We start from the raw sequence: 71,448 nt of genomic DNA on the forward strand, positions 1-71,448 counted from the left end.
GATGCAAAAAAACCCCAACATCTGCAATGCTTTTTTGAAAAATCTTCAGACTAATTTAGGTGATTGGGTTGCTTTCACTACCTTAAAGCAAAGCACATCTCTCTTGCAGAAGTGTCTGTTTGGCTTATAATGCAAATAGCCCACATCGTAGCACTCTGGAGGACATAAGGAAAGGACCAGTAGGCAAATGAGCTAAAGAGAAGAGAGAAGGCACTGAAAGTGCGTTCATGATGAACATGCTGACGTAGATTTTTCCTTCCTCTTCTTTACAAAAATGTAGAAGAGAGCAAACAGATCTTTTTCTGCCTCTTTTGCACTTTGGATTTCAGAAGTGACTGCTGGGCTATGAAATTTCCCTTCTCAGTAGTGGCAAATTTCCCTTCTTGCCCCTTTTTCCTCTAGCTGAAAGTGTGCAGAAGGCCTCAACAGTGAGTGACTCCACCTGCTGTCCAGAGGAGGTCATGTATTTCTGAAGGGAGTGCTAAGACTTACCAGTGGCTTGCTCCTGAGAGAGTCAGCTGCTAAATCCCCTTTGACAGAGCATTGGATTTAGCCAGACACAGGTTTATGAGAACTGTTTTGGTCTAGGGTGGTACCACAGAGGTGTGTGAAGTCATCCATGTCTAGATGACAACCAGTGAATCATGGTACACTGTTTCTTTCCCAGGCATCACACTGTTTTGCCACTGGCAGAGATGAGATAGTGGGCTCTGAGTCTGTAGTCTAATCTGCTCTGCCTATTTTGTGTTCTTCTCTGGAGAGAAGAGGTGTTATCGAGCATGTTATTTACTTCAAGTGAAGTCCTAAGATGTCAGATAGGGAATTGCGTGAAAAAAATCCTCCCCGAACAGGGCTTTCTTAGGGGAGAGGAGCTGATAACTCTGTGGAGACTGCTACAGGTTAGCACATGGCAGGCAGCTGAAGGTGAGAAAGACAGGTCTGGGCACAGGACACTACACTGGGAAAGGACACAGCTATGCAGAATCACCTGATGACTAGATACACATATTATCAAAGCAAATGAGCCTGACTAGGACACTGTTACCAGATGAGAAGCAGGAGCCTGAGGACAGCTGGGTTTTCAGAGACAGTGCATGTTATTGCCTCCATTGGTTTCAGCTGGAGTCACAGGTGCTTAGATGCTTCTCACTGTTAGGCTCTTGAGCTTTCAGCTGGGCACCCATCCAACCATCCGTCACTCCTTGGATCTTGTCCATGTCCACCAAATGTGATCTGAGAGTTGCCGCCACAGCAGAGATATCAAACAGACACCTGGCATTTAATACAAACTGAGGTAAATTCAACCTGAAAATAGGACTGGATTATGCCTCAATTGCCAGGCAAGAAATAAGCCTGTGATGGGGCTTCTGGCTGTTCCCTGAAGACTGAGGTAGCAGCTCTTTAGATCAGCTCCAAACAAAAGGCAGAAACAGATGTTTGAATGTAACTATAAAAAAACAGATACGGAGCAGCTCAGTCAGAACCTTAGGTAAATTGAATGCCAAGATGGAGGTTTTTCTTTTTCCCACAGTGATGTGATCAAGTGAGGAACAGCTGAGTAGGTTCTTTTGTTCTTTGTGGCACAACTGACAGATAATGTAGGGGGAGGAGACATTGGTTTTGTTTTTAACTGTGAAATCCACAAAGGGATATGTTCTTTGTGAATTAATTAATTTAGAGAAAATGGAGTTTAATTATTTGACAAAAGATTCCTTTCCACCCACTTTCCAGCTGGCTCTTTAGTGCAGTTCAAACATGGAGTGTCAGAGTCCTAGCACGCTTTAATATTTAAGCTGAAATAGCAACTTTTGTTTGGGGAGGCGGTCAGTAGAGGTTGTGTGACCTGTGCTGCTTGCTGGTAACTTGTATTCTCCTACCAGGGAGTGGGAGGCTTAGGCTCTGTTCTGCTTCAGACGGGGCTGGTCTAGTAGCTGTGCATCCTGTTTGACAGACAGGACGAGTGGGAGGTAAAACTTCAGTCTTCCTGAGCAAGGACTTAAGAGATTCAGTTCCCAGTCCTGCCAGCAGAAGCCTTCTGTAATTTTTCCGTGTGTGTTTTTTTTTTTTTTTTTTTTTTTTTTTTTTTTTTTTTTTTTTTTNTTAGCTTAGGGAAATTATACTATTCTTCATCTCCAGGGAAGTGATACTATTCTTCACCCTAATGGAAGAATTTCCTGCTCACATTATGCAGTGTATCAGTGCTGCAAGCCACATTAATAGGACACACAGGAGTCAGCGTAGTAACTGATGACATTTTGACAGGTGCAGGGATATCTTCAAGACAGAAGCTGTGGCAGATCATAATCACAGACTCATTAGTCTGCTAACAAGAGCTGGGGGAATAAACCTAAAATGAAATTATAGTTTGCTCTGGTAACATGCAGCAGACACCTGCAGGCTTCCTATGGTCATGACCCACAGATAATAAGCCAGTTCAGAGACCATGTAAACTTCACATGTAAACCACAGATTCTGTACAGATCTTTCAAATGTTTGCAAACCTTTAATTTGATATATCAAACAGACAAATGTTATGGAAGCATTTACATCAACGTGATGCACCTGGCCCATAGCAAGTCTTATCCCTCAGTGTAATAATATGAATTGAGAGGTGACTGTACTGTCTGTTGTCAGTAAATGGGGTTGTGGGACAGCAATGGCTTTCCTGTTAATGTCACCACTACCAACAGAAAAAAGAGATCTGTTTCGCAGCAGTGATTTTATGGGAAAGTTCAAACCATATTTCGAGAGCAGAAGATCTTCTAAATAAAAGGAGATCAAATCTCCAGGAAGCAGTTATGAAGTGCCACCGTTAGTGCCCCAAAATTTCTTTAGCTTATTTTACTGAAACTGCATACTGTAGCTTATAGATACATGACAAGAAAAGGACAAAAATATGTGTAGTTGGAACACTGAGCAGCTTTACAGTTCATAAATACTGCAAGGCAGCAGTAAAATGGGATCTTCATTCTGAATAAAAGAAAATACAAACAAACAAACAGGCAAACAAACCTAGAGAGCATCAGCCAAGATAACCTACATGCCCATTTTGGCTGCAGTTAGGAAGAATCTGAGAACAAATTGTAAAAGACAGTGATTCACGATTGCAAATGTTTGCTACTCGATCAAGATTGTGGAACACCAAAGAAAGACCCATTTGCAGCCTTTAAGTCCTTAAGCCAACAAGACAGTGCAAGCCCCTGGAGAGGCAGACTCAGGAATTGCGTCAGAAGACTCTGGTGAGATGTTTGTGAGGAGGGGAGGCGCGCRGAAGTACAAATCAAGGGAAAGAACCTATGTATCTCAGAGAAAACAGACCAAAGCCCAGTGAATGCTCCAGGATGGTGAGGAACTTGAGACCTAGGTGGGCTTTTTTATTTTACCTAGACATGTTAATCTCTTGGGCTACCTAAAGCAGAAAATACTTAAGATTCTTTCTATTGGTTCTATGTGTTTTGTTTTTCATCTGCAATGTGACCCTGAGGAAGTAAAATGTAAACTTCAGTTCCTGAAAGGTTGGGGCTATGTAAGTGTCCTCATGGTACTGGATGACGCTTCTGTGATGGAGTAACAACTGACCTGAGCTTGGGAAGAGAGTCTTAAACAGCCGTGGAAGAGAGAGTTTTGGAGTCTATTCAGATCAACGTGACTCTAGTGCACTGGTTCAGCTAGGAGGGCTCTGTCAGGACTCTGTCACCATAACCCTCCTACAGGTAATGCCATGGTAGTTCCAACCCAGCATGTCAGATGACTGTGGCACTCTTAAACACAGGTGCAGGAAACAAAGCAAATACAGGGGAAATCATTCTGGAGTGTCATAGTTGTACGTGACAGTCTGACACAATGTTTGAAGTCAGGACGCGCACATACATTCAGTGATAGAGTCAAGGGCAAATGAAGCTTACGCTGTATCTCCTTTGGGCGACATGCAGTCAGCGTGTTCCTCAGTCTAGAGCACCAAAAGAGGAATTTACTCTTCTATATATGTCTCCATATCCTGAAACCTGTGCTCTCATAATGTTGGCACAGCCAGCACTGATGGAAGGACTAACATGAAGAGGAAAAGTGCTACGAAAAGCCAAAATCTCTCATCACAAGCACACAAAAGACCACCTAGAATTACCACCAGGAGATCCTGTCACAATCAGATTGTTTCTTCAGGATAAATCATACACTTGGAAGCTAACAGAATCTGTTGAGCAGATAAATTCTTGCTCATTCAGCCTAGCAGTAGAGAATCATGTATTTCACGGAAACCACAAATACATATACTCGCTACGAGTGTAACACAAATGAGACTTGGAGGATAGTGAAATATGCAGCCTCCTGAGGTATGAGCAGCACACAGAAGGAACATAGGCCTACCAGCTTGCCGTAGGTTTTGGAACAGACTCACCCACATCTAGCCACCCACGTGGCATGCACAAGATTTTTCACAACAGCAAAGAATGAAAAACCAACCTTCCCAAGCCTGGAGAAAATCCCTTTGGTACTAAACAAGCTGAGTAAGGTAATCTGCCAAACAAGATTGGTGCTGCATGTGATGACATGGCAGTATTGGATGTGCAACAGTATAGGTCTGTAGAATACATAATATTATGTAAGATGCGTTATATTTATTTTGCTGTCTTAGATAACTGTGGCAGGAAGGAGTATCATGGAAAATCCTTTTCCAGAAGCAGGTGCTGGAGCATGATCCTGGATCGGGCATGCTGTGGGCATGTCTAACCAAGCGCTGAGTATGCCCAAGCTGGCAAGGCTCTGACGCCACACAGCACTGCGCAAGCTGAGCTGCTTGTCCTCACTCATGCACAGCCGTGTGCTTCTCAGCTGCTTTGAGGTGAAATGAAATGTTCTGGTCAATCCAAATCACCTTTAAATTTCCTTTAAAATTTCTTTTGCTAGCCAGTTATTCCAGCAATCGTAGGATCTGATACTGGAGGCCTCATGCAATCCTTTGCATTGTGGAAGGGGAGAAGCATTTCCACAGCTGCCTTCTTTCCAGCCAGAACACTTCTGCTCCCTGAGAGTGTCGTTGCTCTTGGAGGAAGGCTGACTTCTCCAACACCTTACTCTTCTGACAGTGCAAAAGGCACTCTGCCAGCCTTTTTCCAGCCTGCCTTGTGTCTCAGGCTGTTTAATGTCCAGCCTTCTCTTTGTGTCGTAAAAAAAGGTCTTTATCCCTTTCTGGAGCTCCTGGGGCTGGGACGCCTCATCTTCATCCCCTTACTTAAAGCGATGATGGTGGTTGAGCTTCATTTACTCTACTGTATCTGTATTTGCAAAGCTCTTTTGTTCATATCCTTGGGTCCCAGCATTAGAAATGGCAATTTGTCCTTTAAAATGATAACAGTGATCCCAAGCAAACCAAGCAAACTGCCTGCAAAAGCAAAGCTTGCTATTGCTTTTCCTTTTGCCAGGTAAAAAACCTGTCGTACTTCTCCTTCACTGTGCGAAGCTCCCTGCACCAGTGGGGCGACAGGGACGGGTTGCAGGCCAGGTTGGTAGGCTGTGCTGGGCGTTGAGACGCCCAGAGCGTGGTGCCCTGGGCAGGGTGAGACTGGAGCCAGCCGCTGAGGTGCTCTCAGTGAATGAGGTTTGAGAAGTCTGCCGTGATGAGGGTACAAGAACAGACTGGAGATGATATTATATCCTGGTTGCTCAGTGCACTGAAAGATGTGGTTAGAGCTTAGGTGATGAGGTTAGACCTTCGACCTGGGTCCAGGGGAGGAATTTTTTGACTCCACGCTCCTCTAGCAAAGCTCAAACCCTCAGCAAAGCCTCAGTTAACAGAGCTCACCCTTATCTAAAGTGCCCAGCAGTTGCTAGCCCTATGCAGGATGGCTGTGTGCCTTTAGGTGCCAAAATGCCACTGGCCGTGGCTCAAGGTGCTTAGAAGTTGCTGCTATTCTGAGTGCAGCAGGAATCAGCTCTTGCGAAGCGCCAGCTCCACGTGCTGGGCGATGCCTGGCGCTTGCCTGGCGCTTGCATACCTCGCAGCGCAGGCGGGAAGCTGGGGCTGCCAGGCTGGCAGGCAGGGGAGCGCCCCGAGAGCAAGCCAGGCACTTGGGGTGTACRTGCCCCGGCGCTTGCAGCGGCGCAGCGGGCCTCGTCTGGCTGTGCGGCGCCGAACCCGCCCGCGCGCGGCTGGCCTGCGGGAGAGGGCGCTGCGGGCCTGCGCTGCACAGCCTGGCGGCTCCTGCCCGCCTGCAGAGCTGCGTTCAGAGCTAGAGACAATGCGCGGGGCAAAGCAGACAATAACAGGCAGCGAACGGCGGAGGATTCACCTTGGAGCTGAGGGATTTCATTCCTTCAGAGGGGAAAACATGATGCTGGAAACTTCACACCAGATGGCTCAAAGAGGGGAAGAGGGAACAGGTTATCAGTAAACACTTTTAAGAAACAAGGAGCCTGCGAATTACCAGACTGTGGCTAGTGCATGTGATGAGCAGAGACCTCTGCATTGAAGGGTGCTTTTGCTGGCGTATTATGCTTTGGAGTTCAGCTGTTGCTCACCAGAAAGGATGGTGGTTTTTATTTCATATGGTTGGATTGTTGGTCTTTTTGTTCTGTTTCGGTTTTGCCCCCTAAATATTCAGTCCTGAAGTTTGTAGGTAGGAAGTGATCGTAGAAATGGTCAAAATCTGTATCAGAAAAGGGATATCATATCACAAGCATTTGTTCTCTTTCCATTTCCATGAAAACATGCTCTGGACCCAGAGAATGGACTATGATGGTTTCAGGCACAGCAGCCTGGCCCTTTGCCCTGGCAATATCTTGTTGAGTCTCTGCAGCTGCTGGTAACAGCACACAGATACGTGACTTGGTCTCCTCAGGTTCTGAGAGGGCCAGGTAGCCTTGTCATGTAGAATAACAGTTCTTGATGTATCGTCCCAGAAACAACAGCAGTGAGAAACATTTGACTCCATACCTTTTCCTTCCCATCCTACCCTTCGACGTCCTCTTTCCTTACCACTGCCCTGTCCCATCCTGCTGAGAAAACAGTGTACACCACAGGCTACAATTTTTAATTTCCTGGGGGGGTGGAAGGGGTGGAGAGCACATCTTATGGCCACTGACAGGCTTTTTTGTTCTGCATCAGTCCTTTTATTAACCCCCTGCTAGATCATTCACTCTCTCTGCTTAGCTGCCCCCGCTGCGCTAGTGATGAGAGTGTTTGTAACAGCAGGTCTGCCTTGGGAGATTATGGGGATCCCGTGGACAGGGAGCAATGGGTTGGTTGGTGTGTGCACACAGATTGCTAGCTGCAGCTTTGCCTCCATCTGCCCTCTGTGCGAGGCTGGATACCTTTCATTATCCCCATAGTGACAGCAGTTCCATTCCTCGTCCCCTTAGAGCTACCCCGTATCTCCTTGTTCACAGATTTGATGTCCCACCTGTGAAGTCTGAGGCAATGCAGTTGTGGGCAGGCTGCTGAGAGTCCCATGGAGTTGGTGTGTTGCGAACGGATAGGAGGGAGCTCAGTTAAGGCAAGGACATCTTCTGTTATCCTATGTGCTCTGCTATCCTTTAGCTTTGGATAGTGCCCCCCCCCCCTTTTTTCCATCTCAGGCAAAACTGACTTTTTCCAATCAATAACCGTGTCCACTCCCCTTCTGTGTTTAGGGTCTCACTTCCATAAAACCTTTATCCCAGGCGTGGAATCAAAGAGTTTACGAGAGTAATCTAGAGCTTTCTGGGCAGTTTCTGCCTTTTCCTCTTGGATCAGATTATTGTTGGTGGTTGATTATTCAAACAAATTAATTTGGGATGCACACACAAGTTCTAATTAGCTGCAATTATTCACTTACTTCCTCCCTGCTTCCCTCCCACATCACTAGAAATTCAGAAGTATCAGTCTAACACAGTGTGCCCTGCAATAATTATCCTCCAGGCCAATTCTGAACCTCTCAATCTACGATCAATACCTTCATCTGTCAGCCACGATTAATTAAATGGAATCCCACTTTCAGAGCTTTGATTCATATCACCCCAGAACAGCTTACTATGTATTATAATCCAAATGTGATTCTAATAGTGTTCTCAAGTGAAAGGGAGGGGCTGACTGATGCATCAAAAACAACTTCATTAAAAAGCTAAATGCTGCAGGAACTTCCATTGTAAGGCAAGTGGTAAGAAGATGGGACTATATTCTCCTCTAGACCCTGGCTGCTTCATATGGGGAAAAAAATGCTACTAAAATCAAAGACATGAACAAGTGTATTACCCTTTATGAGAAAGGGAAGCAGAATTTGGCCTAGTGTGATTACTTTGATGTCTGCACAGTCTGTGTAGGTGTATCCTGTTCTACAGAGGCTTCTTATTTTGGCCAGTGATTTCAGTTTTGGAATTTGATATGGTTCTGGGCGGTAATACAGGATCAAAAGGCTGTTCTGGCCTGGCTCTGCTCTATGATAGTGCAAGCCAGAACTCCAAAGATGCTGTAGCAAAGCTCTTAAAAAAATAAAATCAATATTTTACTTGAGAATCTTCTGATGGTTTTAATAACCCCTCATTCTACACATGAAGAGGGAAAAGTTAAGTGAGATGTTAGGCCCAGCCATGCAAAGGCAAAGCAGGGACTGGATACAAGATTGATGGCTCCCTCTCCTCTTTCCTGCCTTCCTCAAACAGGAAAGGAGGTCAGATCTAAAAGGGGTGATTTGGATCTGCTCCAGGACTTAAACCTGACAGCCAGTACCCTTTTTGCTGATGCTGACCACATGTATCAGCCAGACAGCATCCTCTCCTAGTTTTTCTGCTTTCAATTTCTTTTCCAGCTCTGATTCACACTCAGGCTCCCTCAGCCTCTCTCTGCTGATTGTGTGTCCCTTGCACCTGCACCTCAGGGCTTCAAATGCCTCAGACCCAACATCTGGGAGTCTGAGGGCAGCTGCTGTTATCTGCGAAGGGCAGGCAGCTGAGCGAATCCGCAGGTGATGAGAGACAATGTGTGGAGGTGGACTTTTCACTTCAATCCCCCTGGAAGAAAGTGGAGCTGACAATATTGCAAAGAGTCGTGACCCCAGGACTGGGAACAGCGAATCTAACTATGCTTGAGCTCTCCAGCAGTCCTCAGTGTCCAGTTTCACTGGTGCAGGTATCTGGGGAGTTTCCAAGACGTGCTACATCTTCCAAATGATAGATGTGTTTCGTTTTCTGCCCTTGTAGGACAAATGACTTTTGAGGCATTATCAAAGGGGAATACATAAGCTGTGTAAGTCAGCTCAGGAACCGTGTTAGAGGAGAATGCAGTGTTTGTACAGCACAAGCAGGAGYTTGTTGCCAGTGAGGGAGATGTTAGACTTGGCCTGCCTGGCCAAATTTACACCTCAGCAGTACAGTGCAAATGGAGGAAGCAGCAGATATGCAAAACCTTCCACTCCGCCTGCGTCCACACTCACTGCGGGCGGGAGCCCAGAGCCGCGGTAGCATTGCTTGAGGGAGCTGCAGAACTGACCACAGGCTGGAGAGGCAGGTTTTGCATAGCTGTTTGAATTTGAAAGTTCATTCCAGTTCAGTGAGGCTTTCATGCTTGCTTTCTGTACACAGGTCTAGTATTCAAGCTGTACCAGCATGCATATTTGCATCCAGAGATGGTTAAAGCTGGAACATTCCCTAGGCAAATTTCTTAAGTTTGATAGGACATTCAGTTAGGGAAGAAAAATGATAGCACATAGTGTGCTGGTCACTGAATATGCCTCACTGACAAAACTGCTCTCTGTTAGAATTTGCAAATTATTTTGCATACTGATCACAGCTGAGAATTTCCTGATTGCTTTGCAGAGAGGAAAACCAATATATGAAACTTTCAAAATAATAATTTGTTGGAAGTTTTCTGCCTGGCTCTTTCAAAAACACTTTTCTTGCTTTTTGCGGAAGATCAGAATGGTACCCTGACTGTTACTTTCATTTGCACTTTAAGCTTCAKTTTGTAAATAGCAAAATCTGTGTGATCAGAATGATTTTTAGGTATATACAAGCCAAAGAATGCTGGTTTCTCTGCTACCCACCTAAGAAAATTGAGCAATGGGATTTGTAATGGAGCAATAAAACACAGTGCCTTTGTAGGTGAAAACTGCTTGCCTTAGGTTCTCTGCAAGACAGAGAAACAAAGGCCACTTTGCTTTCACCAGCCACTTGAGAAGTGTGGTCCCCCCCGCCGCACTCACACGGAGAAAGGCTCTGCCGGCGAGGCTTTATAGCCAGTATAAAACGAAAATTATATACAAAATACAGAGGAGAAAATTCGTACCTCTACATTTGGCTGCTGTGCTGGGTATGACATCACTGGCAGCCAATCAGCAAGCTCCCTTTGTGGCTGGTGTTCTAATAAAAGCTGCTTCATCAGAATAATTTACAATAATAATTTATTCACCTTCTAGGAGTGACACCACCTGACTTGCTAACAGCCAGAGACAAAGTGCACAAAGGTCTCACATGCTAGACACAATAGCTGTGCCCTGAACAAGTACATCTCCAGCACTAAGATGCCAAGAGTCGTGTTCAGCTTGCAGATAGTGTAAGTGGTTTCTTGTATTAATATCTCCCTAAGAATGAGCACTGTAAGAGTGCTCAGCACTGCAGGCACTTGGAGCAAAAGATGGTCCTAGGAAGTAGCTTCAGGGCTGCATAACTGAGCCAGCTGCTGAGCTCTGCCATCCCCAAACGATGGGGCTTGCAGACCTGCTCAGCAAACCTGGGCGGTGTGTGACAGGTTCTTCTTGCTCTCCAGGAGTCTAGGGGAACGAGGCACCGCTTTGAAGGGAAACCTGGAAGAATTTGGCCCTTCTGAATTGGATGGGTTGCTTGAAGGAGGGACAGGGAACACTGCATCTGAAAGAGGGATTCTGAGGCACCACAGTTTTGTGTACAGCTCAGTTTCTTGGTACTAAGCAGGGAAGGAGCTGAACATGCAGAAATTGTTTGCATATGGCCACTGGCAGTTGTGTCACTTAGTTCATCTCAGAGCAACTTTCTCTCCAGTCTGTGATATCACAAGCTCTTCTAAATATCAAATGTGGCACTTAATCCTACATGCAATAAATAATAGCCCTGCAAGCGCATGTGCAGTGTTCGGGGACTCCAGCATGGAAATGCTAAGGAATGAAGACAGACCACACTAAAAAGAAAAGCAGAGGTTGTGAGGTCTTCCCGAGTCCCAAGAAAGTGTTGCTTGGAGCAAGGTGCTGCAGTACCCAAGGACTTAGCAGCAGGCTGCATGCTCACTGCACATGAGATGTGGCAGCTGCTTGTCCTGCATCTCTCTCAAAGGAGCTTCATCTGCTCCGGAAGGCTGCCAAGGTGATATGTTGCGCTGGAGGCTCTTTCAAGGCTATCTTCAGCAGGCTGTGTGGTGCCATGAAGGATCTGTCTCCACTGTGGCCCGGTGGTGTTTCTAGCTGGACTATGAACTCCTTAGGGCAGCCAGAGCTGTCCCACAGCAAGACATCTTCCCCTAATCTGGTAGCAGACAGTATAATTGCTTGTGAAGAGCACATAGGGTGTTTGTCCTGCAGTTTTAAGTTCCCCATACCAGTCTCTGCACAGGTGGTGCTGGATTTAAAAGCAGAGCACAGAGGTACTGAACAGACACCAAAACACGAAGGCAACAAAAATAAGAGATCACTTCTGCCCTGAATACTTTATTTCACAGGGAGAGGAAGCAGCAGAGCTGGGACCAGTAAGCAGATGTCCTAAGTCAGTATGAGGAACTCCGGACTGACGTTCCAGTGTAACTCCCAGTACATTGAAACAGGTAGAGGAGATGTCATTTTGAAGTGTAGCTGTGTTAAAAAACAGTATTTGTTAAGTGGCAGAGTGCAGGGGTTATTCTGACAGTGTGCAGGCTGTAGGGACTACCTGGCTTTTGAGGTGTTTGAAATTAGAAAACAAAAGCCAAATAATTCAACCAGTGAAGCTGACTTGTTCTGCAAATTTTTTTGTAAGTGCATGCAGGTAGGCTTTGTGTTGGGAGTTGCTCCAGTAGTTTACTCTAGTCCTGTGTGCTGCATTGATCCTGGAGAGCAGGACAGCTCCGCATGATGAATAACCTACCTCTCAGCTATTCTTAAGGAAGTGTTTAGCTAACAGTCCATACGGCTCTGATTGGGTCTATTATGACTCAGGTTGGAGGAGCTGATTAGCAAGATACAGTCTTGTTAGCTGCGTGGAAAGATTACTCATTTAGGGCCAGATCCTGTGCTTAGATGAGTGTTGGAGGTACAACAAGCCACAGACAGTATTAATGAGGGGTAGGAAGGATTCTGCAGTCCCCTCTGATTCCCAAGTAAATCTACTGTAGGTATGTTTTGCCTTGATTTATTACTCTCTCTGTAATGGTAAGCCTGAGAGACCTTCAACGTCCCCAGTGAGAGTGGGAGGTGCACGGCCCCTTTCTGAATCTGGCCTTCATGGTATCCTGAAATTGTTTAGCTCCCACAGCCTGGTGGGACTCAGCTCTGCTCAGTCCCTGAGTAGATAAGGTCCCCTGTACAACCTTTTCTCTGAGCAAGGATTGAGTAGAGGAACAGGCCAATCTTCTTCCCTAGTGCCCTCCTTTTTCTAGTTGTATCTCTTTGGTAGGCTCTGGTTGCTTTCACTGGGGGCCAAATCTTGGCTCAGTTGAAAGGCACAAGGAGATTTGCTACTACAGCCCCTCACTGAGGTTGGGCTGTTTCCTCAAGTATTTCCAGGGCCATCTGTGGCAACCAGGAAGCTTTGGTTGCAGCCCCCATATGGTGGCAGCAAGGATTGACCATGTGGTGTATCTCCCTGTTCATGCAACATGAGAGACCCAGGCATCTGTCCAGACCAGCGCTGTAGCAAGCAGTCCTGCTGATATGCCTAACACAGGACTTTCTGATTACTGGCTGTGGCAGTCCCCTTCCAACTGTAAGCCAAGTCTTAGCCCATATTCCCTCCCAGTAAAGAAGCACTGGGGTCTCCAGGAAATGTTTTGCTGCCTGGTTCTTGCCCATTTATTTGGTTGGATTGCACTAATCCAGAGAAGCAGCAACCTCTCTAAAGCAATGTCCCGGGCTAGAGGAAGAAAACAGATAACTGGGAAGAGAAGAGGACTGAGGTATTCCACCCAGCTTGTATCTTTAGGACTCTTTTTAAGTGTTATTTATTGATTTACTTTGAAGCTACATCCCTAGCCTGAAGTGAGTGCAATGAGAGGTGACAGAACTCCAGAGAAGAAGAGCTTATAACATAGTTTGTAAGAATCACATGTCATATCTGAAAAGAAAATGGGAGGGTAGCATAAACACACACAAAGCCTGGGGATAATGGCTATTACTGTGCAGAGAAATTGGTCTGAGAGTCCGGAGTGATCTGATGAAGTCTTCTAATAGGAATTCGGACAAAGCTGTGCATTGCAGACTTACTTCTCTTGTAAATGAAGCCTTGTAAAAAATCTCAGAATTGCTGGCGCCCCTAGGCAAGCAGTCTGGAGAGACCAGGCCACATTGCCTGACTGTTACTCTGCATTTTATGAAGCGTAGTTTTCAGATAACCTCCGCTGCACACCCCTTAAAATCAACTCACTTAACTTTGCCTAAAAGGTCTGTACCAAAAAGAGATGTTAACTCTCCTCAACCCATTACGCCACCACAGAGTGTGTGTTAGTCAGTGAAGGATATTTTCTGAGAAATTACCTGACTTGCATTGCTGGGAGAGAGACAATCAGTTTTTGGCATGGCTCAAGTATGAATCAAGACCAAATAGTCTTTTGTTTCCATGAAGATTTGTGCACCTTAAACCTAAAAGTAGTTTGTCTTTGCTGTACACACGCAGGCAGAAACAGAATGATGTCTAGACCACTTATTTCAGTGGCTAGTTTAAGTGTCTCACCTGCTCTTCTCCGTTGACTTGGTGAGGTATTTCCAGATTGTAAGACATCTGACTCATTCATTATTCTTCTCAGATTAAGCAGCAGAGAAGTTACTTATACTTCTCTAATGTGCCAGAATAGACCCTCTTAATACAGCTCTTCTGTTCTTGCAGCCGTTGTCCCCTGGATCCATTCTCAGCCCTCACTTCCCCTTGCTCTGCAGGGCTTGCTTGACTTGCTAAGAATCTATCTGCAGCTAGAAATGGATCCTCTTTTTCAAAATCTCTTTACTGTCTTGAGCTCTCAGGGTGACTGTCGAAAACCTGCAAAAACCCCACATCCATCTGTAAATTACATGAATCTGTTCGTGACAAATTGGAGGCCGTTGCCAGTGACGAGTTAATCTGGACATTCTCTGCATGCTCTCTCATTCTTTCCAGCCAGTAGACTCAGGTAAGTGGGTGATTTCAAAATACGGTGTCTGGCCAGCTGGCTGTGAAATCTAGGGTCAATTGTGACCCTCAGAATCCCACTGCTCCTGCCCCTGCAAATCACAGACATTAGTCCTGTCTCTTCCAGTGTCTGGGCAGCAGCTGAGTAATGGTGGATAGGCTCAGTTTCCTAGCAAAACTCCTTGCCAGCTACAGCTGTGTGATTGTCTTTGCCAATTTATGGCCACCAACAAGTTGCTTTCCCTCTCTTTAGGTTTGGTAGAGTCCTTGTAGCTGTCTCTTGGGGGACTTGACTGGCCTGTCTCACAATATAGCTATCAAAAGCTCGAATGAGAGTATGGTCCCTACCCACTGGAAAGATTCTCTTCTCCAAAGGGAAGCCTTACTCTCAAGGTTAAGTCGCTGCAGGTGCAAGAGCCAGTCCAGGGTCAGCACTCACAGGCAGCTCCCAGGGAAGCTTTTGAGACAGAAATTCACTCTTGGAGATCCCAGACCCAACAGTTTCCTGAGCCCTTTCTAGGTTTCTTACAGGTAATTTGTTTGACACATATACCTCCAAAGAACAAACAGCTGGTGGAAGGGTGTTTACTTCCCCCTGCCTGCTCTGCGGGCAAGGGGTCCCCCTGCAATATCATCACTGGTCATTTGCCCGGCCCTCTGCTTTTCTCCTCTGGATTTTCTCTCTGGATTTTCTTGTTTGCAAATTTTGTATATAAAATCTTCTACTGGTTACTCAGAAAGAGATCTCTGCTGTCAGCTTGTCCTGTGCTGTCAAAATTAACTATCAACCTGTTTTTCTGGCAGCACCTCATGGATATCCATCTACTGGCTTCAACTCAACACAATCAAAATAAAGCTTTTGATCTTCTCTTACTTTCTCTCCCCTGCTGCCTTTCTTGATGTCCCTGATCTTTCTAACCATACAGACACTTGTGCAGATGTGGCACCTGGAGCCTCTTTGACTTGGCCTCTCTCTCTCTCTAAATACCCATGTCTGGGCCATGCCTAAACCTAGGCAGTTCTTCCAGAAGAGTATCTCTAAGATCCAGCTCTTTCTCCCTGTTTACCCAGCTGAAAATCCTGTAGAATGCCCCAATTTTCTAAGCAATTGGACTGCTGACCGTTCTCCATTCTTTGTGGAGTACCAGACACACTTATCACCAGGATTTTCATTGGGAACCTCTTTGACAATGCACCGTTGAAAGATTCTGCAAAGCATATCTTACCAGTTTCTTCATTTTCTTCTCCCTTATATGAGCTGTAAAGTGTTTGTGCCTTCTTCAGACAGACTGTTCTGGCCCTGTTCCATCTACCTATCTCATTAAAGTATTCCACTGCTGAGATACTGAGTCCTGCCTGTGCCAGCCCTGCCAGTTCTACGTGCAGCAGCATGTTTCTCCACTGTTGCTCCCTCTACAGGAGAGGAGCAACCTATAAATATTCCCAAAGCTTTTTCCCTTCCAGATCACTCCTAAAAACTCTTCTCTGCTACAGTGCTTGATGTACTACAACTGCTACCCAGCATCTGTCTTCATGCTTTTTAGTGCTCCTTAGCCTATGTACTGTGTCTTTGTTGCTTCTAAGCGTGTCCTTGGGATATACGCSTCTGGGCACAGGCCTCTCCCGCTGCTACAGCTGCCAAGCAAGATGAGGCCATGCCCTACTGGTGATCCTGTAATGCAGCATATAATGAGGATGGAGGAGTAATCATTTGGAAGCCTGAATTATTAAGTCTAGTCATTTTGGTTTCTTGGAACAGTGAAGATGACATTAGTTTTAGTGCCTACAAATCTTCTCTGTAAGGTTCCATTTCCTGGGCAYCTTGCAGTTGTGTTGCCTCTGTCAAATCTAGCAGCTTGGTGCTCCTCCCACAGATTATCTGGGCATATAAATGACCCAAGACATATACACTATCATTTTCTCATGCTGTGATTTTTCTTAGACCCTTTGCCTCCCCCATGGTTCGTGACAGTAAAATTACCCTGCTTGTTCCTTTCCCACAGGCAGTCTTCCAGGCCTGTCAGTCAGCATCACGTGCACTGTCCTTCATCAAGTACATTGGGGACCTAATGTTTGATTCAGGAAGGATCTTTTGTGCTGTAATTCAGCTCTGTTTGCCTTCAGGAAAAGGATTCTGGTTTCCATGCTGCAAATCTTGTCCCTGCTTGGCTGTTTGATCATAGTTTGACTCCTCAGGCCATCAGAATTATGGTTACTTTGTCAGGTTAACCAGGCAAAGCCAGTTTGCCCAAGATACTAATCACATGTTGATTCCAGACAAGCTTCCATTTACTCACTCCCAACTCATGATTAACTGCTGTTTCTGATGGTCTCTTGCGTTTCTGCTCTTGCCACAGACTTCTTGTTTCTCACCTCTATTTAAGTGCTGTTTGTATCTAAGATACTTTTAACCTCCTCTGTCACTATCAACTGACTTTCCACATTTTTACTTTAAAAGAAGAAAGATTTGAATATTAGATCCACTTTTCTTTACCATTTTTGTCCCTGCTGACCCTTCTGCACAACATACAAGCAGACTTGCACCAGTAACTCAGATGGAGAGCTGGCAAGAGCCTACTGCACTCACCAGCACTTGTTAACAAGGCTCATGTCGCAAAAACAGAAGCGACAGAGCTCTGTCATGCCTGCAAGTTCTATGTTAAATAAACCCTTTGTGCTTTCTCATCTTCCTCCTCAAAAGACTGTACATATACACTAAAATGTACACTCCTGGTGCTGAATTTGAGCCAGTCAAGCCAGGATCAGAACTACCTCGAGGCAGGAAGCTTTTTAATCAACTGTTTCCCCAGCAGTAAGTAAGTCTTGCTGTTTATTATGCAGTGTGTACATCTGATACCAGGGGAAGCAGGAACAGGATATCAGAATTGGCTGCCAGCTGCAAGCCAACTGGCATATTCTTCTTCCCAGTGCAGACCCTGATGTGAGATGCTCCCTGCTCTGAAGTGAAGTCAGTGGGGTGTGGAATTGCTCTAGGAATCCTGATCTGTAGGAAAGTCATGCATTGTGCAAATGATGTGCTCAGCAGGTGGTTGTGCATGTGGGTACTGAGCATTTCAATATATTTCTTAGATGCATTGGTTCATCCTCAAGGAGAGTTCTTAGAAAAAAGAGAAGCAAGGAGAAAGACCATGCAATGGCAATGATTTTCAGTCTGTGGACAGTGGATGACTTCCGTGGAGTCAGACCTTTTTCAGGGGGCTCAACTCCACGTGCAGGAGACTGAATCTAGATCAGGTAACTTCTAAAAGGCCTGAAAGGTATAAGCGTTTAAGCATAATTCTGGAAAGAGTCAAGGACTGAGGAATGAGGAAGACAGACTCTTCCAAATATTGTCCCAAGAAGTCAGATGTACCCTACCTTGCAGGGGATGATAAACTTTGTGAAGGACAGGTATAATGACACCCTTTTTCCTTCAATCTCTTTCCTCCAGAATATGCTAGGTTTGCTTTATAAATATTGTGTGGTCATTGCATGCCCTACCTAGCTCCTAGCCAGCAAAACTACCATGGAGTAATGGGAACTGGGTCTAACAAAAGTAATGGGCTGGTCAAAATAGGTCAAAACTGGAAGATGATGGACTTCTCAAAAGGGGAGGGGCTAGGTTAGTTTACACTGCCTGTAGCAGCGAAGTGATCTTTTAGGTTTATTTTCCCACTGCACTGTACAGACCCAGTGTCAGTGTTGGATCATGATATCCCACCCCCTTTTCACATATCCATTTCAGCGCTCTCTGGCAGAGAAGGAAAGACACTGAGGGAGGAGAACACCAAGCTTTTTCTAAAACCAAAGGTCAAATAAGATTGCTATCAGCAACTTTCAGACTGAGCCCTGTGGCCAGTCATGTTGGCGTGTAAAATAATGAATTATCTGTGCTTGAGTGCTTGGCTTTGGAACTGCGATGTCCAGTTGAGGTGTCTTTGTTGAAGGAGCAGACTGACAGACCTTTACGGGGAGCAGCTGAACTCTTACCTTCCMGGGTCAAAAGGGTGCATCAAAACCAGCTCTGCCAGCAGGTTCTCCCTGCATACTGACGAAATGAAGAACAAGCTCGTCTTGGTCTGAACTTGGGGTTCTGCTTCCACATTCGCACAGGAAATGACTTCAATTTTTTATTAATATTTTTCTTATTTTATAATATCAGTAATGACCTCCTGGTCAGACAGTTTAGGAAATTTAATGACAAGCTGTGAGAAGGGACCTTGGTTTCACCTTGTGTCTTCTGGCCTTGCATAAGCTGCCAAACTCTTTACTGGCAAGTACAACAGCACTAATGTTACGTGTGGGGTAGCAAGGTAAAGTTTTCCTAGATCCTTCTTCTCCTGCCTGAATTTGGGGGAAATGGGGTTCACAAATCCCTATTTGTACAAATAAACAGAAAATGTCATTATTCTGTCCAATTAAAATCCCAAACATAAAAATTAATTGAGGTAGGTATTAAATTAAGCAGGTTTTGCTTGAGTAAATATTTTCCATTCTGGAGCTTGATCTCTTCACTTAATAATCTAAAGCAGTTTTATTAAATTTTTTTTGATTTGCAAAAAAAAGTAATGTCTCTTCCATTAGGAACTGTCACTGACTTAAGAGGATTTTACTCCCATTTTATGGTTTGGCTCAAAGAAAATTTATTCTTGCAATAGGTTTAATGATTCTTAGCTAACGTTGTCTTCCCAGCTGCAATTGGACTGTAATAAAAAAAACCTTTGGCTTTTGTTAGACTTGCACATTCTTGGCTGCCAATAATGATTAATCTTTCCCCCTACAAGATTGTCTTATTACTTGGGTTTGACTTAGGAGCTGCCGTTCCCTCTGGAGCTTGGTAAGGGCTTTCTCCCAGAGAAGCTCTGATGCAGCACAGGTGTGACCTGCAATCCCTTTCTTTGTAGTCTGTCTTTGCTCCTTAATTGCTGATCTGTGGCACTCTGTTTTCAAAGCTTCTCTGCACAGGAATGTTATTATGGGATGATGGAGAATTAATTGAAAGAGGAATTCCTGAACACTTCCATGCGTGGAAAGGCCCTCGGAGCCCCTGGCTGCCCAGCAGGAGGATTGTCCAGACTGCGTGGTGTGGAGCGAGCATGGTGGAAGGCAGGGCTCAGACCCCTCTGTGACCTTGGGTACRTCGCACACCCGAAGGGCTAAGACACTGCTACCTCCCAGCCTTGGTTAAAAGCCCTTTCCTGCAGGGTGCCATCTCCACAGCTCTCAGCAGGACAGATCAGACACAGATGTCTCAGCCCTGCTAGTGCGGAGTCTCCTGCTCGTCTTTTCAAARCACTTCATGCCTCTGTGTCAGCCGCCTCTTGGTACACAGGGAGGGACAGGGATGCCCGAACTTCAAAAGTGTGGAGTGATGCTGAGAGAGTAGGTCTGGCCTGGGTACATATCTGTGAAAGTGCTACAACAGATGATTTTGACGCATCGCCAAACATATGGGATTGGAGGTTCATACTGAGAAAACTTGTGTTTTAATTCAAGACCTTCTTGGCAGTGTTTTAATGGTTCATAGTAATAAAAACCTTGGGAACAGGAAGGAAAGAGGTGCTTAATCCATTTCAGAGAGACCTTCAACATTAACAGGACATGCATGTTTTTTGATCAGGTTGTCACATCTGGCATAAATGAATTTGCAGTTTATGAATTTACTGTATATGAATTTGCTGTACTTTCTCTGCCTTTGCCTGTAAGGTCTTTTAGGCTAGATGATCACACCAGAGATTTTGCATAAAAGAATCTGTTCCCTCCACTCCCTTCCTGTGCTGTGAAAGGCAACTGCAGGGCAGAACATGGCAGCTGATTATACGAGGAGAAGTGGTCAGCAGTACCTCCGATTAAAACTGAAGTGGAAAATGTATGAGACATTTGGGCTAGCACCTAGATTTCTTTTAGAAAGCTCTTGCTGACAAACACGAGTGATCAGGATGGTTATTTTACATCTGTGGCAGTCCTGCTGTGTAGCAAAGGGATGGTTGTGAGCAATAGGAGATGCGGAGTTGGTGCTAACATCACCTCACTCCAAGTGCTGACAAAGGCAAACTATGTTCCACATCATTTCAGAAGCAATGGTTAAGTATTGGCTTGATCCAAGCAGATTTTATAAACAGCTCTAATATAATAAGCCCATGTGAGTGCAAGGAAGGAGCACAAATACTTTCTGGAAAGGAAATTTGATTCACTTTCCCATTTCTAAAGGCTCCTACTAAATCACAACCTGAACACTCAGAAGCAGAAGCCCCAAGGGCTTTTCTGCCCACCTCTCAGTGAAATAGTGGGTGCTGAGGTGAGAATGCCCTCTGAGATGAGAGACGTTGGCAGGCACTAGTGCATGCTGAGTCACCAGGAAGGAAGCCAAGACTCATCCTGGATTTCCAGCAGTATGTACCTCCTACCAAAGCAGGTTTCTCAGGGCTTAGGGAGCACTGGGGCATCCCTACAGATTGATGTTCCTGTGAGAGAACTTCAGTCAGAAGATGCCTTTTCACTGTAACTGAGCCATGTTTGGGGCAAGCAAAACTGTTTGCAARATTCTAGTCAAATTCAACAAGTCGTTTCCGCTAGGAAGAAGGACTGAGCGGTCCCGTGGGAGTGGAGCTTCAGTCTTTTCTGACTTCTTTAAAACAAAATCTCTTAAATTTTCATTTTATTTAGAAATTTATCTGGATGACATTTTTTAAATGCACAAGATCTTCTGAAACCAAAACTAAAAAAAATTTTTCTTGGGTTGACCAGTCTGTGTGATTGTCTCTGAAAGATATTTTTGGATTTGTTTTTTTTTTCTTCAATGGAGGAAACTGATAAACTTTTGTTATGGGTTGGCCTGAGAGTGATTTTTTTCCCTGATTTTTTTTCCTGATTCCTTTTTAGTTCAGTTTCTGAGAGATCCTCCAGCTTCCTCTGACATTCCTGTAAGCTGAGATTTCAGCTGTGCTGGGAGAACCCTTCATCCCGTTCCCGGTTGGCAGAAGGATTTGTCACACTGCAAGGGACACAGCTGGGCCCTGGAAGACAAACAGGGTGGAGAGCAAAAGCAGAATTGGCTCTGGAGAGTGGACTTTTTCTGGTGACAAAGTTGAGACTAAATGCAGATGAACATCATTTACTCCCTTCTGATATGAGCAAAAAAGGTTTCCTTGCCTGACCTGGAACACCAAATGAGTGAGTTTGCCCACTTTTTTTTTTTTTTTTTTTTTTACTATACTTGTATTCTTTTCCATAACTAGGTCAGGCTGCTGTATCATGTGTAGGGAATATGCTGTCACCATTCTTGTTGTTCCAGCAAGCTGCCCATCCCCGTATACCCTCCTCAGACTCTATTTCTGGGCTCAGAGCACTCATCACCGTCCTTCAGAAATGGCCCTGGTTTCTTATCTCCTTCTCAGCTGTTGAAGTAGTGTAACAGAACCCTTTCTGCAGGGAGCAGGCGTGTGAGTGCGAGGCATGTAGGGAGAGGTATTGGTAAAGGGTATATTTTACCTTTAACCCTTCTGTTTCTTCAGCTAAAGTCTTTCGTGTCCTTGCTTCAGCTGCATAGACAGGCCGGCTTGGGCAGCCACGTGGCTTCCCTGCAGGTGAGCAGCATTGCTGCATCAGCGGCCCGAGGCTGCTCTAGGCASGTGGTAGCTGGGATCACGAGTATTTCTGCTGAGCTCGCTGCACTCCACTGACACATTGCTGTATGCCCAGGCACTTCAAAGAGATTTCCATGGACAGGAAGCAGGGCAGATTAGAGGCACACTAAGGCTTTTATTTTATGCCAGGATTTCTAAATGTTCATGCTGGTATTTCTGAGGCCCCATTTTTAACCACTCTTAATACATGTGTATAATATAGCTGAAGGCCAGCCTCACTGACTCTGTGAGCTGCACACGGAGTCTTCATGGGATGAGAGTCATGAGGCACTTCACATGCGTCAGAGAGCCAAGGGGCTCCAGGGTGGTTCAGGACTGGCTCCTTCAGGTCTGCTTCCTTTAGCAGCTGGGATTCAGATCACCCAGCAGCCCCTGACCAGCCTCACCACGGCACACACTGCTCTGGAGCCTGGGGCAGGTTGTCTCTGGCATATGTCTGTACTAGCTGACACAGCTACGCTGCTTTGTGCCCTAGGGACATGCCAGCTCCCTTGGAGTGTGCTCAGGGAACCATGTGTGCATGCTGAGGTAGCCAGAGGTCCTGGCAGGCTAGGGGAGTGGGTGGTGCTGGGATTTTGCTGCCTCTTCCTTTCCCTCATATGTTTGCACCCTTTCCAGACGTGCGTCAGCTCCACTCCCACAGGAGCACTGGGAAGAAAATGCCCCAGCTGTTGTTCCTCCATGGTTTCTTCCCAGCAATGTAAACAATTTGCAGGGGACTTTGTAAACAGCAGATTTTGTTTGGGATATTGTCTGCATTCCCGCCTCAGCGGTCCCTTTTTCTGCAGCACAGGGGGAACACTGAGCTGCTGGCTGTAGGTCTGTAGTTGTCACAGGAGAACGTGGTGGTGACCAAGAGGAAGGAGTTGTGTACACTCCTGCATTCTCTGTGAGCCTAGTGGATTTGGAGATCACACCAGGGTCACACGCACACACCACTGCTGCGTGGAAATGTTTCTGCATCTGGCAAGGAGGAAAGTTGGCATGGGATGCAGCTGCTGCTGAGCCCTTTGTAGGACATAGTTACATGAAAGACCAGAGCAAACGTGAACAGAGAGCTGCTTACACAGTGTCCAGCACACTGGGAGATAAATGAGAAATCTTCAAAGATAGGCGCTTCATTTCAGAAAAGTAATGCTTGTTGGAGAAGTCTCAGAAACTCACTTTGCCTCCCTAGGGAAGCTGGTTGTCCATTCAGGGAAGTAAGGTTGTTAAATCAACTCTGCCTTCATCCCATGGGAATACCCTCTGAAGATGTCTGTTCTTTTCTTCACAGCTATTCACTTAGGGATTCTGCCTGTGCTTATCAGTGGGAGATCAAGTTTCCTSTCTTACCCCTAGGCCTGTGTAAAGGAGCACTGAAGGGAGAGAGCAATTCCTACTTGAGTTTCTGCATCTGCTGCAGGAGCTTTTTCAAAATGGAACTGTATTACTCCCAGATAAGCATTAAACCTCAGATGCACACACTAAAGAAAGATATGAGCAGCAGCAAAGGTGGATGAGGGGAGCTTGAAATAGGTTGATGTGCCAAAAAGAGGGTCCGTGGGTGGGGTGAGCAGTAGACAGAYGTGATCGGAAGCAGTCAGGAGAGCTGGGTGGATGGGAGACATTCCTCATGCTGCCAAATGTTCACTGCTGCTCTAAGTGAATTCAGCCTCCTTCTGCTAATAAAACATTGCTTCTGCAATGTCGTTGTGAGAAGTAGCTGCCCAAACAGGAGAATATATCAGAGGACAGCTTTCAGGAAGCTCCTGGAGATGGTTGACCGACCCTTCAGAGGAAGGAACAGAGAGTGAATGTGGCAGTGCACTTAGCATCTATCCTTTTTAGTTTTTCTGTTGTCTGAGCAGTGACAGGCTCTCGAGTTGCTACCTCTGTATTCAAACATTGCTCACAGACGTGAGGGATAACTGTTGCAGGCTTGTGTAGCTGCCTATGCTGGGCTGACAGGAACTGACAGCAGATCATTTTGCTGTTTGTTTGCCCCTGTTCTCTGCCAACCACAATTTTGAGTCTTGAATTTAAACATCCTGAATAGAAAGAACAAAATCTCCCAATGACACCTCCAGTTCATTGCCAGGAGAATGCTGTATCCAGAAGACACAAACAGCTTGACAAAGTCAGACACCAGGAGAAGCAATCTAACCACATTTTCCACAGCATTGGCTTCCCAAATATGTGGCTGCTGGTTCCAGTTCATGGACAGTCTATGACTCCCCTGTTAGCATTCCCATGTGGGGGGTTGGTGACATACTGTGGCCGTGTCCACATGTTCAACATTGTTAGGAAGGAAAGGCCAGCAAGGTCTTCTAGTCTCCTGTGTGTCTGCTTCCCTGAGAGACATGGATGTATAGCCCAGATTCAGCCTGGCCTGGGAACAATCAAGAGGGCTGAATTTTGGACATCTCTGTGGGTTTTTTAAATATTGCATTAACCCCCCYTTTTTTTCCTTTAGGGGACGTGGATAGTTGAGTGTTGTCCAGCAGGATTCTGTTGACTTTCTATTGAGCTTACACTGTAAATATTTGAACAAAAAATTATCTTGTCGTAGCCTTAGCAAAATTTAATCTTTCTGTACATAACAAAATCTGGCATAAGTCACAAGTGAAAATGAGAGTGGTAGTTTCAGGCAATTCCCTGAGGGATGTTTCTCCACATCGCACAGAAACCAGTGTGTTGTCCATCATGGTTGGCAGGTTCATCAGGAAGAGCTGGAAGGGCAGCCACGGTTGCTGGGCAGGAGGGATGTGCATTGGCTGAGTTTCACAAGGTCCTGAACAGGAAAGCAAAAGGACTTTAGGTCATGATGGATGAGCTGAAGCAGAAGGTGGGAGGCATGGGGCTGTCGGAAGAATTGCCAGTTCTCACATCTTTCTGTTTCCTCCCAGGGTCCTGGAGTTTGGGACCAGTTTTGCTATAAACCCRAATGCACAAGCTAATTGTTAGTTCTACTTGGGATAAAATCCACCTCTGATCAGCCCTCYGCCCTACTTGGTTTTCTTTTGGGGGGCAGTGAGGGATTATAAAAGGGTTTCAGTTCAGTCCTTTCCTCTCTGTAYCCCCAGTTTTATCATGCAAAAGGATGGTAAATGGGAAGCAGAAAGCTCTCCCACTACCTCTGTCTTCCTCTCCACAGCTCCTATATGCCTAACTTATTCTTGGAGAATTATGCTACACCTTGAGATAGGGAGACCAAACTCCCAGAGCAGGACTGAGTCTGAGGCGTGGAAGAAGGGTACAAATTGTTGAGGASAGGCTGAGCAGATGTGTGGATGGAGGGAGACAGAAGCAATGGCAAAGTAGAAGTGGGAGGAATGAGATAGCCAGGGAGGTATGAGGCAGGTATGAGGCAGGTGAGTAAGAGGAGAGTCGCTCCCACAGCCCCGAAGGACCATCCGGGACTCACACACACTGGAGCTGAGAGGAGGCAGAAAGATTCAGCTGTTAGAAGCAGACCTGAACATGCAATGTGATCCTCATAAAACCATATTCCTCAAATAACCTCCTGCTCTGGAGAAATCTGACAGGGCTGGAGTTCCTCAGAGCCAGCARCGGCAGCCGTGCGGGAGGTAAGCAGGGGAGGAGATGCCAGGTCAGAGCAAGGGGCAGGAGGAGAACTGACTGCCAGGGTAGTAGGTCAGGACCAAGATACCAGCAGAAAGTCATTGCAGTTCTGCTCAGAGAACACATATAAAGCAGTGATGTTTTCAAATGAGCAAGGAACTGACAGGTGCCCCCTGCAGCCCTAAAGTGCCTTGAAATCCCACCTTGCTTTACAATAAACAGGTGCCTTGCTYAATTAAATGCCTTGAGTAGAAACATCTGGAAGCTCCCAACAGTCACCCCGAATTCACCTTGCTCAAGACACCCAAGGAGACATGTCTGTTCCTGGCTGCTAGCTCTGCAGCTTGATAAAGAGGCTTGAGCAGCCTGGCTGCGGTGTAACCGTCCGCTGGAGCTTTGCAGTCCTGTAAGGCAGCTGATGGGGTGAAGGTTACTGGGATGTTCTGGGCAGGCACTTGATTCTCCCTTTCTTTTTGCATGCAGTCCCTTTTTGAGAGGGAGTGAATGCAGGAGGTTGTCCAACTGAGCTCCTGTGTTTTGACCTGGGATGGATTGTGTCCAGGAACCCAGGAAGGAGGGAGTTAATCATGTGTGGTTCAGTTCAGCCACCTCCCTGTATCAGGCGTTTGCTTTGGCCTCCTGCTGGATCCTGTGTTCTTGCTGTGTGCTCTGGCAGAGGAAAGCCCTGCGCTGTTGTTTCTGGGATCTGAAGCAGCAGAATGCCCTTAGCAGCAAGGCTCAGGCCTTATGATAAAGCTCTGCACGTAGGACTTCAGGCTTCCCCTAGGCACGTGCTGTGCCTCCCATGCTGGGCTCTGGATGGCTCAGCTGAACTCGTGGCCCTCTCTGTTGCAAGGGAAGGCGGCTGGGTTGGCTGCGGCTGGTTAATAGCTCTGTGGAGCTGTCTGAGCTTGGAAGTATCATTAACCCGATGCTGACTACACCTTTTGCTGCAGGAGGAGGAGAGGCCATACCAGAACACCCGGGGCAAACTGGTGTGAAGGTAGAAGGATGTTTATACAACCTGCTCCCAGTATTTATTGTGGCTTTTCTACAAGTGGATAGAGAGAGGAGACAGGTGAAAAGAGGATGGCAAAGCCTCCARGGATCCAGACCCCTTCCACCACAACGGGAACCTCTACTGCTGAGGTACCAAAGGCTGGTCATGCTGCGTAGGCAGAAAACCCCCATCTCTTGAACCACGGAGAGGCCAAGTGCAGACCCAGAGGAGACGTGGCTGAGGGCTAAGACCAAGGGGAGCTAACTAAATCAATGCCACCCTTGAATCAAAGTAGTGCCCTAGATTGTCCAATATTGCTGTTGGGTAGCAGAGCACAAGATCAGAGGGTGTCTTGGTCCTAGGGCTGCTTTCTGCCTTGCCTTTGAGAACTAACTCTACCAGCGCTTGTGCGGTGGGGCCATGGGGGAGCGTGTGTCTYGTGGCTGGAGCAGTGCCCGTGCAGCTGAGCCCCACAGGTTTCGTTTCCAGGCTCTGTCACTTTGCCATCAGGAGAGATTAGTAAGGCAGAGTTAAGAGCRGGATTACGAGATGGAAAGTGCTGTAACTAATAGGGAAGATGGTTGTTAATAAACTGGGTGTGATAATACTTTGCAAGAGTGGAACGGGTTGATGAATGTTTGTAGAGCCACTGCAAGACCCGTGAGCACCTCGAGTGTTACTACACGCATGGGGTGCTTCAAGGTCTAGACGCACAGGTTCGGTTCACGGTTGCACCCTGCCCAGCTCGAGGGTCTGCAGAGCGCAGGGCCGGTGTGCAGGCAGGCAGGCGCCGGGGGCCCCGAGAAGCTGTAACAATTCCTGTTTAGGTTTGACCTTTTGCTGGATATTAAAGCCTTGCCGTGGCTCAGTGAGATGAACGCTGCAGCAAGTGCAATTCCTCAAGATGAAGTATCTCTCCAGTGGGTAATTCCAGCCTCATTTGAGCTTCCCCCCTTCTCCCCCTCCCACTGAATCATTTATTCCTGGTGTCAGGAAGGTGCAGAATGACTTTCCCTACTGGCTTTCAGAGCTTCATTGATTCTTCAACTCCCACTCCTGCAAATCTGCTAGAACAGCAGCCTTTGGCCTCTCTGCTTTTCCCAGCAGGGGGATGGGGAAGGGGAGGGTCTCAGGACTGGAAGCTCTCTTTAGCAAGCCCATTCATAGTCTGGAGGAGATGCCATTTTCTTTTAGGCTCCTTAGTCCAGAGTCTGTGTCTTTTGATTTGCAGGTTTTTCACCTTAGGCCTGGTGCTATGAAATGCCTTCTCAGCACTCAGCTGTCAGCGTAGGGAAGGGAAAAATGGGATGCATTAAAATTGCAGCTGAAGGCGTGTTTTGCCCTGGAAGGATAGGGAGTGGGGCACACTCTCAAGTCTCAGGTCATCCTAAACACCATTCAGATGCCAACACAGGTAAAGAAAGGTTGGGCTGGTCCTTACCTGACGTAGCAGTGTCTCCAGAAAGAAAGGGCACATGATGCATTACAGTAGGTTCCCCAAAACAGGGAAATAATGACAATTAAGTGGTAGGAACTGGAGCAGCGAGAAGGATCATCTGCTAGAATCAGTGTGTATGTATGTGTACGGCACCCATGGGGATTCCTGAAATTTTACAGAGCGCAGAAGACCTTTGGCCCTTCCTGCTTTCTGGTTCACTGTTGCAACTTAACTCCTTTGCTCATGGTGCGTATGAGTCTGGTCGCTTCAGCAAAGCGATCTATTTCCAAACTGTGTGTAGTAAACAAATTCAATCACTTGTGCATCTGCCAGATGGGAGTGACTGAAGCCAGGCCTCTGCCCTGTCATCATCAATCTATTTTCAGACCTGTATCTGAGTTCACACTTCATGCTCTCCAGTGCAGCTCTCTTTCTTGTACTCCTGGGAGATGGGGAAATGCTGTTCTTCTCATTCAGGAGGAGATGGGAAGAGGAGAGGAAATGGAGTGAGATCTGGTGAGAGCATGGCCCAGAGCCTCRTAAGAGTTTAGGAGAAAAATTTAGGAAGCCTTAAATACTTGTGTCCAAACAGAGTTATTCCGAACACTCGTGTGAGTTCAAAGGCACAGCTATATGTTTTTGATATTATGTTCTGCAAGTCCCTAACGCTGAGTGTTAGAGTTTGACTTGCTCCTAAGCTCCATCGGAAGTTACGGAGTGGATAGGATGCAGTTACCAGAGCACAGTGCTGCTTCCCTGGGTGGGTTGTGTTAGTGGCTGCTACCTTCCCTTGTGTAACAGCCTGACAGTTACAACCCTCCTGTTTGTCTGGGGGCTGCAAGCTGGGATTGCTGAGGGCTGGCTGGAGGCAGAGCGACAAATGCTCAGTTTTCCCGGGGACAGTTGTTTGCTTTGCAGAGCATCCCAAAGGATGTGCCAGGCCAGMAGCAGACACCATCTAGCTTAGTGATTAGGGGCCTTCTCAGCTGGCTTTCAGCTTTTTGTCCAGAAGTTATCATCTCAGGACTTTTTCCAGTCATCATTTGATGTCAAATATTCAGACTGCCTGAGTGCCATCTACCCAATGCATCTGCACAGCAGAGAGCTGCGATAAGAGCAATGTGTGTCCTATTTGGGACTGAGAAGGACTGTCAGCTCTCTCTGAGGAGTGAGTCTGGAGCTGTGAATCTCAGGGGAAGAGATTCCCCTGTAATGAGGGGCATAACCCCTTGGATTGGAGCAAGGTTTAAGGCCTTTCCCTGTCACCTGTATTTCCCCAGAGGCTRATGTAAGTGCCTCACACCTCAGAGTGCATTAGTGGTTTCTCTGGACCCCATTCTGAGGCACAAAAYTCTTCCCACGCACTGCAGCGGGTGTTTGGGATCCTGACTGGGGAGGGCTGCTCCAGGGGCTCAGCACTAAAAATCAGGATATTGAAACAATCTATATTTTTATATCTCAGGCTGCAGTCTTCTGGAGAAAGAAGGTCCCGTCCTGAATAGCTCTCCCTCCCCTTCTCTTGAACCCCAGGAAGTTACAACACTCTCAGACCTGCCAGCCCAACTGCAGCAAAATTGTTCCTCAGTCAGGTGAGCCATAATAAGACACATTAGCTTTGGTGCTTTTATGTTAGATTTTTTGCTGTGTGGTCTTTTGCTTCAAAGGTTGTTTTTGCTTCTCTGCTGACTGTTYGCATACTGTTTTTCTCCTTTTCTCCTGGTGTTGTTGGTTTGCCTCACAAACCCATGTATCCTGCTCGGTGAACCCCCTTGCAGTCCTCATCTGAGCAGAACAGTCACAGTGRATGTGCAGCAGGCATTTTGCTTCCCTGACCCATGGCTACTTCTGTGATGGCCCACTCCCAGCCTGCACTCATGTGTTGCTATTGCTTGGTGATGTGCACAGACCTGCCGTTACTCCAGTGGGTGGGTGTTTATTGGAGAGAAACAAAGCTGAACTGAGCTGTCACATGGGCGGTGATCCACACATGAGTCCCTGTGGGTTAAGGTCACCTTCTTGCTATTCTGCCTGCTGGGAGCACCACGGTGAACAGGGGAGAGGTTGCTCCCCAGCCAGGAACATGAAATCAGCCTTTCTACTGAGGTCTTTACCTCTGGTTTGGCATTCCTGAGCAAACTCAGCCACTTGAGGCTTTCCCAGTGCTACAGGACTTTGCTTTGCACTGTAAGATGTTTTTTTCACCTCCGGAGACTATTTCACCCTGGACCCTTTGGAGAGTACCCTGCCTTCCCCTGAGAACCCTGCTGCATATGAGAGCAGGCCTGAGTCACCACTGCTTTGCCCTTTGGTGTGGCACTTGGGAAGGCAAGAGAGCCAAGTGGGTGTGAAATGCAGAGCAGAACATTGCTTGTTCACTCTCCAGCAGAGGAGCAAATAGAGCAGGACAGCTGCAAAATGGACCCAGGGTTTTAAGCAAGGCTGAATAGATGCCTTGTGTCCAGCAAAGCTTGTAGCCAGGCGTTTGCTACCAGGCTTCATAGCTTTGATTTAAGGAGTTTCAAGGAGTCTGACCATGCCCATTAGAGTTTACATGATTCCCCTGCCAAGTAGTTGTAAATGTTTCCATTTGTTCTGCACTTGGCCCAGTTTCTCCAGTTTCTTATCCTAAAAGCGCCCAGGGTATGACCCTGCTCTCCCTCCCCAGTGCTCATTCCAGTTCCATTTAACTTCTTTCCATGAACGCTGTCACATAAGCACTGTTTAGAGGACAGAAAATTCAAGGGAGATGGGTCTTCACAGAGAAGCTGTGCCCTCTTTGGGATCGGGCATTGCGCTTTTGCATCGCACTGTCAGATGGGCTGAAACAAATGTAAAAACAAATGCAAACAGTTACTGGCTGGTGACTGCAGAGGAGCTGGCGTGGTGAGAGTGAGCTAGTTGCGGTGGAAAGCAACGGAGGATGCTTAATGTTGGCAGATATTTAAGTCACTGTTTATTGCACTGCTACACAGGAACAAAAAAGATCAATATTTATTAGTYGCAGAAAGCATAATTTTGCATGAAAAGCATTGATCAGCCTGTCAGCTGAGACAATGTCATTCCATCTTCTTTACGATTTGGCCCCCATCCCCATATGAATAAGGACGTTGTTCCCCCAGACATACAGTGCCCAGGAAAGGGAGAGGGGCGAAGGAAAAACCTAGCACGGTGCTATGATTTGAGGGGTGGAGGGGAGCAAAGCGTGGGGTGCAGCTGCATGCCTCTGTGGAAGGTGTCTTGCAAGGGAGTAAAGTGGTGCGTGGTGGATTATATTTCAAAATCTTGTGTAGGTGACATGACCCTGAGTTCGGCTCAGCCAAGGCTGAGAAAGACACTGGTGTTTAGTGTCAGAGGAGGGGCTTATGGGCTCTGGTTTTGGCTGTGGTTTTACCTCATGAAGCTGTGCAGTCAGTTCGTAACTGGGGTCTGTGTACCACCAAGAGACATTCCCTGCTTTGAAATAAGGCCTTGATGTCTCGGTCGTGTTTCCCAGCGGGAATAAGGCTTACGTGGTTAAGATGCATGTCTGTCAGACCCAGTGCTCCTCCAGTAGTTCTCGCGCACGTTGACTGATTCCAGCCAGATCTCACAAGCGGGTAGAGGTATCTCGTGTTCAGTTTAGACACCAGGCCTGTGGGCTGTGTGCAGCCTCCAAAGCTGTTTGACCTGAGCATAGCGACTGGAGCCAGCCRGGCTGCCTGGACGGCCTTGTTGGTCAGTCCTTGTTGGTGTGGGGAGCTTCAGCCTTGCAACAYGTGCTGGCTCTTGCCCAGATGGCTGGCTGGTGAACCCAGGTAGATGGGAAACGGTGGGAAGAGCAACTTGGGAGGCACTGGGAATGGCAGTGATGTGGAGGAGGTAGAGGAACTTTGGGGCAGCAGTCGGTGGGATGAAGAGGCGCTTGAGAGGGTTCTGGCGGTAATGAGTAGGTGGGAAGGAGGAACRGTGGGAAGGTGGAAGCTATTGCAGCTTAGCAGCTGGACGCAGACCCAAAGGGGCCGGGCTGCTGGAGCGCCACGGCATGCAGAGCAGCCTGCTGCTGTAACCTCTCCTTGTCGGGGGTCCGGCGGGCAGAGCCACCTGCAGCACAGCCAGGGCTGGAGGGGGGTTACGGCGCTCTCTGCTCCACATGCCTGGCGGTCCATGCCTGAGCACCGCAGCAACGGCAAGATCCCCTTATACCTCTGCAAAAGCAGTTTAAACCCTGCCATTTCCAGAGCTGTGCTGGCCCCAGCAAAGATACAGGAGCACAAAAACAGGCATGGAAACAGCAGGCCTTGTGGTTTTGCAGAAAGCCTGAGTCAGGACTCCTGGATTCTATTCCCAGCAGTGCCGTTGACTCCCTTAGGGCAAGCCACAAGTTAACCACATGGGCTGCAGTTGCAGAACTCATCTTCCACTTAGACACCAAAATAATCAGCTCAACAAGCTGGGGGCATAYGGACTTTTCAGACTTTTCAGAAAAGTCCTGCTGTAAGTGTCATGATTGCACCAGGCAGTTCTTTTCCTCTCCAGCCTCGTGCAGTATCCGAGCCAGGAAAAGGTGACCCTGGCTGGGTAAATGAAGCTGGTGATCCTGACCAGTTCACAGGCTGGGCGTGAGAATTAATCTAGCTGTTTGTTGATAAAAGGTGTTGTCAAATGAAGATGAGTGGTTCTGTCTGGCTATCTGAATGATGAATGAGGTGCTGGTCCGTACATGCAGAAGGGACCTCCATGTGGATTCTGAAATACTGTTTTAAGACAGCTGTTCTTGCTTCTGCAGCCTGACTAGCCTTAYGGACCAGCACTTTAGCCAGTGTGAGAGGCTGCTGAAGAGAGTGGTAGAGTCAAAAGGCTTGGTTAAAATAACAGAGTGCCTTCAACCCACCTGCATTACAACTGCTGCTACMGAGATTTTGTGGACGTGGGTCTCCCTAGCATAGGAGCAGTCTAGGTGATTGACTTATGCTCCCAGGAGCATCGCTGCCACTCCACAGTTTCTAAGGCACCAGGTCCCTGTGCTGAGCATCAGGGCCCAGACTTACCCTCCTGTGCTGGGAGCCAGCTAACGGGCTGGAGTGTTAGGCTGGGTGAAAGTGGGCCGGGACGTGCAGAAGGAAGGCAGGTCATGCCCAGACTGCTTTCAGTGCTAGCCCAGCCATGCAGCTCCCCAGGCTCCCTCAGGCACGGGAAATCTGCTGGTAGCTCTGCTCAGTCCAGAGGCCAGAACGGGTCAGTCAGGTCTCATGTGCAAGGACGAGCAGGCAAGTAAGAGCAAAGCAACTGATGGAGAGAGTTCAGGGCATACGGGTTAAAGAAAGGGCCCGGGGCCCTCCATCGCTGCAGCTAGCAGTGTCAGCCAGTTGAAGCTGCAGTCCCATCCCTGCTCCCAGCCAAGCAGAGCCTTTCCTTCTACTTCCATGATACTCCTCTGGTATTGGATGAACATCTCGAGGATGCTGGACTGGCCCAGAACTAACCCTACAACAGAAAAAAAAACAGGTTGTTCACTCCCTGCAGCAAGTTAGGTGGGGCCAGGCCCAGTGCGCTGACGGAAGGGGTGGAGAGGCAGCCAGGAGCAGGACGGGGAGTGGAGCTGCGAGGAGGATTCATCTTAGCGTTGTGCTTGGCAGTATTTCACACCCGCTGTAAATGCTGAAGTAGGAACCAGACGTCTCCTGCATGCAGGCCTCTGCCGCTGGTGGGCCTGGTGCTTCGTGTCTGTAATCCAGGCTGCTCAGGAGGCTGAGGGATCGCTTGAGCCCGGGAGCTCAGGACTGTAACACGCTGTGACCATCAGGTGTCTGAATCAAGTTTGGCGTCAGGTTGTTGATCCTCAGAGAAGCCGGGGCCACTGTAGCGTGGTCTGGGTGAGACAGTGAGCCTAGGTAGGACCTGCAGGGTTGTGTCACTCCAAGGAGCATTGGGAGGCACCAAGTTTTCAATCCTACTTTTGCAATACAAGCTGAGATGCAAAGAGCAGGCAGCTTTGCTGCATGGAGTCTCAGTGAGAACTATAAATTTTGTATTAGGATATAAAATCTGCCTGAACTGAACAGACCAATAGTCCTTCCAGCCCCGTATCCTGTCTCCACCAGAAGCTGAGGCCGGATGCCTTAAAGGAAGGCATAAAACTCCCATAATACCCATAATTGTGCAGTACTACCCTGTGGGGGGAGATTTCACCCTGACCCCAGCTGGCAAGCAGCTTATACCCTGGAGCAGAAGAATCAATAGCTGTTATGATTTTCATTTGAGCGAGTGTCACTGCAGATGCTGTTCTCATTCACATAAATGTCTGATCCTGTTGTGAAACTCTCTAATGCTGTTGGTTATACTGCTCTTTCCATACCCTGACAAGGAGCTGATACTCTCAGATATGCTGATCTGCGTTCAGGGTAGGTCTTGGATGACCTGCCACAGGCTGCTCTTAGGGATCCAGAAAAGGAACGTAGCCCCTTACCCACCACCCCAGGCCAATCCTCCTCCTTCTGCTCTTTCTTTAACTGTTGGCTCTCCCCATGGCCCTGCTATAGAATGGCCACGGTGGGGAAGAGAAGCATTGACCATTTCCTTGTCTTTGCTGGTTCCCTGCTGAGGTATTGCCCTACAAGTGGTGGTGTGCCAGTGCTAAGTTGCTTTGCTCCTGGAATATTTGCAGGACATTGCTTGAAGATGAATTGTGGGTCTAATAGGAGATGGACTGATACTTGGTAGGGTGCAACATCCTCACATCCTCACAGCCTCAGGTGATGGAAGCATTTCCTTGTCTGGCAGTGCCCTGATTATGTCACTGCTCTTCTCCTGGGACATCTCTGCCAAGGCTCCTGCTGTTAATGCTAGATGCAACTTGCTCAGGCRCTGGACATGCCAGTGTATGACAGAGGCCAGAGCAACTGGACACCAGGACAGTAACTTGCTGCACTGTTTGGCAGGAGACCTTGACCTGAGAGCAGCTCCACAGGAACAAAACTAGATGTTCACCCAGAGAAGAGGAATCACCCTCAGGATCCTTAGATGCAGCAAAAGGATTCATGCTGGGTGAAATCAAAAACTAGCAGTGCCTTGCCATGGGGCCAGCTGTGTCACGAGCTGGCAGTGCTCTCAGTGACATGTGGAAGAGTTGCCTCTTGCTCACTGTGAAAGGGCACAGCACATGAAGACCTCAGCTTCTGTACGTGAAGTCATGGAGTGTCTTAGGACTCACTCCCGACTAGCCCTTCGTAGGGTGAGATACCCAGCTCAGAGGCTGCCTCTTCCACTTGTCTGGCTTTCCCCAACCCCCACCAGCCCCAAGCATGGGAGAAGTGTAAAAGAAGGCTACCCATGAAGGAGTGGCAAAGGTGTGTTTGCCTGTTAGCAAAACAGGAGAGGGGAGTGAAGGCAAGAGAGCAGGTCTCATCATGCAGAACGGGGAGGAGGTGACACAGCCCGTGATAATTGGACCATTAAATCTAGCAAAGGCACAGACACTTACACAATGTGGCTCAGAGAAACAAACGTTCTGTGGTAACAATAACTCTCCAATAGCAAGCAATAGTAAATATCTGCAATCATTTTTCTGCTGATCCAGTGCTTAGTCCTATTGTTCAGATTCCAGGTCAGTTTGTCCTCAAACCTCTGTGCAAAGGCCAGATATGTTTGCAGAGATGGGCAGGCGTGACCGAGAGGAGATTTTGGCTCAGAGATCAGTTTGCAGTTTGTCTGTGTCTCAGATGTCTCCTTTTGTTTCCTGTGCCTCCTTCTTGCCACTTCTTCCACTTCCCAAAACATCCACATCAGAGAGAACCATCCTGGTCCTCATGGTCAACTCCCTTTTATTCTGCTGCAAATCTCCTGTTGAGTCTCACTCACTAGCTACAGGGAGTGCCAGAACTGCCTGAGACAGTTCCAAAACTGGCTTAAAATCCTTAGAGTTTATAAATGTGGCTTTAATTCTTTTTATTTACTGTAGATCTGGAGAGGAGGGGTTTAATCCTTGAGCCACATTCTCAGACTTTTCAGCTGTGAGAGTTCAGAGTGCCATTTTTTGCAATAACAAAAGTAGAGTTTTGCATGCAAGCGCAGGGCCCCAGGAGCTGGGGATTTGAGAACAACCCTCTGTTTCTAAAAACTTCACAGTAAAATGCAGACTGTTGGCAGTTTGGGGCTTCCAGGGCTGATATCCAGCTGGACAATATCTTTTTATATTCTTAATTCACCAACTCTAATCCCATGGAGCATATCAGACCCCGCTGGATTGTTGTTCGTGCCATAAAATACAGGTGCAAAATTTGATCAAGCTGCTCAGATCTGCAGTTCTGCCCTGTGGCACTCTGTGGGGAGGGYCCTGTGCACAGTCAGAGCCCAGATCCCGTGTTCATGACCAGATCCCGCTCAGCTCTACTGTGTTCAGGGTATGAAGGTGCTTGTAGCCTGGGTGCTGGCTGTAGTCACACTGGGGCTAGGATTGAGAGCAAAGACTGAGAAGCTCACCTCTCCGCTGCCTAGGTTCTTCAGGTTTCATCGAGGGGCAGAAAAACACTTTCTCTGGCCAGGCAGAGAATCGCATAATTTTGCAGATATTCCAGCCGTGCAGCTCAATTGCAGATGGCTTTGCTGGATGTCTGTTCTGTGTCTTGTCCTGCTGTGGGATTTGGGCTACCAGGCTTTGGTGGAAAAATGGCATACAGGTGTAAGCCATATCTTTTCTTGATTTGATAGTTCTCTGCTGCATGATAGCAGATGCTTACCCAAAAAACAGGCTGGAGCTAAACTGTGCCCATGAGGAAGAGTCCCTTCTTACTGAGCTTATATGTATCTGTATATATCCTTATATAGAGAGATATACTTTGCAGATGGTGATTAAAAATTCAGATGATATTTCTCCCACAGSATGGCTGAACAGTGCAGCTCTCCTGAAGTGGAGTGAATGATGCTGTGTCTGACAACACCTACCATGTTTTTACTGTCGCTTCAACAATGATCTGCATCCTTTCCTCTCTAGGTGTAGTCCCTGCTCGCTGTTCCTGTATTGAGTCACGGTAAAAGTCAACGAGGTGCTTGTTCTCCGACCTTTGTCTAGAGTCAGCTACATCACTTCTCCTGCACAGTCACTTTGGTCCTGGCAGTAGCACAGGGGTGCATCCCTGCACTGGGCAGGAGGGGATCGAAGTGGGACTGAAAGTGCTGTCAGATGTCAGGCTGTGAGGCACTTGGCTCAAGCCTGGGGCTCTTTTGCAGCTGGAGTCTCCTCGATGCTGGTCGTGAAAGGTTTGTGACTCCCTGTAACACATTCCCTCCCTGGAGCCATCTGAGCTGACTGTTACTTTTCAGAGATGTCTAGAAACAGCACATGCCATGGACACATTTCTTTTCCTCTTCTTTCGCTTTGATGCCTCCTCCCTAAACAATCCTGGGAGACTTCTGCAACCTGGGATTGACCTCCCCTGGACTCTCCTGGTCTCATCAGTGCTGGTGTTAGTAAATCCACACTTGATCTTGCACTTCTTACTGGAGGAAATTCCTGCTGTTGTCTGCATCTGAAGTTGTTAGAATAGTGCCCTGACAAAATGTGTGTGTTAGGGAACAAGGAGGCCCCAAACATCTGCATCTCTTCAACTCAGCCCTGCTGAGGAGCCTCTAAGGAGCAAAGAGATACATGCACCAGGGCAGTGCAGATGACAGTGTCACTATCGCACTCTCTTCCTTGTGACATCTGCCTGGCCTCACAGCTTGCCCTGCAGCTGCAGGCTGCTGTTGTGCTCTCCCAGTTTGGTGGGACTGCAGTTTACTGTCCCAGAGACTGCGGAACTTGTAGATCTTCCTGCAGGGGGGTGCGACTGGGCAGAGGCTTGTGAGCAGAACTGTGGTTTCATTTTCACGAGGGAATAAAAGAAGGGAATGGATCTTCCCTCTGCCCAAGATTTACAGACTTGTCTTTCTCACTCAGACCTTCCCACCCCTTGCTCAGTGCCAGGCAGGCCTCTCAGCTCTGCCTGTGGTTTGGTTTCCTGCAGTTTAAGACACTACTCTTCAGCAATTAAGTCAACTCTGGGTTTCCTGAGTTCAGATCTTGGACTTGGTGGCCCAAGTGCAGTTTGGGGTGAATTCTGTGGTGGGGCAGTGTGAATGCAAAAACCTCATTCGTTGTTCTGGGAGCAGTCGTGAGTGCTTGTGTCAAGGTACCATCCTGTTCTCTGCGGATGGTTTTCATCACGCTCCTATTAAGTCAAGCCAGCTTGTTAGCAGAGTACACATCCCAGGACCCAGATTTGTAAATGACAGATCAGCTGCTCTCGGTGCAACACGCAGCAGCAAGGAGCAGTGGTGTGTCTCAAAATGATTAATTCCTCGTGTCATACCAGCCTGAAATTATGTCATGACACCTTAAGGGGTAAGACGGTGATTTAGTCTGTGAGCAGGGTTGCTGCTTATCTCTATTTCTGCAGGGCGTCCCCCCACGGAGATGAGAGAACTTGATGTCCAGTAAGACTAACCCCGTACCGCACCCCTGCAGTGCTGAGCTAGGACTTCCTGTCGCCACATTGGATGTAGAGGTCGGTGTCATGAAAAATGAGCACATCTTACACCTGCACGCTCTGATGTGTGTTACGGCTGTTGAGGGACCTAAGTTGCAGAACTCACCACTTCACCTGGTGCTGGGGCTGGTGTGTAGTCTCCTGTGTGTTTTCTGAGCCAGGCTGTGTAGCTGCCTTTATCTTGCCTGCGCTCCCAGTTCCCCAGGCTGGAAGGGCTGGGAAGGTGGCAGCAAGCACTGGCAGCTGGCAAGGGAGCGGTGGCAAGGCAGCCAYTTCAGTCATTACACAGGGGTTGGCCCTGGTTTGCAATTGGTTCCTACCACCCTTGTGGCATCCCCAAACGAGGCACAGGGGATTACAAAGCAGACAGCCTTTGTTTAAACCCTGACCTTGGCATGAAGCTGTGAGCATGGCAAGGAAGAGCGATGAGTTAGCTGGCAGCCTGCCTGTGTGTGGCAGGGGCTCTTTAAAGTCTCAAAGGATGCATTAGTTTGCTGTCAGAGGCTTTGTCTGTGGCATTCCCTGGAACAGTTTTCCTCCCTCTGTGCGTGTGCGTGTATACACGTGCCTCCTCCCTGTCTGTATCTCTGATGCTCCCCCATCCCATGTCCAAAGAGCACAGTTCGGCGGTGTGGGTAACTCCAGTGAGACAGATGGAGATGGATGCAGGCCTCTGTGGGGACAGCTGCATCCCTGACACTTCCCTCTGGTTATGCACCTGTTAGGATCTATACTTAGCATGGAAAACTTTCCGGAAGAAAGCAAGCAGAAGAGAAGGAGAGAAGCAGAAAGGCTGGCAATTTGGCCTCGTTCTCACTAGCGGGTCTTGAAGTTCCAAAATGCCTTTCAGTGATATCATCCAAAAATGACAACCAGGTGAAAAGCAGGCAGTGTACCCAGGCTTGCTGGCACCGCTCAGAGACAGCCTGAACGAGTGAYGGCTTCATAACTCTTGGGTGAAATGCCAGGAAGCCTGGTGTGTTTGTCCTGACAGGCCTCAGCAGTCCAGATCATTCGGCAACTGCCATATGGGAATTCTGGTAGCTACTGAGTGAGGCACATGCTGGGGGGGTCACAGGTTGAGCCTTCACCGTTGCGAGATGTGAGGCATTGCAGGCTCTCGCGTGTGTCATATATCAGCCAGGACTGTTGCACTACCTCTAGCTCTTCCCAGTTGGAGCAGCCTTGTTGCACTCAGCAAGCTGTGTGCCTGTGCTCCAACCTGTCTGTGACACTTAACAGCCATCCGTCCATCTGTCTGTCCATTCATCCATCATCCCTGTGTGTATCCACCTACCCATATAGCTTACAGTCCTGTGTGCAATGAATGGAGGTGGAAATCCTCCTCCTTYGGGGCTATGGAGAGTTCTGTCTGTGGGGATGAGAGGCCTTCCAGCTCCTCTTTTTATAAAGGAAGAGCCTGAAGTTGGATCCCGATGCTCTGAGAATAACTGAACGTGAACTTCCTTACCTTAGCGGCCCCCCCCCCCAAATCAAGGGCAGCGTGTGTGAACTGAAAGTACGTGACATTAGAGGTCAACAGAAACGCGTACTCCTCACCACTTCCAGCCATCAGGGTGGTCCTAGAGTGGCCAACATTTCACAGGCTGCCACAGGAAACGATCAGAACATGTTTCTGGGCCACAGGGTCAGCTGTGAGTTGGACCTTTCTGACCAACAAACCTCTCTATGTCCTCTCCATGTCCTTGTGTCTTCTTATGGCTGGTGACTCCCTGGGGGCCTTGCACAGAGGCAGACTGAGTTGTGGCGTCTTGCCTGAGGGGAGGCAGCAGATCCAGCTGGGTTAAGAGGCCATTTTTTCTTTTATATTCTCTTTCTTTAGGTGAGTGATGAGCTACAGTGGCCACACTCTTTCTAGACAACCCCTCATCTTCCAGTGTTTTGCATGCCCTGGGAGAAGCTCCTGAGCTCCTTCTCTGGAGGTGCCTCTGACCTGGGCTSCAGCGGATGAAGAGTGAAACTCTATCACTGCTTGGTAACTGCAGGAAGCTTTGAATGAATGAAAATCCAACCACTGTCACGTGCCTCCAGCAGGGCCCAGCTCCCTGGAGCCGGTGACAGGTGGCATTGCCTCCCTGGAAGGACACTCTGCCTTGCTTTCAGCTGCTGTCCTGCTATGCTTGTCTGCACACCCTCTCTAAGATACGCAAGCTGCGCGTACAGTTAGCATTTCAGTATTTATGGCCACCTGGGTTGTTGCTTGGTGAGGGGATTTGCTGTACTTAGAGGAAAAATGCAGCAGGAACTTTAAACTGCTCTGTGGCTAAATTGAGCTCACTTTTCCAGTCTCTGTAGCTCTCAGCTATTCTCTGCCCAGTTGCTCTGTCTTCTTAGCAAGAAACTCTCATTAAAGAAAACTATTATGTTGCACTTAGGATCCACCAAGTGCTATGGGTTTCACTAAACGGCTTTCTTGAATGATGTTCTTACTCAGTATTTCTCCAGCCACAAGGGAAAAGTCTGGAAGTGAAACAAAAGAAAAAGGGACACAGCATCGTCTTGAGGATAGCCACAACATCTCCAGCTGATAGGATAAATCCATAATATTCCCGGCTGCCTGATCTAGCTTTTCTTGCTTTGATATTGTTGTTATAACAATGGCAGAARGGGAAGGTTAACACCCCCATTTTGCTAACGGAGTGATGCAGCCTGAAAAGGCTGTGGAACCTCTACCAGGTTACCAGGAGCCCATAGTACAGCTGGGATCTGAGCCTGAGTGTAACACCGTCCTTCTTCTGTTTTCAAATCCAGCACACCGGAGGAGCTAAGCTCTTCTTTCTGTCAGCATGGAGACTCTTGTGGGCTCCAGGCTGGGCTCTGGGCAGCAGGTGTGAACAGGGACATCTCACGTCTCCACCCAGAGCACTCTGCCAGTCCCATTCCTCAGCAGAGACATGGAGTCCTCAGGAAACCTCTCCTACATCTTGTTCTTCTTCATTCAGTAACTCTGTCTACACAAATACATGTTCAGGGCCGGTGGAAAGGCAGCAGTTACCGGTGGGCTGGCCCACGAAAGCTTGGATTGCTCTTATCCCAGCTTTCAGCGTCTTCATTAGGTGCCTAAAGTTAAAAGCAAGGGAGCTACAGGCAACTGTTTTAAGACACTGGAAAGAGAGAAGTGGCTCCACAAGCAGCTCAGCCGATGGAGCGATCCTGAGCCTGGCTGGCTGGGAGTTACGCCTGGCCCACTGGAGCCCTGCATTTCATACTGGTGGCCACTGGGGCAGCTGTGATGCCGCAGGATGGATTTCTCTGTGGTAGGAAGTAGCAGAATGCCAGTCTCCTTTCAGTGGGCGCTTGCAGCTTCTTCCCCTCTAAAATGCAGGCTGTCTTCGAGGCCGTAACAGTGGGAAAACCCTTCTCACGTCTCCAGMCTTCTCCCTGTGACATTAGGAAGTGATATGTAGAGAGAATCATATCTATTTCTGCTTGTGAGTGGGAGAGACAGAAAGTCATTCCTAATCTCAGTCATGGAGACGGATTGAATGAAACTAGTAAGCTTGGTATAAATGGATAACCTTTATGTTACTTGCAAGCTGCTTAACTTCTCTTTATATATGCCATGGAGGCTTTCCTGGAACTAGAGGCACGAGCTGACATAAATTGCTTCTATCAGTGTGCTTTATTGGACTACATCAAAGTAGAATCGATAAAGAGTTAAAAAAAACAAAACAAACAGGCTTACTAAGCCAGACCAAGTCATAAACAGATTTGAGTGCCGTGAAGGTCAGTTTTCAGCCAGCATTCGTGAAAATACGGGGGTTCTGCATTGTCTGAGGGTGATTCATTACACTGGAATATTGTAGGGGAGGAGAATCGTACAGTAGTTGTTAAAACACYGCTGCAATGAGAGGGGCTCATCATATGTCAGATTTCTGCCTCCGAGTTTGCCATCACAGATTTATACTGATACCGTTTATATCAGTGTATATTATCTGCTTCCAGTTAACGTAGATGAAAGCCTGAGAATGGTTATTGCATTCTAAGTTTGCTGGAACTTGTTAGTAATTTAAAATAATAAAGTCAGTCAAATTAATTCACTCACTAAAATTGAACTTATTTGCATTGGCAAATTTTTTTTTTTTTTTTTGGTAACAGATCTCTCTGCAGGCCTATGTTTGTGTAAGCTTTTTGTATGTGCTTGTGAGTGTTTGTGTGCATACGTAATTTCCTTCACCATCTTATAACCAAAAGAGGCTGAGCTGGATTTAGACRTTGTACAAGAAAAATAGTTTCTCCCTGCCTGTGAATATATTCAGTGGAGGTCCACCCCAAAGTGAAGCCAAATAGCTAAGATATAAATTCATGGGAAAAAAAATGGGGTTTGTAATGGAAATGCTCCCTCGTCTTAAATTATAGCTAGGCATATGTGAGGCTGAAATTCATGCTGCAGCATCCAGACGGTGCCTCAAGCTGGCCATGCATTCCCAGAAATACAGAAAAATACCTCAGCCTACCTGCAAAATGACCTTTCTCCTAGCACTGACTTGCAGCTCAGAAGCTTTTGTGCTGTAAGAGGCAAGGTAAGATCCGTGAAGTGACAGATTGCTACCGACAGTGAAAGGCTCTTTCAGCTGCATTTCTCTACAGCCACAGTGATATATCCAGGGGCTTGTTAGAGGAACAACAGCACCAGCCAATAACCAGTTGGTCTAAGCCCTAGAGATAGAGCGTATGTCCCACACWCTGTTTTCTAATCAACAAATACAGAGCGAATTCAGCTGCAGTATTACTTCTCTCCCTGCACGTTATGTAGCACAGATATGCACCCATATATTTATCTGTGTATGGCAGTGTGCAAATCTATAAATAACAATATTTGTTATTTGTGCGAGTATGTGCATATTTATGTGTGTATGTATTTATTATGGGTGAGGCTGGTTGTAGAGCAGTCCAGAAAATAGAAATCCTTTTGTGCAAATCGTGCTTTTTTGGAGGAGAGGAGAGCCAGGAGAACAGGGATGATGAATTGGCCCTGAACCGTGACAAACATTTTTTAAAGGCAAAGCAATTTCAGGGAAAGAGTTTCCAAAAAAGTCCAGTTTCAGGAGGTAGCTCGATTGAATTTCTGGTTCCTGGCTGCCTGCCAGAAAGGCCTCTTGTCACTTCTGCTTTCTTCCAACAAGGCAGAAGGCAGAATTGACAGCAGCCTTCCTGCCAGGCTGTTAGAGAGGCAGGAAAGCCAGATGCTTAGCCTCCTTGCTCCCTCCTCCTTCTGCAGCAAAGAACCAGAGAGTTAAGTTACTTAACTTTTCCATCTTTGCTCTCCAGTATTCCGGATCTGGCCCAGCGAGGATTGCATGGAATGAAATAATACCTGGCAGTCTCAAAATAAGTCCATATGCATGAAGAGGTTCCTAACTCTTGAGAGCTAAGAGTGTGAGTATCACACCATAAAGTGTAATTGTATGTTTGTATACAAAATGTCGKTTTTTTTATTTGTGTATACCAAGGTTATGCAGAGAGATACACTGAAGGAAATGGGCTGGTGTATGATCCCCTGCCTTGGAGGGAAAGCCAGACAAATAGCTGTGTAGCAGGACTTCAGACCTTCATTCTAGTACTTTTAAATGCACTCTCAAACCATACTAATTGTGTAACTGCATATAGATGTTATTCATATAGATGACATCTAAAATATTTTCATGATTTCTTCTACAAGAACAGGAACACAGTATGCTCAGACTCTGTCTTTCTTGTATACTGTTATCATCTTTATATAATAAGAAATTTAGGAAGGTTTCAGTTGCTGTTGGATTAGTGTTTGTATACATATCATTTAACTAGATAATTTGCTGACTCTAGAATTTCTGTGTAATCATTTTGGTTGCCTTTTTTAACGTTTTTAACTACTARTTAGAACTGTTAGGAGAATGGCTCCCTTTCTTTAGACTTGGGGCAGTAGTAGGACAAGCTACATCCCGTATAGCTTTTAGAGACCTGGCTTGCTCCAAAGCAGTGGCTGGAGATTTTCCAGTAGATGTGGACCAAGAAATTCTTGCTCTCCCTACTCAGTCTGCCAAAGACTGCAAAATTGGGCAACAAATTTGTAAAGGATGACCAGGAAATGAGACCCTCTCTCCCTCCCCAAACTCACCTCATTGCAAAAAGCTGCAAATGCCAGTTAAGATGAGAACCTCTGTCTTTCTCTGCTAAGCCAGTATGTCCTGAGACTGGCAATCATTGGGTAGCCAGACTCTCAAAAAGCAGCAAGRTAATAGAGGTTCATTAAAATCTGCGTAGTCCTCTTCTGTGCGGTCTTTTGTCTTCTCCAGACCTAGCAGTTGCATCTCTGTCTATCCAGTGAATGCTTGCACACGTGTGTGCGTGTGTATACACATGCAGAGCCTTTCTTTCCACCACTGATCTCTTGATCCCCTCTGCCTTGGAGGGGAGAATCCTGATTGAGCAGGCTTTCCTCCTTGTTTGGCATGTGTTGGTGCTTGTGCCAACTCGGGCAGGAATGAGCACCAGCCTAGGGCAAACCATGAACATTTGTAGCCTGCAGCAAGGCAAAAAAGGTTGCCCAGAACAGCCTTTGGAAATATTTTGATTACCCCTGGTGAACTGGCAATCAACTAACTTGAGGTAAAGATCACAAGTGGAGACAAAGTCTAAGGGGAATTTTTATGCTTGGAGTCAAATTTCAGCAACATTTTTTAAGCGTTTCTAATTGGAATGGTTTAACAGCCATCACCAAACATCCCCAAATCAAAACACTTCTAATGAATACGGAAAGCACATCACAGTTGTACTGTCCTAGTACTGTATTATGAGATAGATGAATACAGTTTATAAAGGAATATGGGTATAAGCCTAACCAGGGAGATCTTTCTGAGGAGCTTTATAGTCAGAGGAAGTTTTTAATGGGCTGTGAATCAAAAATGAATTTAATTTCTGTTTTCCAGATTTGCCAGTGAAAGAAAGCCTTGCATTTGCCAGAATGCTTTCAGATCGTCATCTTTGCCAGCCAAAGCAGTCTCTTCTTGTCTGCTTCCAAGAGGCATGAGCTTAAACAACTGGTCTCAGAGTGGGGTGTATCTACAGTCTTAGCCGTGAGGAGAGATGATTATTCCTCCCTAGTAATTCGGTTTCTCATAAGGAAATTATCACGTACACAGAGGCGTGCACCTTCCTCTTTTCTGTTGACATGCACTGCTAGAAAGATTTATTTCTGTAATAAGGTCTTTGCAGTGGAACTTAACAAAAATGAGGAGGGAAGTTTATTAATTATATATTTTACAGTTAATGAAACATAATATTTAACAGAAATAATTGCAGGCGTCTGCTTTGATGGCACAATTCATTTTCAGTAATAAACGGTTTGTGTTTCCCATTATTGGACTGATCAGTTACAGAGACAGATCCTGCCTTGTGCTAAGCAAGGTGCCTCTTCTGTCTTTGGGTTTGCAGGTGATGAAATGTTCTCCTGTTCAGTGTACGCAGAAGAGACTGGAGCTAAGCTGCTATCTTCATAACAGGAAGACTACAGTGAAATCTGAATWCTTTGTTCATGTTTCACTGTGTGCTCTGAGGAAAACAGTGATCATGAGATCAGACATCAGCCTCAGGGTGAGTATAGGTACCACCCACACCAGCTCTACCAACACACTGCAATCTATATCTGATTCACCGTATTGTTGTCTGTCCCTGGCAGCCCTGCTGCAGGCTCTGGTGGGCATAAAAGCCTTGTTCTACAGGCTTCAGGTATCTCAACCCACTAGCTGCTTCTAAGCATATTATGGCCTCTTCCATTTGTCCTGAAACGTCATGTAGGAGCACTTTTCACACTCACTTCAGCTGGTATTTAAGCCATTTTCAAAATCTGGTTATGGATATACATTAGCTGTCCATGTAGTAACTTGGCTGGTTGTCAAAGCATATRCACCTTTGGTATCTGATACAAAGGGTGGCTGAGTGACTCCCTGGCATTTACAAAGAAGGAAGTTTATGTTGCAGTATCACTTTGATATCTTTTTTGCATTGCTAGCACCTTTCAAGCAAGTTGGGTTCTGCTTCGTACAGGTGTCCATCTCTGGTTATCTTTCTACCACCTGAGGTACACTGCAGAGTCTGTGACACACACTTGAGTGATTTTTTTTCCCTCCACTTGAGGGAAGTATCTTACAACATTTTATGCTGGTCCACTGCAATTGACTCATGCCACCTATTTCTGAAATGCAGCCAACCAGATAAGAGAAGATTAAAAAAAAATAGCAGCAGCCAGATCAATGTAGGACAGGAAGTAAAAACAAAAGTTGGTTGAAACATTCTAAACAGACAAACCCAACAGGAACACCTGCCCATTAAACACTATGTGACAGTGTGACATTCCTTCCTTCTTCCATTTTTTTCTTTAAAAACTATCAGTTCAGTTAGTGGGTTCTTCCTGTGGGGTTCGCCACAAATAAACTGTGACAGGTGAAGTCATTAGCTCTAATAGCTGTGCACACCTCAAGATAACAGTCCTTCGTTCGTAAGAGGTTGTTGGAAACTTTTCAAGGAGTTGTTTGTATAATGACATGCCACAGGGATCAGAGTTAGGTCCAGTCTTCTTTAGTGTCTTCATTAATGAGCTGGAAGAGGGGGTAAACAGCATGTTAATGGCATCTGTGGATGAAGTGAAGAGAGAACAAAGCAAAGGGCCAGGGGAGGTCAGTGGAGCCAGCCAGCCAGAAGTGAGTGGAGCTGGGTAGTATCTGCCRTAGGCTTTCAGTGTGGCTTCATGTTGGCCTGATTTTGTAAGCAGAAGGCAGAGCCTTGGGCTGTGTCTTGGCAACCAGGGGGGTGGGCTAAGTGCTTGTAAGGGCATCTGTTAGGCTATGGGGTTGGCTACTTGGCTTTGAACCACAGGTTTTCTGCAGGGCCATCTCACAAATGTTTAAATGCATGAATAGCAGAGCCAGTAAGTTTGGATGGAGTCTTGTGAGTGTGGAAGAGAACAGAGAGTGTGTGAGAGCTGCGTATCTCTTTCATGTGTCTGCACTCRCAGATGCACATCCTCCAGTACTTTTCAGTCAGTACTTTTCAAAAGGTCTGACAGTCTTTCAGGCATCAATCATGGAAACTCCACAACAACCCTGCAAAGTCAGGAAGTGTTATCAAGACTGGGGAAAAGTCTTTGTCTCTGTGTTATTCCTCAGAGGCTGTATGGGAACCATTTGCCTGGTCCTGAACAAGGAGAGGTGAGCAGACAGCTAGTGACTCCTGCAAGTGCACACAATGGTGGCAATCAGAGCTGTCCTGCTTTGCCTAGAGCTGGGGATGGGAGCCAGGTCTCCTAAACCCCTGTTCCCTGCCTTGACCACTAGAAACACTTCCTCCCCACATAAACCTCACCATGAAACCACCCACTGGAGAAGGGCTTTGTTGTTTGGCAGGGAGAGCACAGGCTCTGCTCTACCCAATCCGCAGGCACATTTTTGGAATTGCGTATTTACTAAAATCTTGGCTTTGCTGGTCTAGAGAGAATAAAAGTTGATTGTTCACCAGCCAGGGATTGGCGTCTCCCTGCCTGTACGTGTAAATATCTTCGTACAGCCATACCAGGCCATAGGGAATRTTTGTGGCGCAGCAGCCTGCTTGTATTAGAAGCCTTGTCTCTCTTCTGTGGTAAACACGTCTCCTGTTACCTGTTCTTGCTGAAGCTTTCCTGGCTTCTCCTATCCTTTACTTGGCCACATTGGTTTCAGGGGCTCTTGATAGCTGCCTTGATTTATTTATTTCATAATAAAACTTAAAGCACTAGTTGTTYTCCAGCTTGCTCCATCCTGGGCACTGCCTGTTTCTGAGGAGCCGGGTCGTGATGAGGTTAGTGTGGAGGGAAGCAGGGCTGCTTGGTGTGAGCTTCAGCTCTACCAACCCTACTGTTCCTGCTACTTCTCAGCCTTCTCCGAAGAACCTCCTTCTCCTGAATTAGCAGGAGCAGCTACACTGTGTTAAGGTTGTCCAGGCCTTGCTGCTTCTGTTGTCTCTCTCAACATGTGGCAGGGASCATGTGGAAGGGAGTTCATAGCCCAAGTTTACAAACAGGACTATAGGACAGCAGAGGAAAGGTGTCAGAAGACTGTAGCAAGGGAATGGACCTTTTATCAGTTATTGCTTGTGTGCAGGTCCCTACTAGGTGTCACAGCGTATGGTTGCTATCTCTCACCTGCTCCRTGAGTCCACGCCTGAGTGTGGCTGCTTGACACATAGCATTATAGGGAGAGGCTGGAGAGCTTTAGCGTGCTTATCCCATCTTTTGCAGAGAGGGCAGTGACATCCTCTCTGCATGGATTAGCAGTGTTGTCTGTTTATTAGAGTGGTTGGGAAGCAACTGCACTCTGTCAGATGGTGGATTAGTAAGACTTTTAAGGCAGAAGTCAGGGATCTGGACTCTGGATCCTAACCTGAGGCATGTGCTGGTCCAGATCTGAAGGCAGTCAACTACTGGACGGTGCAGGAAAGTGTTCCCCCATGCCACAACTTCACGTGTGCTATGGACAAGCCTGATGGGACATTTTGTTGCTTTAGGAAACTTAATTTTATTCAACTTCCTGAAATCTTCTTGAGTTCTATGATACCTACACTGGAGTACTGCCTTGAGCAGAAGTTGGTGTAATAGGTTCATCTGTCATGCTCTCCTGCCTGTCAATTTTGCATCTGAAGTAATGAAACCGACCTGCTGTTCCTCTCTTACTTTTCTGACCTTGGTTTTGCAGAGTGTTCAGGTGTGTCTTAAAGACTTCATGGTTCAAGAGGCAGGAGTCGGTTACAGCTGCAGGTCAGTGCTTCATATGGTTCAATTCCCTGAAGGTCTGGCTCTTCCTTCAGAAGGAATTTTGTATCTTAACAGTGTTTCTACCAGCAGAACTGCTAATATTGAGATTGTATTTTACACAACAGTAACAGAACGAAGAAAGCAGAGGCAATCATGACCCAAAATAATTATGTTTATCATCTGTAATCATCACACAGACTGTAACTGCACAAAAGCACTTCTAGCTGACTGCTTTCAAGAACACAGAATTCAAGGAATATTGCTAGAGGAATCACTGATTATTTAAAAGAATACGACCCAGCTGCTGAACACTGCAGCAGGGAATTCTTTAGACTGCACACCTATTTTATTACATATCTGAAAAACCAGGGCATATCCAGTGTCGAATCCTTTTCTGTGTGTGCAGGCTTTAGAGGGTGTAGTTTTCAAAGTGAGGCTACTAGGGAAATAACAACTCAGGCCCTTCCTTTAGTGATCCCTGGGATTTGGAAGGTATAATCGGAAGGGCCTACAGCTGCCTGAGCTCCTCTCCATGGAGAGGATTATTCCAAGGGAACTCTTTGATGTTTCCCCTGTGGCTATATCTGCTCCTCCTTAGTTTCATGCCAGTCTGGAAACRCATAACCCTGAACAGAGACTTTAGGACTGGGTTCCCTGCTAGCAAAACTATCCTCCAGTCCACTGCTGCACAATCTGAGGTTCTGGACAGAAATGTCTGGGCAAATTCATGTGATCTCAGTTCAGAAAAGGCCCCTGAAGACATTTGCTGCATTCCCAAAGATAAGCAACAAAAAGCAATATTCTCCCACCCATCCTCGCTGCTCACTTTTCTACTTTCTCTGCTAGTACCTGTCCTAGTGCGTCACTGTTAGGGAGAGCCAAGCTTTGGAGTGAGGGAGAAGGGACGAAAGAAAGTCGTGGCCAAAATGAGTACAATGATTTTTTTGCATTTAGCTGCTTGATGGAAGGTCTTAGTAGCAATCTACTTGGAAGTATAACTCTTTAAGCTGGTAGCACAGGAAGAGTTAAAGCTAGATTTTGTGTTTGTATAGTGGAATTTGTTGGAATGCCATCAAAAGTCTGCGACACTTCATCTCTTGAGCAAAACATCTGAGATGCTGCGTGTTTCTTTTTTCTGATGTTCAGAGTTAYAAACTTCGTGTTTTCCATGATGATGTCCAGATGAGGATGTAAAATCTCTCCTTGTCATGTTGTAGGAGGCCAAGCCTAAGGTGTCTCTCTGTTTAAGGGAGGGATATTTCTCATCCTCTATCTGTCAATGGTAACTGGTGTTTCTCCCACAGACATCACCCTTCTGCCAAGAACTTTCCTTTAGCAAGGCTCTTATGAAGTATTTTCAAATCTGGAAGGTTCTTTTAGAGCCAAACAAATGCAAATCAATCAGGATTTCACCCCAACACTTCCATTTTCCTGCAAACTGTTTTTCCGGGGGCACCCTCTCCTGCTGGCTTATCTACACACTTAGGGGAGTGCTGTCAAGACAGGAGCCATTCTCCCGTATCTGAGTGGCAACCAGCTGAGGGACYGAGCCAAATGCTTGTGTTACATAGGTCTCTCATGCCACTGGGCCAAGGAGGAGAACTGATCTCTGTGGTGTACTCTCTGCCTGGTCAGAAGAGTCCTGCTGTTAACAGTACAAGTGAGGTTCTGCCTTCTGTTTCAGGGCCATATAATCCTAGAATTACAGGATAATGTTGAGTTAAAGAAACCTTGGGGTCTTTAGTCCAGCCTTCTGCTCAAAGCACAACCACTTCACAGTAGGTCCAGTCTGTCAGAGTCCTGTCCAGTCAAGCCTTGGATTTCTTGAAGGACAGGGATTCCACAGCCTCACTAGGCTCCTGTCCAGTGCTTAACCCCTCTCAGTATGAAAAATGACTGTACAGAGTTTATTCCAGTGCTGAGTGCACAGTAGCTGAGTGTAAAATCTTTTCCTGAATCTTTTCCCTTTTCTGTGTACAGCAGTGCTGCAGTCCAGGAGACAGAAGGAGGCCAGAACACATCTCATTGTTTGTTTGATTTGACAGTCTGCCCATCCAAACTGATCAGTCCTTGGAAAGGCAAGGCAAGCAATGCATACATTTCTAGGTCTTACTTCCATCTTGAGCCAAGCACTCCCCTTACTAATAGCTCCTGTGCAGAGAAGGAGAGTCCCGGGTGTTCTCTGTCTGTGTGCTCTCTGATGGTCTGGGTATACTAAAAAGGAGTTTTTTGTGTCTGTCACCTGAATACTTTGAGTCATTCACATTTTGTGCATTCTAGTTTACTCTTGGCTTTGGGGTTTACTGGAGTTAAGCACAACTGGCAGGATTTGTTAGATGGATTCTGCTTTCAAAGCAGATTTATGTCTGGTGGGGCATTTGCTTATGTTTTACATTGGTGAGTAGACATGTTCTTAAATTAAGAGATTTTGGGATGGGATCAAATGTTTCCTAGGCTGGGGACAGAGGCTWGCTTCTGTGGAGTGGGGTGAACACTTGATCTCTGGAACAGGAGGCTGCTGCTTTCTGGAGCAGGAAATTTCTTGAGCAGAGGGGCAAAGCCTGTGGATTGTCATGCTTCAGCTCAGCTGCTTTATAGGGAGACCTATAGGGAGTAGGACCTGTATGGCTGGGACCCTGAAAGTCTCTTTTCCATGCCATGTTCTTTTCCATGGAAATGGAACAGCAGAAGAAGATGCTAAATCAGTGATGCAGATGGGGGAACTCCTGTGGTGGACCCTTGGCATGAGAGCTATGGAACAGAGCTTCAGACTGTCTGAAACTGTACAAGTACAAAATAAAGAGATGATGCCTTTCCCAGAGAATTCCCTACCTAATGTGAGAGTGGTGGAGGTGAACAGAAGGGCGATGAAGTGATACTGACTGTGGTCTTCGTGCTCTGCTGTGCTAACTGCTGTCAAACTTTCAGCAGGAATCACAGCAAAGGAAGATTTTGAAGATGACAAGCAAGCAGCTTGTGGGTGTTTTTCCCTTCTAGAAGCATGAATAAAGAAAAGCACGACAGTGCTTCCTTGAAAATCTTGTGGGTGGACTGGTGCTATGAGCTGATAGAAGATGGAGACTGATTCCTTGATACTGAATGAAAGATGACAGATGGGGAAAAGCAAGGCAAGACCTTCAGTACTGATATAATTAAATTACTGCTGAGAATATGTTTTTTTTTCTTAAAATGAAAGAGAAAAGGGAGGATGTTTGCCTGAGACTAATGGCATCATGGGAAGTGCAGAGGTAAGTTTAGTTAATCCTTTCTCTGTTCCTGAGAAACCTAAAATGAAGATGTTATACAGCTTCRGGAACAGTGAGAGAAATGGGCTTTACAGTGGCTTCTTTGATCTTAGAGAAGGTAGGCTGCGCAGGGCTGGTCCTTCCTCCTCCTACCTTCACCAGTGGTCCTGAGCTTTGGAAGAGGAAGTGAAGAGCCAATACCCCTCCAGACCAGTAGTGTCTTTACATCCCTACTTTTCCCCCTGTATCTTCTTTCTTACACACTAATGAGTCTAAGCCTGCTTAATTATGCCTTGAGCAATTGCGCTTTTAATTGTGGTCTGTGTCTTTGACCATCTGTTGTGCTCTTTTCGGAATCTGTTTCAGTTCTGATATCCCCTTTGAGATGAAGGGACGACAAGTGCACACAGTATCCGAGGTGTGGATGAGTCATAGATTTTTCTGTTCTGTTCTTTTTTTTTTTCCCCCCAAAATGATTCATACCACTTGATCTATTTCTTGGTGATTGCTGAGCATCAAGCTGACATTTTCATGGAACTGTCTATCATAGAAGGTGGTCTGGCTGCTTTATATGGAAAAATGAGGGCCTATCAAGAAGAGTGAACATGGATAAAGTGATGTCTGTTAGACATGAAAATCATGATCCATTCAAAACCAGATTATTTGGACAGGGAATATCACAAAAGTCTGAAGAGAAGGGTTACAGTAACTCCCAGCATGGACGCCACTGGGGGAAAGGCCAAGATAAGGTTTGTGGTATTACAGTGTCATGTGTCAGGAAGGTGCTGCTGTAATTTGTTGACAGAAGTAAAAGAGCAAGCATGGCAGACCTCTTCTTTGACCAAGAGAGCAAGAGAGAGGAAAATCAGACCAGAAGAGGGAGCAGAAAAGGCTCCAGCTTGAGTAGAGAAGATGAAGAGACACAAAATGAAAGGTTCATAAGCCAAGAGAATTTGTTAGGAGGACAGAGCAACTGCAAATTTGGGCAGAAGATTTAGAGCAACGTCTATGAGAGAAAGCTATGTGCAAGGATTGCCATAGACTGCAAAGAGAGCAGCATCTTCCCTGGCTGCCTAGTTAAACTTGTGGATCAGGTGGTCCTGCTCAGCCAGGCCTGGGATTTGGTGGACAAAACAGGGAGGCTTAACCTCCACGTATTTGTTGTGTAGGATTAATGTGATKCTGTGATCCTGTGCTCCATTCATAGGGAGAACATAAGCTCATGTGACTTCCTCTTTATCATCTCAGCACGTGCTCTAGCTCTTTTCTCCTAGTGTGCAGGCATGTTCTGGCCTGCCCCACTGCTGCCAGGGAGATACTGTGCTRTCTCTGGCTCTAATGATGCCAGGAATGCTTTGCTGTCAGCAGGATGCCCTGTTGGTCTGTAGTCTGCGATCCAGAGTGCTGTTACTGCTTGGGCCTGCAGAATCCAACCCCGACACATAACAATGTGCATTCAGCACAGTGCTGGTTTTTCTTGACCATTGTGCATGTTTTGTGCACCTAGACCACACTGCATTTGGATTTGTGTGTAGTGACGTGTGGGCAGGTTGGATATTCATGCCAGCCCCTCAGTATCCTTAGGAAAGTTTTATTCCATCCTAGGCTGGGGAGATCATCCCTTAACCTCTGGCTGCTGCTCCTTAACTTGCCTTCTTAGCTTCCCTTAATAACATCTCAGACTGCCTTCATTTGGTTTCCTGATGCCCTTTTTTGACCTTCCTTTCTCCCCTAGGCATGGCAGCTTGGTTCTTAGATGTCAGTCATCATCACTGCTCCCTATATAAGCAGTGAGAAGAACCATCTAATATTTTGGTTGCTGTCTCTCTTCCAGCTCTCTGACACCTTTCACATCCAGTTTCCAACCATGAAAGAAATTGAGCTGTTCTGCCCCATGATTATCAGCCCAGCAAAATCATCTGTTAGCCAGAGAAGAGGAAARGCACATAGCTAACATAACCAACTCTAATTCCAATTGACAGGGGAAAAATTCCATTGTCCACTGCTAGTCCTGTTTAATAGAGCACAGCTTCTGGGACAGAAGAATAAAATGAGGCACAGAAGCAAAAAACAAAATTGCCTGACTGAAATCAGATAGGATCCATGACAAATCTAAGGAGATCAACTGGTGTAAYTGCTTTCACTGATGTTGGTTAGTTACTTGAATGACACGAGAGAAACCGTAAGTTTGTTTTGGAGCTAAGAAATCATTCGTTATTGGGGAGCACTGGTTCTTCTTGGAGGGGTTTCAGACAATATCTTTTCCCCTTTTCAGGACCCTAGCTGCACCCTTGGTCAGATGCCTATGCCTTGCTCAATCCCAACTCCTTTGTGACTGCTCTGAGAAGGGAATTCTCCAGATCTGCCCAGGTCTAGTCTGGAACAGCCACAGCTCTGCTGAGTCTCAGAGCTTTTTGCACCCTCTTCTTCTCCCAGAAGATGCTCTTCTCTGTGTGTCTTGATGCTCTGGGGCTTGTCCTGCTCCAGAGGGGTTGTTTTGCTCTCTAGACAGTGCTATGCCGTGCCAGGTCAGGATCTCTAGGAGTGCTGTTAACTATACGCTGACGTTCAAGACATCTTTCTGTCATTCTTCTATTGTTGCTGTTTTCTAAAGCAAGGGGATGGTGAGCATACATAGCTCTCCAAATTACCTAAGGGGCTCTCTTTCCTATTCCTGTATTCTGCAGGCAGGTCCCTCTCCTGTGCACGCAGAGTTAGGTGCCAAGCATCAGTCATCTGAGAGGACTGTAAATGAGGTTCCTTCAAAAACTAGTTCTATTTTCTTAGGGCCATAATGGGGAAACTGCTGTGTTTCCTTTAAATCCCCTTTGTATCAACCTGTAGAGTTTGGCTGTAGGAGAGAGGTGCTGAGATCCCAATAGACTACTAATTAATTACTAACCCTGCATTACTTATTGGCAGTGTAGGGGCCTTCGAGCACCACCTCTTTATAGTTAATTAGGGTGAAAGCCAAGCAGAGGCTCCATTTCACTGGTGATCAGTTAATGTTCCCTCTGGCTTTATTCCTTGCAGACACATCTTGGCATTGTGAGGGGAAGCCAAGATTGAACATATGGCTTATTGTGGAGCTCTGACCTTCCTGGAGTGCCAGTATTCTGGGGCAAAGCCAGACGCCTGGAATTTCCATCTAGTGCCTACTTCTAAAGCCACTATGCCATTTCTGGGAAAACAAATCCACATGTGAAGTGCAGGCAGTTGCTGTTATCTCGTGTTACTTGTTACTATACAACACGGACAGCTAAGAAACTTCTTGTGGTGATGCAATAGGAGGAGACCTATGAATTCTCCTGTGTTGAGTGCAAGACTCTCTGCTGTAATGGCTACCTTGTGCTGCAATGGTAGGTGGCAAGTTTCCTCCCAGACCAGCCCCATCYGACTGGCCTGAGCTGTGACAGCTGATCTGCTGCCCAGCTGTATCTGGAGCAGGAGGGAGGCCACAGTGCTGTGTTGTGGGGCTTGATGCTTGAAGCCCTACCAACAACACCCTTTAAAAGCCACATAGCTCTGGGGCCACTCTCTGAGGGGAACCCCTCTGGCCACGTACGTCCCTTGCGTGCCACTGGGAATCCAAGGGATAATAAGATAATGGATTGGGATGCCACAAGACACACTTCTCCAAACCACACATGCAGTCTGGTGGGACCTTACGTGTCAATGAAGAAGAAAGTGCTGTTGGGATGAGGCACAGTAACTGAGAAGCTATCCAGCCGTTCTGAATGTGAAAAGAATACTGTGGCTGGCGGGCCTGAAAGAGACCTTGGATAAGCATAATGTAACTGCTCCCAGTGGCTTGCCAAGATCTGGGTGGGAAAAACCTTCTTTTAAAGAGAATTTCCTATCTTCTATGAAGGACTCCTCAGCTGTTGAGCTTTCTTTGTTGCCGTGGCCTAGTGTCTGGGGTTTCCTTCCCTCAAGACCTTGAAACCTATTCCCCTCCCCAGCTGCTCATGGAGTTCTGTGCTGTCTGTCTCTGGAAATGCAGCTGTTTGTTCCTTCTCTGGAATCCACTTTGAACAGAAAAAAATCTAGTTTAGTTTCCTTTTGCTCTGCTGCAACCTAATTACTTAAATTTATATTTCAGCTTCTTCTGACAGCCCTTGCTAAAGCACTCATCAAAGCGCTGGGGGAGGTGGGTTATTAGTCTCTCTGTGTTCAAGGTTAGAGGAGATGTTTCCTTCTATTGTGGACTAGCAGCTCTCCCAAACAAATCTTTAGCCTCCCCATTCAAGATCAAAACCGCAGACATCCGGGAGCACATCAGAATAATGCACATGCAAAGACCATGTTTGCTTTTAGTGACTGTCAACTCTGATGTGCTGAAGACAAACTGGCTTCACCTGGTGCTTCACACTCTGTGCCAGGCTGCCTGGGAAGTGTCCATGGCTTGTCCTGGGATGTGTAGGGCATCTGTATTCCTCCYGGTCTCCCCAGCACAAGTGATTGTCAGCCTGGCTATCGCGAGATGGGCCGGGAGCTGGTGGGAGTACTGGTGGCCTGTTCTTCTGCCCGAAAATGAGCAAGACATTCTGTGTTGCAGAGTGGACAGTGCTGCTCTCACCTTGAACCGGCACCTTGGTTCTCTGCTCTGAGGTGTGTTAGTGCATGGTGTTGTGTAGGTGTCAGCCTTGACCAAAAGCTGATCTCTTCTAGGGAAGATAAGCTTCAAAAGGAAAGGCTTCTGTAGCTGAGGTCAGCCTGTTACTCTGGAAACTCTCTGGGCTGTGACCCCGCATCATGGAAGGATTTGGCAGAGTGAACTGAAATGTGCTGGCATATCAGGAGGTGAGCACATACAGTGGCGCAGTGACTCTGCTGATCTTGTTTTGCTTTTATCCTAGTCATCTGCTACCACAAAGGTGTCTTGTGGGTGATAACCGTGAGTCTTTCCACAGAGTGGATGTTACAAATCTGAAATCCCTCCAGGCCTTCAGGCTACACAGGAATATCACATCCTTAACTCTTGGCATAATGAGGTCTGTTTGGTATGGGAATGATTGGAAGAATATCGGGTCTGCCTCCTACCTTGACTAGATTAGACTCCCCAGTTGCTGTATTTCCCGTCCGTGGCAGGGAGGGTGATGCACCTACCTGGAGCCAAGAGCTAACGTAGGCAAAATGAATCAGTTAGCTGTGATTTCCCAAATATGTGATGTCCTAGAGATGTGGTACTGTGCTGGCCAGGAGGGAATATATGAGAGAGCAAGAGAGCCTAGTTAAATACCTATGACCTGCACTCAGATTTCACTTGCATATGCCTGAGCTGCTTGCAAAGAACAGCTGCTCAGACCTGACTTAGGCAGTGTCCAGATCTGCACACAGCACTGTGCCTGTAAGAATGCAGCATCAATGAACAAGGATCAGACTGGCCCCAGGGACAGAGGGGTTTGCGTAAGAGCCAGAGGGTTTGTGTAAGGGGCAACTGCTATATGGTGCAGAGCTGCATTAGGTACCAAGACCACCAGTGGGACTAAACCTCCTTGGCCATCCAATGATCCACTCCAGGAACTCACTTCCAGTAAGGAAAGGAAGGCGGGATTTGCAATGATCAGTAAGGAGAGGAGACCAGAAGTGGGGCAGGAGGTGTTGGAAGGACACTGGAGATTGCTGACAAAGTCAAGGATGGTAATAGAAGCCAGATCTGACTTGTGCTGGAAGAGGGATGAGAGGAGGCTAATTTGGTCAGAAGACAAATTAGGTGGTTAGAAGCACCCCACTCATTCCTTATTTGAGCAACTCTGGTTACTACCAATAGCTCTTCCAGCAACACCATCCCAGGACCTACCAGGCTGTTAACCCACCACATGGTCACAAACTGTTGTACGTGCAGGACAGCAGCACACTGCTCCCTCCGTCACACCCTGCACACACAGGTCTGTGTGCATCCGCTGCTCTGTGACTGCCTGTATCCAGCACATGCCTCTGCTCCTGGGCAACAGCTGGTACATCCATTTGCTCAGCAGGTATGTTCTTGCAYTTCCTGGAAGAGAAAGCCTTCCAGAAGAGGTAGGAGAAGAGAAGAGATGAAAAATTGGCAGGGGGGTGGAAATAGAGGGAAATGTAAGTCTGAGGGAAAAGGCAGCAAATGACTAAAAGAATTAGAGCTGGAGTGRGGAAAGGACTGTCCCCAGTTGCTTTGAGCACTCAGCAGATCCTGTGGTGTGTCTACTTTATTACTGACAGAGTTCTCCCTTCTGTCGGCTTGTTTCCTAATTGCTGGTCTTGTAAACTGCTTGATTTATGGCTGTGTTCATCAGTTCTGGCCCTCGGGTATAACACGCTTTTCCTTCCAGGCTGGGAAGTGAATAACGAATTAACAGCCCGCCTTAGGTTCAATAAGAAGCTGAGCATTCAGGGATCTTTACTGCAATGCATGTGCCAAATCTAACTGCTTAATTTTTGCTTCTCATTCATGGAGAGTATTCAGTGACTCCTTCYCCAGGGCAGCAGCTGCATTGTGGATGCTTGGTGCCTTTGAAGTGTCCCACAAGAGAAGCCACCAAGGAATAGATTCACTGTTGGTTTGCTTAGGGAACCCAATCTGTTTCCTTGCAGCTTGCTCTGAAGCTGATATTGTGTGCCATATGTGTTTGTCTCAGACAAACTTCCTTTCAGTACAGTCAAGGGATGAAGATCAAGGCAGAGAACAAACAGTCCTGCTGAGGTAGAGCCGTGACCCCCAATGTGCAAAGAGCTGTCAAGCCAGCCCCTAGCTGTCATCTCAACGTTCAGTTCTAAGAGGAGGTTTGACCTAGACCCATAGAGGTAGCTCAGTGTGACTTCAGTCTTTTCTCGGGTGTAGTGGGTACCTCTGCTCCTGTGGATCTGAGTGYAGCACTGCTACTGGGGGCAATCCGGTGCCTTCTGCACAGCATCGTTCCATGTGGCTACATAGCTGCACCACAGTGTGCTGGGTGTATATCCCTGGCATGTTACATGGGGCAAACTCAGTGTTCGGGCTGCAGAGGGTGAATGTGCATCATGGGAATGGGATAYGCTGACTCACTGAGCCTGGCGTGGGGGAACTTCAGAGGGTGATGGCACAGCGCCGCCAGGAAGTGCAGCCTGAGCCTTGCCAGGTGAGAGTAGGAGAGGGATAGCTGGGTGCATCTCGTGTTTGGTGTACAGGACTGACAGATTGCCTGTTCTGTTAATATTGCATGTGTTCCTCATTGGACTGTAGAGATCCCCAGGCAGTGAGATCTCCACTTCCCTTTTGGAGCATCTTGCCTCTGGCACGATAATGTTTGTCTATCTCTATCGCCCCGGAGGGCTGTGAGGATGGGGGCTCCCCTTGGTTCAGAGCACGTGACTCTTCTCCTTAATCAGTTCACAGGACTATGGCCAGAAAGTACTCCAGAGCACCAGAGAGACACTGCAGTGGAGAGTTCTGGGGCTGGCTGCATGGCAGAGACAGGCAGGAGAAAGAAAACCTCAAAAACCTGTAAAACAAAACCTTTGCAAAGGATGAAAACTCTTTTAAAGAGCAGAGAAACTACCATAGAAACAACGGTGCTGTGCTGCAAGCATAACTCTCTGCAAGTACTAGCTCAGGGCTTGCAGGTCACACGCAGATAAAGTTGAAGCTCACAAGTCTGCTCAGTGCATAGCAGGTCTCTGCCATCCTGCCTTTGGACAGCCTCTTAGGATGCTGTTGCTCTATGTGAGCTGCTTTGAGGCTCTGRCAGGTAAATCTGATCAGCCTGAAAGGGGGAACTCCAGAAAATGGCTTTGTCTGTGCACTCTGCATGCTGTTGTAGGAGGGGGCAGGAGTGTTCGTCTGCATCACGTGAGGCCATAAGTGAAGAGGAGAGAGCTCAGGAAATCATGTGGGGCATTAACATAAGGCCTGCAGCCCCTCAGGTGCTGTAAAAAGTCAGTAAGAGGGAGAATTTTAAAGCATGAGCTTAGTCCTGATCCATTCCTCACTTGTCTGTAGGAGCTCAGYGTGCTGGAAGATCTATTGGATGGAGTGTTTTCTTTTCCCAGAATCCTGTTGCAGCAAGAGCTGCTGGTGTCAGCACAGCAGAAACAAACTACACAGTAGAGCATTTCTCTGCTGGTACCATTAGTAGTGCAGGTTGGTTCAATTGTCTCAGCCATCTTGTRTGCTCTCTCTCTGGCTCTTCCTTCCCGTAATGGATCTGCAGGTGTGTGTTCATGCACCATGAAAACTGCATGCTGAGCAACCAGGTCAGCTCCTGCTGATCTCTGAATCTCTAGCTCTTCTCTCAAGTGGTTTCTTGGTCAGCCTCATCTGGTGATCACAGCCACCTTCCTGGTGACTTTGCTGTCGAGACAATCTCTCTCCCAATTGTTGTCTTTGATGGAAGATACCTGATTGTAGAGCTAGGGTACACCTGAACAGGGAACCTTGTCCACATAGTCACTGTTAGCTCTGTCTGCAGTACATCTCAAGGAAAGGTCTTCCCGCAGCATGAACGTGAAAGTTCTACAAGGTGTGTGTTGTGTAGACACTTTTCATGATGCCATCAGCAATGATAGCTCTGAAGTTATTTCTGGAACATAATTTCTCTTTAACCACACAGATTCCAAACAGCTGGATCCCTGTTGAGGGCCAGGGAACTGGTATCTTAGGGTGCCATATGCTGGAGATACCTGATCTGGCCAAGCCTGTCGCTGTGATGCATATATCCCAAGCAGTCTGAATGCTTCCAATTCTCCTATCCTGTTCTTCAGCTTTTCACAAGGCACAAATATCTCTAGCCCTTGGAGTGGGCTGGGCCCTCAAAAGAGTGTATGTGTGCTATCTCCAACAGGATCTCTAATGTGGCCCTAGTCTTGATTAAAATCCATGAATCCTCTCCCAACCACTTCTTTCCAGATAACCTAGCAAACCTRTAAGGAGACAGTAGATCTTGGAGTTTAAAGCACAAATACAGAACTGCAGAGTCCTCAAAGGACATGAGCAGCCCGCACACTGTGGTTTTAATCATTTGGTTCTTTGTGCCATATAGTCCAGAATCCAAGAACTCTAGGAAGGGAGATCAAAAGAGCCTCTTGCTTACATTTCACACATCCTATCACTGAGAGTATTAACTACTAATTACTAAACTGATCTGAATATATACTCAAAGTCCAGGTATTATCGCTTACTGATAAAAAGGCTTGAAACTGCCAATAGGCTTGAAACTGCCTTTGGTTCTGCATGTGAGCAGGCTCATACCCATGTAGAATCTCTGTTATGTTTCCTGAATTGCATGGCAGGCAAGATGGTTCAGATAYAATACATGCAGGAGGTTCGAGGTTCAAAGTCCTGGCCATATCTTGATCACACGGCTGAGGCTGTGAGCCAGCTGCCAGGATCAAAGGAGGAACAGTCTGGCATCTGTGTTCAGGGTGAGCAGAGAAGATGCATGCACACTTCCCCCACTCCTGTGCAAAGATCGGGGTAGTTTCTAGGCCTAGGACCAAATTACGTGCTCTCTGGATCCTGCTGTGGGGTGACACTGTAACACAGAGAGCTTCTCTCTGGACGTGTTCCTACTGCTCACTCTGGACAAGGGGATTTAAATGGGATCAGTGTGAAATATTTTTCTTTAAACTCTGTATTCACATGGCAAGATCCTCTCTGTCCCCTCTGACCTGTGTCTGGCTGCTGGCACGGATCTAAGCACTACAGCTTAGAATCACCTTCCAGATAATTGAACAGGAGCTGTTCCAAAGACGGTCGCTTTCCCTCTCTCCTGCCCGTGAGTAGGAATTATCTCGAGCGGGTCATGGCAGCGTATGCAGTAATGACTCTATCAGTGAATGCAGTTCTCGTTGCCTGGATGCAGGTAAAAAGACTACTTGGAGGAAGGGAAGATCTTACATCTGAAGATATAATCAGATGAGCATCTGTTCCATCTTTAGAATCTTTTTTTTTAAGTTACCATATTTCAGCTAAAGGTTACTGCCCCTCTGCTGTCAGGTCTCCTCCTGCAGCTCAGGTAACTAACCCCGGTCTTGCTTCTGTTCTGCAACAGCACAAAGTAAAACGGCTTTGCGTGAATTGTGCTGACCTGCTCATCTTGTTCTGAACATAGTGATATCGGGGGATCTGACCTCTCATAGGAGTCAGCTTCGCAGTTCTGGGTCCTGTGGCCACAAGAGTCTGCCCCGTGATGTTCCACAGCCTCAATCTGCCACTCAGCTGTTCCTTCAGGCCAGTCGACTGTCGCCGTCGTGGAAGCATGGAGCTGTTTGCCGAGGGGAGCCCCTGGGTCCATGCATACACCTCAGCAAGAGTTTAGACTTTCTGTTCAGAGATCAYAGCTCCATGCCCTGCAGGAGAAAGGCACCTGGGCCTCGTAGCGCTTGGAGCACCACGTGACATGGCTCCCTTCCTAGCTAACTGCTGGGACAAATGACTGGCACTAGAACTGAAGAGCTGACGCTGACCGAGCCTATGTCCTCGTAGGACAGACAGCAGACTGCACGGATCATTTTGGCGGCTATTTGGCATAGCAAAGCACCAAGCCCTGGGCTCAATGCTGATTTTGTAGTTGTTCTGTGGAAGACCAGGACTGGTGAGTTCTCCACAGTCCCTGCCAATGCTACCTTTGCTTCTGCCAGGGAGCAGAGCCCTGCGCCCTGTGCGAGCGGTGAGCTGGTGGTGGTGGAGCAGCCAGGAAGATGAAACGGAGCTGGTTCTTGTCCATGCATCACTAGCATTTCTCTGTGTTGTCTCCAGGCTCTTCCCCACTTCTGACTTTCCTGATGAGTTTCATGAATTGGAGATTGAGCTCAACCTTGGGGGCTCCTGGGGTGAGGTTTGTCAGAGCCTTCCTTCTCAGCTGTTCTGTGGAGCTGGTATGTCTTTGCCCTGTGGCTTCTTTGTGCCATCTGGCAGTACAGGACTGCCCTAAAGAGTGTAAAGTGAATCCTTCTAAAAATGTCCTTATTGACTAAGGCAAGTTTGACTAAGGTCTGGACTGGGGAAGCACATGAAGGGCGAGCTGGGTTATGGCTGTTTGCTACAAATCTGTGAGGACTGTAGGAGATGAAATGTGAGACAGAGCAGTCTTAGGCTTCTTTTAACTTAGAGTTATAGCCAAACAAGACCTTACACAACCCAGAACAGAGCAGCACAAAGGCTGCTAGTTGGTAACGCAGCCCACAAACATCGATCCCTCCCCCTAAGGGATGAGGAGACAGAAGCAAACATTTTTAAACATTTAGAGTATAGAGAAAGACAGCTTATTTTGACTGAACTGGATTGGAGTGCATTCGCAAGTGTACCCCAGCTGGCAGCTGTGAGCAAGGGTGATCTCTAGGAGTAGGAGGGTGACAAGCTGCGAGAAGCAGTCCCAGCTAGCGCTGGCACAGCTGCGGYGGCGATTGCTCTGCTTGTTCGCCTGGCAGTGCACTCTTCCTTTGGCAAGGGATTGGAACCTACATCCCTTCTCCCTACCCACAGGACTGATTGCAAGCTAGAGGGGAAATGTGGTGGCAGCCCCCRCAAACATTTGGTTACTTTCCAGATCTCTCCTAGTCTCTGTTGCAGCTCCCAACTTGCTTCAAGTCAAGGACATACATTAACTCACTGACTGTCTCTCCCCTACACAGTGCATTAGCTGTGCCCTGGCTCTTCTGTCTGACAGAGATGTGCTCTACTGAGACAGTACGTGAAGATTACCTGCAGGGYGACAGGTGCCCTGACTTGATATTTTGGTGAGAAAAATATTCATCCATTTTTAGTTCCACTGAGCTGGGGTGTTGCGGGGGGTGCTGCATTGCTGAGCAGCGTGCTCCCAGATCCGTGGAACATCCGCGCTGCCGGGAGGGGAGAGCTCCCCTCGCTTCCCGTGGGCTCAGATCTCTCTCTCTTCCCCTTTGCCAGCTAGACCACAAAGAAAGATTGACAAATATCTTCTGTCAAGCTGTAGTTGGCTCTTAACTCAAGCAGCCCAGCCTCCTGCTTTTAGATCCAAGATTCAGTCCCTAAAGACAACCCAGCAGTTTTTCTGTTGCTTGTAYGCAAGCCAGTGCAAAAGTTGTAGTCCCTCCTGGCAGACCAAACCTCCTARTCTGACAGTAACTCTGTTGCTTACAGTGCTAACTAGGACCATACCACCTCTTCTTCTAGCAAGCCTGGTCTGCAAGGAGACACTAGGTGAGCAGTGATCTGTAGGACAGCAACGATCCCTTCTCTCTAGTTGCAGTCCACCAGGTCCCCAGCTCTTGCCAAACTCAAGGTACCTCCTGCTGGAACRCATGACCCTGCTAAAGGCAGGGAGCGCTACAAGCTGCGTGTGGGAGATGTTCTCCTTCCCAACTGGCATCTGTAATGCAGACATGTAAAATTCTGGTAAGGCAGGCATGGGGAAAGGGAGGTGGCTTTTTCCTCTTGGTTGCTTYGTTCATTGTTTGGGTAGAGGGTGGAAGAAAGGCTTTGCCAGATACATTAAGGAAGTTATTGTTTAGCTGAGGGCTTATGTGTTCTTTTGGGGAAGAAGATTTTGTTTGCCTTTGGGGGGAAGATGGTGAAACAGCAGTTCATTTTAATTAGTTCCTGTTTCTTTACCTTGGCTTCATTTAACCAGAGAATAAATTTCTGAAGGGAGAACTTTAAAAAGCGAGGGAGAATGTGCCAAAGCAAAGTCCAGATTTGGGCTGGGATTTGGCATCTGTGCTTCCCATTTTCCCCTAACATGTACTCCCTTACCAAGGACAGCTTTTGCCGTAGAGGCATAGGATGTGCCTGATTGCTTTCTCTCTCTTCCTAGTGTCTCCAGTGACATTAAGGGATGAATGAAGGAAATCTCTATCTTTGTGGTGGGATTAATGGCAATGTGGAGATGAGCTGAATGTATAATGGCCTGTGTTCCCAGGAGAAGGGGCTTGTACCAGCAGCGGTTTGGCCCAGGTGTCTGTGAGGGCTATATAGACTTACATAGGAAGCATGGAATCTGACCAAAACATAGCTATGCTTCTTTCTCATCTCAAGTCACTTGTAAAACAGGATATGTAGGGTATGACCTGCTCTCTGGCCACAGCAGATGGTGGTAGGTGATAAGTGGAGCGTTCCTTTGGGCCTCCACTGAGAGGTCCAGTTGCTAAAATAGCCTTTACTTCCTTTCTCAGCTGATCTGTACATGAGAAGGAAGCACCCAAAGAATTTTATTCTTTCAGTTCTGCTCTTGAGGTTGAGTTGCATCAGACACTCCCAGAGCTGGGGAGCAGGGCAGCCTGCTGAGCAGATGGATGTGTCATGTAACTGGCTGTTGCTGTGAAAGTATTTAGGCACCTGTTTATCTGACTTTAGTGAGAGTTAGACGTTGAATAGGAGCTATGGAAGAAAACATTTACATGAACCTAGCCTTTGTACCTTCCTGCAGGGGCATTTCCCTACCTGTGGGCATCCCTGTTATGGGTGCCAAAGAGACCTTTGAATGGGATGCTCAAGGAGCAAAATCAAGGTAATGAGAGAAATGGCACTGAGGAGCTGAATCCAGGACAGATGTCTTTCCCTCCCCACCGTTTATATCCATCCTCTTTTATATCCGTTTTCCTCTCTATCCCTTACATCTGTGGCACGATCTTGTAGAGAAGAGAGTAGGAGGAAGGTTCCCCTCTCTGTTCTCCCAGCCTTGTCTACAGATTTCAGCTGCCCACGAGGTGGGGGTGCCGCTGGGGAAGGAGTGGCCCCGGCTCTTTCAAGTCTGTCTGTGCCTTGTCACCGTTTCTTTCTGAGCTGGAAGGTGACAGTCACGACAACAGCTGGAGAGCAGGGACAAGCAGCTGGGGTGTAGCAAGTTATGAGGCAGGGCAGGGTTTGCTTTTGTCCAGGTCATAAGGAAAGGAGRCCTCCTGGTACAAAGAGAGTTAAAAATCTCTGCATTAAAGCAGTCCTGGCTGCGCAGGGCTCTGCAGACCATATTTCCAGTCTGGCGGCGCTTGCTGGCAGCCTGTTGCCCTCGGAGCTGAGCTCGGTGCCTTCTGTCTCCTCTATTCTCTCCGAGGGCACCTCCCTGCTGCTCGGGTCTGAGTGAGCTTGGGGTCACTCCCACTTCAAGCCTTTTTTTTCCTTCCCTTTCCAGCTCCTTAAACAACAAAGGTGTTGAGGGAATTTATACCTCTGCCTGGTAACAAGACAGATCAGTGAGACGCTGTCACGGTTTTGTGAGGGCTCCATAGATTTTTATGGCTTTTCAGTCCTTGGGTTCCCAACCTTCCTTTGGCTTGTAAATTGCCCACAAAATGCAGACACAGCTCCTATTCTGTGAGTTCCTTTGATGATTTTATTTATACCTCTTGCTTTGTCTTGTCTTTTATTACAGGGAGACTGCAATTAATTATTATCCCATCAGCTTCTCTTTAGCCTGACAGTACAATGCAACCCACAGTGTCCAGCCTTCCCCTGCCTCTGCGTGCKCGAGCGGGCAGCTCTGCTCGGCGAGAACAAAGGCTCTGGCGGCTTCAGAAAGGGAAACGCTGCTAACRGGCAGCCTGAGAGAGTTCAATAGCACCAGCACAGCATAGGAGCGCTATGGCTGAAGTGACCAAACGTCCCAGTCTGCTTGTGACRCTCCTGATTTTATCTTATCATACAAAGTGGTTTTTATATTGTCACTCTTCAAGCAGGTGTAGATTCTTGGTTAGAGCAGAGGCAGGAGTCTTGCTCTAACCAAGAGCAAGGTCAGACCTCCTCACTAATGAAAATGGAGCAGAGCCTCTGAGCTATCCCCAATGGCMTTATGAAATGGTCAGCGTAGTCCTTCTAAACCAGTGTCCTCTCCTCATCTCCCCAGCAAAATCCATTCACAGATGCTTCAGAGGAAGCTGCAATATGGTCYCTATGTGGGCTATCGTGCCATAAGTTCAGAGAGATGTTTCTTGCTCCTGTTCTGCACAAATGACATGTGCTCACTAGCCCGTATCTGTACCAGCCATGGGCTKGATTGAGTTTTTTAGTCCAAGCTAATTTAGCTTTGGGGCTCCATGGGAAACCAGTGGCATGTCTGGACAGGAAGGATAGGCAGACTGAGCTGCCTCTGCCATTGTAAATACCAGAATGGAAGTGCCAGGAGCTGCAGGGCCGAGATGCTGAGCTGGCTGTAAGAAAACTGGCTCAGGTCTAGGACAGTCTAGCTTCACCCCACTTCATRAGCCTTTCTGAGGGAACAGATTCAATGGTGTGGGTGCAGGTCTGCTCAGGTGCGCTAACCTGCTCCTGAAAGTGAGCTGGGATCATCTTGCAACGCTATCCTATGTTATATGAACTTACCAGCTCAGTTCTGCATTGCTTTGGGTCTCTCTGTCCCATGCCTAGAGATGAGGCTGAAAGTAAGAGCAATAACTCAGTGCCTGATTCCAGGTCTACCACTGAAAAATCTTGATATAGTGGTCAAGCAAACTCTTCCTCCTCCTCCACCCCAGCTACATCCCAGCTAGGTTTCTACTGAATCTGTGGTTACGGTGATAAAATTGCAACTAAATTCTGGCAGCTCTGAAGTGTGAACTGTGAGGGTTGGTCTTTACATCAGACATGTAATTACCTGTCTGCAAAACTATGAAAATGTATAAAGAAAAATARAGGGAAAAGCAAGATCTCTGTCAAATGAGAGAAAACCTATCATTCCCCCCCCCCYYTTTTTTGATTTTTCTCCATTCACAGCAGTACATATCTGTGCTAAATCCAGGTAGGAAGCCATTCAGAAATCAAACTATCTGATAAGCTACCACCTTGTAGCTCCTGACATGTGAGAACGTAAAACTTAATATTTGAAAACCCTGGGAAAAACTCTGAAATTTGCAAAATCTTAGAAGCAGGAAAATCTATTACAAGGAAAGTCTTTTTATGTTAAATGAATACTGACGGGCAATCAGAATGGCAGTACTATTTGTTAAATGCAAGTTACTTAAATAGTTCATTTTTATCACTAATTATACAGTAYGTGGTTAGTTTCAGTGATCACGTGTAATTAAAGGGGAACAGTCTCTGCAGTAATGCCGTGACTTTGATGGTGCTGATCGAGCAGAGGCTAAGATTTCCTTGTAGTCTACAGATTATGTGCTAATTAAGGGGTTTACATGGAATGTCATGTATATCCTGTGCTTAGAGACAGACCATGAACATACTCAGTATCTTCTGGTTTCCTAGAGGTCYGTAGATTTGACTAAAGCCCCATGTTATCAAAGCCTCCGCTTAATTTTAAATATGTGCTAAAAACCTTTCAAAGTCAGTGATGCTTAAGTATGTGCTTCAGCTTTAGTCACACACYTGAGAATTTAGCCGAATCAAGACCACTGGCTAGTTAGGGATAAAGCCTAACTAGTACTCGTTCTTCCCTAAGGCTACRTCTTACCTCCTTGATGAGCCGATCCAACACAGCAGGCTTGCAACACCTGGGTGAAGGCAARGTGACTTCAGCGACTGCCACAGTTAACTTTATTTAAACACAACAGGCAAATCCCTAAATGCTTGGAAAATTCTTTCCCCAAGAAACTCAATGAAAGTGTATGTAGGAAGAAAAAAATATATAATCTCTGGCTATACTATTTTATGATGCCAATTAGTGGGGAAGCCTGACAGAATATTACTGTATAGTGAAAAAGGCCTAGTTTTCTGTGTTTGCTTTAGTGACTGGACCTTTGTTCTGCCTTTTAACTGTGACCATTTAATAACCACTTGACTCACCTTGCCCTCAGCAGGATGCTGCACACAGCTTCACTGCMTTTAAGTCAAAATTAAAAATGTAATTTAATGATTCAGTTGGTGACAGACAGATTACGCAATAGCCTGCCTGCGAGGTAGACCTTCAYAAGCATCCTTCTATGCAAGAACGCTTCCCTCTGCAAAAAACCTTACAGGCATTATGCATTAAGCTCCCAAGTCATCTCATCTGCAGTCTTTAAATCCTATAGGTAGAATCGCTACAGCGTGTTTAGCCAACAGCAAAATGAGAAAAAAATCTCTCCTTTAACAAAAGTAAAGCAGTTCTTACCTTTTCCTGTGAAGCAACTTGAGATATCTTTGCACTGAGCATGCTAAGAAAGACATGGGCTGATCTCTTCTCTGAAAAGTTCAGAGTGTAAACATACAAGTCAGACTAGAGGTGGGAGTGGAAGCGGGCTGCAAGAGGTAGGAAACTTGCCTAAAGCAGCACGAGGGGCCAGTGGCAGCGATAGTGCCCTACCCCGGGCCCCCAGTGCAGCGTCCTGTGCGCTGCGGCTACAGGAATCCTTCGGTGCTTTGCTTGTAACTTGTGATTGTCACCACTCAGATGCGGACAAACCCTGAACGGAAGGATGTGATTATGTACAAGGCATCATGATGGGTAAAGAAACTGTAAGAACCGATTTTTTTTTTTTATACCCAGGAGCATTGAGGAGACCTACTGAGCGTCTGTTCAGCTGAGGAGGGGAGGTACCTGGAGRAAGCTGGTAAGTGACAGCTAAGGGCTGTGGAAGACAGATTTGAGAAAAGGAGGAGGAAACACATGCTGACCGAATGCATCAGTGGGCTTCAGTTCTCTGCACTTCAGCTCAGCTGCTACAAGGAAATTTTTCCTACCAAAGAAACCAAACAGGTAAACCCTGAAAAAGCCCTGTTTCAGCGTAGAAAGAACCTGCAACATGGCAGTAATGTCCATCTAGTCTACAGGTCACCAGACAGTGCAGCAAGGGAAATGGAGGTTTCAGTTTGAGAGAAAATTCTCACTTGCCCCAAGGGAAGAACAGCAGGTCTTTCTGCCTGATCTTCATAAACAAATTCATTGGACCTGATTCTCCTGTCAGGCAGGGATAGGCCAAGRAGTAGTGAATTTGAATTGGAGTGGGAAGGATTTATGTTAGGCATTAGGAAATTCTTCTTGCAATGAGGATAGTTTGGCTGTGCAATAGCTTGCCCAGGAAGGATGTTCCTAAGGACAGTTTAGAGAAATATCTGTCAATAGAAACATAATTAGAACTGATCCTGCTTAGATTGTTTCCTCTCTGGAAACTCRCTCTAGATATCTGCAAACCAAGACCTGAGTTTTGTTCAGTTGCTTCAAGGCTAGATATTTTCKGGGTGGGAGCAGGCAAAATGTTATGCTGCGCCAAAAGCCCATCTCTCCCAGGGATCTCCATGAATTTCTCAAAGACTGATAAACATGCTCCCTGTGCTTTCATGGCTGAGCTGGGTGCTGTTTTGGACCTCTGCAGCTGGATTAGAAGTAGATGGATTAGGTGCAGAAGGTGATGATGCTGTGGTTGTGAGCTACCAAGGCAGCCCTCACTGGTGTTCGTGCTCAGCACTCTGTCCTGCACAACATGCTTCAGCAAGGTSCACAGAAAATCAGATGAGTTGAAATCCTGTTTTGAGTGCCTCGTGCCAGACAATTCCTTCAACTGTGGCACTCTGTGAAAGGAGTCAGGTGCCCTTGACTGTAGCAGTTCTCTCTGGAGAGAGAATTCTTTGGGACCTCCAACTGTAACTGTACCCTCTTGTTCTCTCTTAAGCTGGCCCATTCCCAAAATGATATGACTATGTGTATGCTCCATCACAACACAAATAATAACAGGAAACAAAGACACAAGGCTAACACTGTTCTTAGGAAATGTTTTTGGTATCTTCATTTACAGCTAGTTTGCAGCTTTTTTTTTTTTTTTTTTAATGAATGAATAAATTTACTGTGATAGGAGTGAGTCAGCATGGATATATTGCAGGTAAATCATGTCAGACTAATCTGATCACTTATGCTAATGAAATACCTATCAGTCTAGATAGCACAGATCTATCTGTTTTTTCAGAAGATTTTAACAAAATTTTGCATGATGGATTATAGTACAAACTCCCTAATATAGGTTAAAGTAGTCTATTATTGAAAAGGATGAAATACTGGCAMGAAGGCAGAATCATGGCTTGGAGTTAAAGGTGAATGTCAACGAGGGAGTGACTGAGGAGCGGAGTCTTGCAGGATCCTCTTCTGGGACTCTTTATTAATGTATACAACACTGCAGTKTCCAGGATCA

The 71,448-nt window shown here is 46.8% G+C and overlaps 1 long non-coding RNA gene across 1 annotated transcript; it reads left to right on the forward strand.

The window, feature by feature from the left end:
• The first annotated feature begins 21,249 nt into the window (after positions 1-21,249).
• LOC146598244 (uncharacterized) lies at positions 21,250-45,585 on the forward strand. The gene is made up of 4 exons (XR_014895302.1): positions 21,250-21,462; positions 29,400-29,526; positions 43,732-43,839; positions 45,369-45,585. It is a non-coding gene; the product is annotated as an uncharacterized LOC146598244 (long non-coding RNA).
• The last annotated feature ends 25,863 nt before the right edge of the window (positions 45,586-71,448 follow it).

Source organism: Rhea americana, unplaced genomic scaffold, assembly GCF_003343005.1.
Source record: "Rhea americana isolate MKP2758 unplaced genomic scaffold, rheAme1 scaffold_168, whole genome shotgun sequence".
Classification (NCBI taxonomy): Eukaryota; Metazoa; Chordata; class Aves; order Rheiformes; family Rheidae; genus Rhea; species Rhea americana.